The sequence below is a fragment of the Corvus hawaiiensis genome, chromosome 6 (genome assembly GCF_020740725.1).
Source record: "Corvus hawaiiensis isolate bCorHaw1 chromosome 6, bCorHaw1.pri.cur, whole genome shotgun sequence".
NCBI classification, from domain to species: domain Eukaryota; kingdom Metazoa; phylum Chordata; class Aves; order Passeriformes; family Corvidae; genus Corvus; species Corvus hawaiiensis.
In genome coordinates this window covers 48,514,023-48,571,090 of record NC_063218.1, presented here as the reverse complement: position 1 = coordinate 48,571,090, position 57,068 = coordinate 48,514,023, and the positions used below count along the sequence as shown (strand labels likewise).

The window sequence follows — 57,068 nt, the reverse complement described above, 5'->3', positions numbered from 1 at the left end:
AGAGGGTGGAAGAGTGGGTTGCAAAGGGCTGGAAGCATCAAGAGAGGAGAGAGGTAGCATGGGAGTGGCTCATGGCTGTCACTAACAAGTCCTTTGGGGATGTGCCCTGGTCAGGAAAGCTCTCCTGTGGCCAATCAAGGATAAGGTCCTCCTCAGGGCAGTGCTCAACCAGTGTCAAAACAGCAGCAACAGCAGCTTTACTCAGGGGTGAGGGGTGTCTGAGATGTGTCTGTGGGTGCCCACCTCCTAACAGCCTGAAATACTGACTGCCATGGCTCAATCCTTCAAAGCCACCTGCCCCAAGAGGGAGGAGGGAGCCAAGGAGACCCGTTCAGTGCAAAAAAAGTCCCATCTCCCATTTCAAGGCTAATGGAGGTGTCACCGAGCATCCAGGGGAGGGACTGCTGCAAATCATTGCCCAAATGTCTTCTTGAACATCCTGTCATCTGTGTGCTCCCAGGTCTCTGCTGGTCTCCATTGATCAGAAACAACCAGAGCCCAGCAATGGCATGGGGTGCTTGGGCAGGCTGGGCGGGTAGCAGAAAGGAAAGAACCAAATTTTGTATAAATTTTGGTTAAAATGAATTCAGATTAAAATTCCTCAGAGATTTTAGGGCAGATTGTCACAAAATTAAGATCACTTCAACCTCAGGAGTCAGCCATAGGATTATTAAAGCTTTGCATTGTATTTTAGAAGTCTGTCACTCCTCAAGTGAGCTCATTCCTTAGGTTATTTCCCCTGCAAAAATACTACTGCTAGTGCAAGCCGTGCTCTAGGGTATTTCATAGAATCATATACTAGTTTGGGTTGGAAGGGGTCTTCAACTAGTTCCAATCCCCCTGCCATGGGCAGGGACACCTCCCACTAGATCAGATTGCTTAAAGCCCCATCCAACTCGGCCTTGAACACTTCCAGGGATGGGGAGTCCACAATTTCTCTGGGCAACCTGTGCCAGTGCCTCAGCACCCTCACAGTAAACAGTATTTTCCTAATAACTAATCTGAACCTGCTGTCTTTCAGTCTAAAGCCATTTCCCTTCTTGACCTCTCACTACATGTCCTTGTAAAAAGTCTCTCTCCAGCCTTCTTTTGGGGCTACTTTTGGGGACTGGGGGGCTGCTCTAGAGGCCTGGGGCTTTCTCTTATCCAGGGGCGGGATGCCGGGGAGCAGGGAAGGGTGCCAGGGCGGGATGCCGCGGCTGCCGGCGGACCCGCAGCGCCGCCCGGTGCGCTGCCGCCGCACTGCGCTGCTGCTCCGGCACGGCCCGGCCCGGCCCGGCACGGCACGGCCCGGCCCGGCCCGGCACGGCACGGCACGGCCCGGCACGGCACGGCCCGGCCCGGCACGGCACGGCCCGGCACGGCCCGGCACGGCCCGGCACGGTACGGCCCGGCACGGCACGGCACGGCACGGCACGGCACGGCACGGCACGGCACGGTACGGTACGGCACGGCACGGTATATCACGGCACGGCACGGCCCGGCACGGCCCGGCACGGCCCGGCACGGCACGGCACGGCACGGCACGGCACGGCCCGGCACGGTATATCACGGCACGGTACGGCACGGCACGATATATCACGGCACGGCACGGCACGGGACTGCCCCGCTGAGCACCGACACCTCCTGGGATCGCACCTCCCGAAACTCCGTCCCCTCCTTCGCCTTCCCCGGCAGCAGAGCAGCAGGGCCCTCCTTGCCGTGGGGATACAGAGGCACAGCTCCTGCCGTGCCCTTCCATCGCTGGCGTGCCCCTGATTTTGTCCAGCATCACCCGGGCAAAGCGTGTGAGGAGCAGGTGGAGCCCTGGAGCAGATCACGGGCTACTTGCACAGGCTCCTTGTCCTCACAGCACTGGGCATACCCGCCCAGGGAAGCAGTGCACAGGAGCAAGACTGTTTTAGTGAAGATCTCCTCACTGCTGGGGTGGCACCTTCTGACCCCTGCTCCTCCTCCTGTGCCTTGCAGCCCTCAGAGTGGGCCCTGCGAGGAAGTCACTTGTTCATCACAGCCCACAGCATCCTGATAGCCTCAGATGTGCACAGATAGTCCCTGTCATGCATAGGTCACCTATTCTGTCTGTTTTCCACCTTAAAACACGACACAGAAAACTACAGATTTCTCAGCATTCACTGCACCACGAGGTCATTCCTATCTCTAAAGTTTATCAGCCACCACCACCACTTTCAGACCCGTGGTTAAGATACCAAACACCCTTGGCCAGAGAGGATGCCACCTCTCTTTTACCAAGTGTGCTTTCTTTAGGGCTAGTCTTCCATGGTTTTAAACTGCACAACTAACTCCTCTTTGCATCTTAACTGCTCATCTCCCTAAACAGAAAAGCTTTCAGTCTGTAATTTGGGGTGCTTTCAATTAAGACTGCATTATTTGAGAGGGATTTCCCATGGAACTGTCCCAGACCAGCTTGGATGCACTGCTACCCCCAACGTGATGGTACCACCAAGACCTGCCTTTGCACTGGGGCAAGAACCCTGTCTTTCTCCCCATAAAGGGATCACGTCCTGCTGTTTTCTTGTGCCTCCCAATTCCACCTGCCTCTCGTGTCACTACAAAGCACAACTAAAAATCAATACTTCTTCAATACCCTGTGCCTTGCTGAGGACAGTGCTAATAGGAGAGGCAGACCACTTGAGAGGCCGATCAATAGCCCTGCCTGGGTTTGATGGTAGGTGTCTTGCAGAGCCAAGCGCTGTCTAAACCCTCAATTACCCTTCCCTTGCCTCTCCTTGCCTCCTGACAACCGCAGTGGTTAAGCCCTCTTCAGCATCCACGAGTGGACTGCTGCCTAATAAAAGGCTGCAAAATGCCAGCACATCCCTGAGCCTCTTCAGCAGGTCACTATTTAATGCTGGAAAGAAATGCAGTGAAGCAAAACTGACCCATGCCTCTGGTTATAAGGAAAGTGGTAACAACAGAGAAAAAAAGGAAAAAGGAGATTTAAAAAATACATTACAAGGAACACGGGCTTCGAGACCTTTTAGAAACAGTTTCAGATGAAGCCTGTGGCCCTATTTTTCATGGCAGGCAGATAATTTTTCAGAAGTTACCTAACTGTCCAGATTTTCCAAAAATCAGGCCCAGAGCAGTCACCTCAATACAGGTGTCTGAACTGAAACCTGTTCAGGTGGCCTGGATTTTGAGTGTGAAGAAAGAGAGAGGGGCAGTGGCAAGCCCTGCCCTGCCATGGGACATGCTCATCTTTGGAGCTGTTCTCTGTCTGCTGCCAGGATATATCCCTGGGCTGCAGGTGGGGCTGATGGGGAGGGAGAGGGAGATGCCCATTCCCAGAGGTTATTGACAATCACCCTGAAGTGAAGCAGGATCCCATTGAAAAGGTGAAAACGAGGATGAAAGGGTAAGCAAACATGCTGTCATGAGCAGACGAGGGACGAGGAGGTTTCTGTGGGCTAGGGCTGTGTGTCCAGCTGGACTCAGCATGCTTGGCTTCCTGGAAATTCAACAGGGGAATGAGATTTCAGGCTCCCTCATGCCCATCTCCACCCATTAAACAAATGGATGTTTACTGAAAGGCAGAAAGCTGTTCCAAGTCCCTCTTGTTTCAGGAAACCACTTCTTTAGGGACATCTCCTTGTTTCTAAGAAGCATCTGTCCGTGGAAAGGAGGAGAGGAGCAGGCCTGAGTGCTGCCAAAGTTTTGTAATCTTCCTTTGATGTGTCCTCCCATCAAGGCACAGCTTGTCTGCCTTGTCTGGCATGAGGGTCCCTGGGAGCAGCCTCTGGCCTTCTGCCTCCCAGTACACCCCCTGGCTGACCACCAGCAACCTGGGGCAGAGGGAAGGCTTCATAGAAAGGGTGAGGAGAAACTTGCAACATCAGGAAGGTTTCTGACCAATTCCTTTTGTGGATGGTGAGTCAGGGGAGCTGAGAGGATGGTTTGGATTTCACTTCCCCCTGGATGCATCTCTGATTGCAGTTCTTTGAGACCTAACAGAGTTTTGATATCACTGACCAAAAGGCAGGGTGGAGATGGCTGTGCTACTTTATATCTGATTTGCATACAAAATAACCAGACTAGGTTTCTACACCAGCTTTACCTCCTATTTTAAGGCAAGCTGGCCCTCAGAAGGAGATTTCAGGTTCAGGACCATCTTGCAGACTTCTCCAGGCCACCAGTTCTCAAGAAACACAGGAGTGGCATTTCTTTCAGCCATGCACATGGCGTTGTGGGCAGAAATGTATGTCCTGCACAGCTGTGGACTCTGGGAGAAGCTGGTCTGCTTTTCAGGCCTTGCTAGCAAGAGTAGAAGCCCAGGGACTGACCTACCTATGGTCAATCCTACCACCTACAGTGTGACACAAGAATAACAGAGATCATGAGAGTGAGGCACCACTGGGAAACAGCCTGTCTCACTTACCCTGTGTTGGAGCCCTGATGGAACAACTATTATGGGAGACAGGGAGGGGAACAATGCGTGGTGTCACGATTACAGAAGAGCCTTAGAAAGGAGGTGAATATGACTTTTCACGCTACAATTGAAAAGAAATGCAGCACCTTCCTGTTCTAGGAACTCCAAAGCCCTTACGGCGATGGACAAGTAGCAGCCACCTTCTGAAGAATGACGTGAGCCACCATTTGTCCCGGTCCACCTGAGCTAACAACGGCTGGAGGACGTGGGGGAAGGCTCCCTGGCTGTGACTCAGTGTGGGGCCAGCCTGGAGCACTGAGTCACTCTGTGCCAGTGGAGGTGACAGGCCAGCAGGCACGTCACAAGCAGCAGCCAGTCACCTGTTCCCGTGCTTGCTTGGCCCTGCCGAGAGTCCATCTCCAGAGCTCACGGCTGCCCCACGGGCATCAGGGACCCAATGGGACTGAGTACAGAGCCCTGTGGCTGTTCTGGCAGTAACTGCAACGTGTCACGGCTATTGGAAGAAGGTGGTGAGGTGTCGTATTATTAACAAGGGCACTAAGTGGTCCTCATATAAAAATCTTCCCAGCAAACTGAAAAGTGCTGGAGGAAAGGAGACTCTTTTTTCATTCTTTTATTCTGTTTGCTGTTGGGTTTTAAAAATTTTTTGGGGGAGGGATTGTTTCAGGTGGGCTTTTGAAGAGCGCTGTTTTCAAGCGCTGCTACATTTCTTTTCTTTTGTATTCTCTCCACTGATGATCCCAGAATGGCAGAGTTGTTGAAGTTGGAAGGGATCTCAAGATGAAATGGTCCAGTTCCCTGCTTAGGCAGAGCTGCTCTGTGGGACTGGGTTCAGCTGGGCCCACCAATACCCCTAGGGCCTTTTGTGCAGAGCTGCTTTCCAGCCAGCTGGCTCCCAGTACGTGCTGGTCCGTGGGATTATTCTCCTGCAGGGACAGGACTTTGCACTGTCACTTGCTGGAGCTGACCACTCCTTCAGCCTGCGAAGGTCCTTTGGAAGGGCACCATGGCCATCTGGCCATCCAGTGTGTCACGTGTTACCTGGGGAATGGAGGATAATCTCGTTTTGATTCTAGTTTTTAAGCCCTTCCTGGGCATGAGGAATCCTCCAGGTCCTTTTTGGGTCTGTAGAAGTGACCAAAAAGAGACGAGTGGAAACCACCCCCAACGTGTTTTCCATGTCGGAGTATGGATTTCCCTGACAGGGAAGTTCTAAACACCTTCTCACCTGACTAGCCCCGAACATGCTCTAAGAGCTGCATGGACAGAAGGCCTTTCAAAAAGTCTGGACCAGATGGAGATGTTGATTTTTGAAAACAAGAAGCTAGGAAGGATAATCTAAGGATAACCAGTCTTAGCCTTGCACTCAGACCCCCCTTTTCTCTTTGTGCCTAAGATTCACTGCTTTGCCAGTGGTTTGGCAGCTGCCTCCTGCTCTCTTTGTGGGAGAATAGTGCCAGGAGAGGAGGTCTTGTGCACAGCCAGTGCACAGCAATACCCACTGCCGGCTCCCCAAGCTGTGCTGGAAGAGAAGAGCACTCCTTCTCTGGAGTTTTACCCTCAAGGAGTAAATCAGGGAGCAGCATTTCATTTCAGCCATGATCTCCACTGCCTGGCAGCTGCAAATTCCACACCCCCTGAGTGGAAGCAGGTGCTTAAGCTGGGGGGACTGCGAGAAGGAGACCAGGTGTTCTGCCCATCCGAGGTGTGGCATGATCGGTGTATTGCCCCTGCCCTGGATGATGTCCCTGAGTCCATGTGAGAAAGGTCTGGCACTGGGAGGGGGGGGGTGACGAGGGTGGCATGGTGACCCAAAATGGACAGTGGAGCCACACCATCTCTGCACCATTTCCTTATTTAAGATGCCCCAAAGTGTCGTCCTCCCCCAGCAGGGATGCATTCCAAACAGTGCTGGTCCTGATCAAACAGGGGCTTAACAGAGGCCTTCTCCAGGAACTGTCAGGGATGAAAAGCAGCCCTACATCATGAAACATGGGGAAAAACAGGCAGCTGTCCCTGCTCCCGGCCCACGCTGCTTATCTGCGGTGCAGTGGGAACAGCTCCATTTAGGGATGTTTGCTCTGCCTGGCTGCGGCAGTGCGATAGAGAACGTGGTGAGACATCAGGGCCTCTGCCACTTGCCACTGCCACTGTCAGTGCTATGGACAGCGTGTACAAAGGCAGACCCTCGCTCCCATCCTCAGCCTCACTGGTCCAGCCCATGGCCATGTGCCCAGCTTTTCCATGATTTCAAGCACATCTGCACTGCTTAAATTTGTCCAGTCCACCCCACCCTAACCTCCGCAACAGGATAGGGGAATGCCTCCTCCCCACCTTCCTAACTCCTTAATCTCCATGAAAAGCAGAAAGGACCTCTCATATTTTGCTCAGTTATTTGCAAAACTCCAGTACAAGGGAAGGAAGCTGGTCCTGCAGGTGGTGCTGGGATTGCATCCCAGTCTAGACCTCCTCTGTTCTCCCCTTTGTTCCTCTTCACCCCATCCTCACCAGTTTCTTGGCCACTTTCAGGAATAAACCTCTGGCTAGTGGCAGGCATCAGAAGAGCTGCTCTGTCTCAGTGCATGCCATAATAACAGGTTATCAGCTGCATTGAGCCTGCTCCCATTTCTGAGCACTGGAGAGGAGGCTGCAGCTCTCCTGCAACTCCAAGAGAACGTTCCCCATGACAGCCTTCTGGAGCCTATGTAGCCCAGAGCATCCTTTAGGACATGGAGAGCTTTCTTGGGATGATGGGGACCCTTGGAAGAGTTGGGGCTGGGTGTCTCTTTTGTGCTGTTGTGGAGGGGACCAAGTTTCTGTATTTTTGACACCTTTTTGAAGCATGGAAATGGGGGGCTGGATGTGGTATTACTTACTTGCTGTGCTGTCCATTGCCTGCCAGGTAATTCCCGAACAGATGGAGAGCTCTCATTGGTGTTTCCCTAGTGACACAGCACTTGTGTCTCTCGAGGGTCAAAAAGTGCCTTTAGAGTTCTTTGAGGTTCCTTTGTGGAGATGTTCCTCAGCATCCCTATGAAATTAAATCTATTCTAGTGGACAAAAAAACTGCTGTAAGATGGAATGCTTGGGGACCTGGAGAGATGTTAGGTGCAGTTGTGCTGAAGCCAATGGGATGAGTCCTTTTACAACTAAAGCAGTAAATTTTCAGGTATGCTAAAGCTCGTGATGGAGAAAAATCTGGAAAATATGACAATCCAGGGAAAGATCCTTGTTTTTCATGACAGGAGCCTTTGACTCTCCCAGTTACGTGTGAGAAATGAGTGACTTGGGAAGCAGAGGTTTGGTTACAGTCCTGAAGAGCATGGGATCTGTAACAGCCAAACCAACCACAGGAAAGTGTTAAACTAACCTTCTGCCATCCCATTATCGAAAAAGAAAAGAATAAAAAAGGAGATAATCCTTGTTTAAATATCACAAGCAGCAGCTGAGTCAGTGGGAGCTTTAGACTGGAAATGTCAGGGAGGAATTTAGATTTTCAGAGCAGTCGCTGCTCTGCAATTATCATAAGGCACTTACAAGGACCCCTTGTCTCTCGTTGCCCTCAACACGCATCTGCAGGGAGGGGGAGCAGAGAAAAAACACATGGCCCTGCTGGGGACAGATAAGGAAAACCAAACTCCATCCCACTAAAGGCACAAGGCAAATCCCTTCAGGCTATGGTCAGGCTTCTGCTGCTGTTCAGGTCAGACGTAGGTAGGGAGGAAGGGAGCGGGAGGTGGGGGAAGGCAAACCCACAGGAGAGGCAGGGAAGCAATATGAGAAAGAGGAGAAAATCACATCCTGCTTCCCTCTATAATGGTATTTATTTGCTTCAGGTGATGTTTCGGAAGTAGGAATGAGAAGGGAGACAGAACAATGAAGATCTGGGGAGTTTTTAGCCTCTTCTCTGTAGTGCTTTTCCTCCTGGACCATCCCCACTTGTTGCCATCCAGCACGTCCCTGATGTAAATTAGATAAGTGAAAGTACTATTAAACCTCCTGATGCAGGCACTGCCAGCACCAATAGGGAGAGGGGAAAGGATGAGCACTCAAACCATGTAATTTCTAACACATTAAGTGATGCAGAGAGGTGAATTTTCCTAGCTGGTGTGCAGGGAAAGGCCAAAGACTTCCTCTGCAGGGATGATGTATTCTTACCTGTCTTTTCTCATGAAAAATGCAAGGTTTCCGAGACCAATCTTGGCCAGGTGCAAGGTGGCAGGGCATCAGCTGTGCTGGTGGGTCTTGGGAGGAGTCCACCTTGCTTTCCTGGGGCTTCCTGGCTGGGCACAGTAGGTGCCTCTGTCCCAGCTTTGTGCTTTGTGCTGTGTGGGTCATCCCAGCCAGATCTCCTCCTGCACAGCACATGGGCCGTCCATCCCCATTAGTCTTACTTTGTCCTGTCTCAGACATAGCCTTCAAGTGAGGTACCTGTTCTGGCTGGGACACCTCAGGCAAAGGGGAATACAGCATTCCCAATGTCCCTTTGGCTGGCTTGCCATCACTATTAAAAATATATGTCCTACTGCTCACTTGAACTTTTCTTCTGTGCCTAAGTTTCAGCTATTGATCTTTTTTTTCTCTTCTCCACTAAGACCTGTATGAATCTAAAGATCCACAGGGATCCGTATGTGTAAGCGACAGTCCCACCATTTGGGAGGATAGGAAAAATAATCTCAGATATGCTTTTCCATGGCGTCATCCCAGCAGCTTAATGGCAGAAGTAATGAAGTCAGGCGTATTGTTCCAGTAGAGATCCCAGACTCTTTTCTTTCTTTACTTTCCATGACTGTGAATCAATAAAACATTGTTGATACACCTTGAAGATCCAGATGAGAAGCACAGGGCTTTGATGAGTCATCCTCTTAAGCCTGCTGGATGGAATGAACCTTGCCATGGGTGATACATTTACATTCATCCTCTGAAAAGGAGAGGAAAATATTTTCTCCTGTTCTGTTCCATGTATTTATTTACTTGATGAGTACCTGTTAGGAATAACAGATGAGATCCTGAGCAGATGTGAATCAGTAGGAAAGCACTAACTTCACTGTGAAATGGTGGTGATAATTTCTAGTAGAGAACCGGCTGCGTCTTCGTAATAAATCTCATCCATTCTGTGCTGAATGCAAAATGTCTTTCTGTGTACGAACAGAACAATGAATAAACATTTGTATGAAGTCAACATAGTGACATTTTCATAGGTCTGAGACCCTTTGTGTGACACATAATGCTAAAATCACATCAGACCTTTTGTTTGACAGGTGGATGGTTTTTGTCCTCCAGTGCCTCAGGAGAGAGGGAACCGACAGGGTAAGAAGTGGATGGTTTGCCGTTCATATGGAAGTTGCACTGAGCTGCATTTTGCTGGTCCACCTTGCTGACCTGGAGCTGTTGTTACAGAAGATGAGAAAAGGGGTAAGAGGAGGGAGAGGAAGATGTATCTGTGTCAAAGAAGTTACATGTTCATGCAAATGGAGTTTCTTGGGCAAACACTGACAAAGCAGTGATGGAAAACCCTTGTCCTCTTCCAGCATCATTTGCTTCTGCAGCTGGAGCAGCAGGAGTGGGTGGGCAGGAAACTTAGGAGAAAACAACACTCAGAGGAAGGGACCAAGAGCAGATATGGGGCCAAGAGCCATCCCAGCCACACTGTGCAGCCTTGCAGTGCAGGTTTCACGTCACAGGTGACCATAGGCCAAAATCCATTCTGGTCCCATGTCATCAACTTTGGCCACGCTCAGACCAGTCCAACACACAGTGAAGGGTTTCCTTCTGCAGGGACAGTGGGATCTTGCTTTGGGTACCTCACCAAGGCTTGTCTTTCTCCTTTCTGACGCTGCTTTGAGTCACATAAATTCTGTCTTACTCCATGGCGTGGGTGAATGAGCAAGAGGGTTAAACATGCCAGACACCATGGTCACCAGCCATGAAGAGACTAAGTTCCCCAAAGCCAGCTTTCAGGAATGAATACAGCAGGACTGGGATGTAACGAGCTTGGCAATAAAATGGGGACATGTCCTTAGCTTCCTTTTTTTATCTACAGGAAGATTTGGAAGCTCGAGGTCACTGCAAATCTCATGGTGCTGGGACTTCCAAGGGTCCGGAGCAAAAATAAGCGATAACATGAGTCCCTTTTCAGCATGTATTCAGCAGTGCAAAGACCTGATGGACAATCAGACATCAGGTGAGAGGAATGAAAGGAGGTGAGAGCCAAATATTTCTATCGATTTCTGCATCTCTTGCCCACCATTAACTGGTTCTTCATAGCTGAAGGTCACAGCAATTACCAGCCTGGTGGCAGAAGGCAGGAAACGAAGCAGTGAGTCAAATGACTTGCCCACGGCCATGAGCTGAGCTGTCAGAAAAGCAGTCCCTGTTTTCTGTGTTCGTTGTTGGCAATAGAATTAGCGGTGCACATTTGAGTCTTCTTGTCATAATGTTTTGGATGTTTTTTGGCTGCTCTTTACCTGCACAACACTTTTTATTTTTTCTTTTCAGAAAAAAGCAAATTCACTGTCAGCCTCAATGTTCAAAAATTCTGTGCCAGACCTCCATTTCAGATTTACTGTTTCTCGAAGATCTTTCCATCTCTCTGGTAGCTCTTAGAGTCCTCTTCAATCTTTCCTTACTTCTCAAAAGGGCAGCATTTAATTATTTTATTTTTTTTTTTAAGGAAAACCAGCTCCAGGAACTGGGAGTAAAATATTTGGTGTCACAGACTTACATAAAATCAGAAGTGCTGGTAGTGTAGAAAATCTGTTGCAATACATGTAAATTACCTTCCTGCACAAAGATGATATTCCTTGATGATCTTGTTAAAGAAACTGTCCACAAGCTGAAACACAGTGGGCCAGAGGTGTCATCAATTAGTTTTACAACACCACAAAATGGCATGTTCCAAGAGATGTGCGTTATATTCTGCCACCTGCTCCTGACTCTCTGCTTGCTGCCCACATTTCCAAAGAGAAAATTGCTCCTAAGTGCTTCCCCATTGATCTGAGACAAGATGGTTGTTTTGGATTCTGCAGCAGCAGGTGAATCATCAATACAATATTTCTGAATTTTCACTCGCCTTTTCCAGGTCCATTTGCTGAAAGAGAGAACTGGGTTTCCTTCTGAAAACTCAGGGCTAAATTCTCAGTTCCTGGGAAGATGCTGTTTTCCCCCTCCATCCAGGTAGCCTCCATTTCCTTTGAAAACCCTTTCCCAAACATTTCACTATTTTGCTGGAAATCAGGTTATTTTCCTTGGAAAAATTGATTGCTGCAAAAACTTCCCAGAATTCTATTTTCACTGTTGTCCAATGAGTGGAAATTCAGTGGGTTTTGAGACAAGAGCAACATGAGTACAGAATTTTGTATCTGAATGTGGAGATGAAAACAGAGTTACGAGACTAGCCAGCCCCATGCTTCAAAATAGAGGGCAGAAAGACGTTTTGTGTGGGTCACAGGAATATTCTCAGGTTTAGCTAAAGGCTAATCTGGCCTTCTGAAATGCGAATTCTCTGACACAGATGTTTGCATTCAGCTGCTGCGGCTATTGGCCTTGGTCCTTAAGCCATTGTTTCGCATCTGTGGAGCAGATCTTTCCTGTACACTATATTGTGAAAATGTACTGGCACACACTGAGGTAAAAAGCCATTGGAGGAGGTTGCATAGCCCTACTCCATCTTCTCTAGGAAAGTGTATGTTTTGCTTTATTTTTTTTTTTTGGCAATGTAGTTGGCGGTTTTGATTTTGCCTTGGAAGAACAAGCCCTGCATGGAGACCCATCATGTCCCAGAGGCTGCCTCTGCAGTGGAGGGAATGGCAGAGCTTTTCTCCCAGGGTGGCACAAAGCATCTCTGCCCTGACTGGAGAGTTAACACATCTCTGCTGCCTGCAGCCCCCCTTCCCCAGGGCTCATCTGTCATGAGAGAGCGTGAGCACAGAAGTCCGTGTTTTCTAGATAATAGGAGGCTGCGAAGTTAAGAGGGAGGTGAGGATTTTAATTATCTCTTTTTTGTTTTTTTTCCTCCTGATGATGGCCCAGTCTTAGGGAGGATGCAATGATGTGGAGGCTTGAGGTGTCATTATGGGTTATTAAACTCCTTTGTGGTGCTTGGGGATGTTGAATGGAGCTGTGAAGGAAGAAGAGGAAAAAACATCTCTTGAGGGAGCTGGCTCGCCCCCCTATAATTGCTTCAAAATTACGGCAGACTGTAATTACTCATGCTGTGGAGAGGAAGAGGGAGAGACAGTGGGTGGGTGGAAAAAAGAGCAGCAAGGGGGCCTGGGTACCCCTCATGGCTATCAGGGTTGCCTTGGTTGTGAGATGGCAGCTCGCCCTCACATCAGAGAACACCATGCCTTTCTTTGGGCCTTACTGGGGCACTGTCAGAGCACAAACCCTGCCCCTGCAGCTTCCTGGCCCACCAGAGACCCCCACCCTTGCCAAGTGCCTTCATCACTGGTTCGCCCTGGGACTTGCATCAAGAGCACAGGTTGGTTCATGGACATCTCTCCAGCTCCCCACAATTAGGGATGGATGTTTGGCAGATGGGGGTTCCCCTTGGTCCCCATACCTGAGGTGCCCAGAAATGGTGATTATTGTAAACAGAGCTTGAGGATGCACAAACCGACCACACGGATCCTGCCACAGATGTTAATATCTTGTTTTCATCTCTGCACCGCCAATCCCGCATCCAGTGGCAGGTGAAATGATCCTCCACAGGACCACTTTGCACCTTAATGCCATTCCTGGATTCTTTTTGGGTCTGCTTCACCCTTGAGGGAAGCACAGCCAGAGCATCCCAGTTTATGGACTTTTCTGTCTGGGGACTAGTGCAGTGAAACAGTGTCCAACTGTGTTTGCTGTGGCTGCTTTATGGCAGATTAATGCCTTAAAACACACAGCTGGATACACATGGCACCCACACACATTCAAGGATGGTCATGTGGTTGGAGCATGAGAAACAAAGCAGTGATGAAGAGCCATTCATCTGTCGTATTTCCTTTGTGAATCTTCGTAAATGCTCCTCTTCCCTATTAGCAAATCTGGTAATTAGTCAAACATGACAAAAGATGAGACAAGCCTGTCTTGGTTTAACCAGATAGACTCACACCCCTCCAAAAGTCATGTCTGATATCAGCAGAACTTAAACATGGACCCAGGAGGGTGGTTTATAGAAATGTAGACACACGAAGAGGTGAAAAATTCCAAGCTGTGGGTGGTTTCCAAAAAGTTGGGAATTTGCCTGCGAAGGACACAGGTGGAAAATAAGTGGAACAGCTTTGCACTGGACTTTCTGGGAAAAAGTAATGCCTGTCCTTTTGCAGCTATAATTGCTCTGAAGGACATCCACCCACCTTGCTGCCCAAAAGGAGCACCTGCTGCCACATGGTTTCTCCCACCTCCCCTCCTCTGACAGCTCCTCCAGGACAGGAGAACCAACCTGGTTTTCCACTCTTATCAGAGAGAGAAATTCTTACCATCCCTCATGGCAATCTGGACGTTTTGCCCTCAGTTGCACTGAAAGCAGAACTTTGGCTCCATTCTGGACAGCATTTCCATACAATGCAGGACTTCCATCACCAGACAGGGATGGGGATGGCAGATTAGCAGGGCTTAAAGAAGAAAAGAGTTGTATGCCTAATTTGCCAGCAGTAGGAAGACAAGGGATTAAAAATCAAGGGGTTTGGGATGAGATAACTAAGTAGAAGGACTGATGATCTTAAATAAAGTACTGGATTTCATGAGGGAAGTAACAACATGTAATGAGACAAAAGGAAAACATAAAATATATTCAAAGAAATTCCATCTATTCACACAATAATCTTGAAAACTTGTCTGATGTTATTGGCACATTTTAAAGCCTCTGCTTGTCAGAAGAGCTTTCATATGTGATCTCTGAATAGGTTACAGCCTGCAGGAAGGCTGAGTGGCTTTTTCTGTTCCCATATTTATTATTTTACAAATTTTCTCAATTCTTTACATGAACTGACATTTTAAGGCTATCCTCTTAGCAAATTTATTACAGATTCGGATAACTGGAACTTGCTGTGATGGCTGATTTTAGGTTTATCATCACTGGCAAATACTTCTCTAAAGAGACCTTTAAACAAAGTCAGTTTCCAAAAATAATAGGTCCAGCAAAATGATTTCTCTTTCTGACTTTAAGGTAAGAAAACAGAATGAAGGAAAAAGGATTAAATTAACCAATTAATTTGAATTTTGTCTTTGTTCTTAAATTGAACTGAAAACCTCAAACAAAAAATGTTGTAATTACATATTCTACACGCTCTTTTACAGGTAGTGCAAGCCACAATAATTCATCCACAGTTAAAACTTGATTTGGTAAATAAACTCAAATGCAATTCTTGTAACTCTTCTCCTACCCAAGTCCCTTTTTCCTTTCTGAATGAAATCCCAGTGAAACTGGCCCAGTCTTGGCAAGGCCCTTCATTGACAATCTTATTTTTAACGGTGTATTGCACTATCAAAGTCTCTAAATAGTTTTAACTAAGCATTTCTGGAGTTCTTAGCCTAACTATGCTTTTTCATCCTTAATATCTTTGCAGCTTCATCCTAGACTGTGAGCAAGAGCTGTGTCCTTTGCCCTCTTTGTATGTCAGCTTTACTGGCATTAAAGGAGTTACAGAATCCCCACTGACGTCTCTTCACTGGTGCCTACCATGAAAGATATGTGAGCTTTGTTTTTGTGGTCTCTTTTGGAGTGGATTCTTTTTTCCTTGCAGTCTTCAGAGCCATGTTCCTGCCATCCCAGCCTGTCCAGCAACCACGGTTCATCTCAGCCTGTGACAGAAAAATAAATGAAGCATAGCATTGTGCTAATTGTGTCCCCCAGTAAGAGGGTTCCCAAAGCCACCCCAGAAGACAGGAGGTGACTGAGCCTGCAATGCTGCTCCTTGACTGGCTTCTGGGCAGTGGAGTGCCTTGGAACCTGCCCCCAAAATGTTTTCTGAGAAAATCTTGCAATACCAGGCAGCATTACCCTCCACCATCTTGGTGGGGTTTTATCTTGTGTTTTGAGCATCCAGGATTTAACAGAGAGCAAATAGACAGTTTAGGAGACTCAGAGGGGATTAGGGATGAAATCAAAGCAAAAGCAAGGGCTGTTCTCAGTGTGTGAGGTGATACCACATGGGAGGACATGGAGGCTGGGGATAGATGAGCCCTGATGGCTGCTTAACTCCTTCCTCTGGTTTCTACCACACTGAGCAGCCAAGTGCCCTCAGCACTTGCAATAAGAGAAGATGCTCCACGTGACTTAAAATCAATTTTGTCTCACTACTGCACCAATCTTTAACTGCTGCCAACTGCTTACTTCAGCTTCAGCTCCTACCAATGAGCTTCCCAAGCTGCCTTGGTGGGGCTGGCAGTGTTGGTCCCGCTGCCTGCTCCCTGGTGTTTGGCAAACATCAACAGCTTTGCATCCTCGAGGAGGTCAGTGGGTTGTTGATCCTCCAGAGCTTCTGGCACTGCAAAAGTCATCAGCAGGCTGGGACGAACTCAGCTGTCCTGCTGTGTGAACGATGAGCCACCAACCCAAAGCAGATGTCAGTGCTGCGGTCAGCAAGGTTGCGGGTGAGCTCTCGGGCAGTCAGCTGGTGAAAGGCCACCAGCTTCCCTGCCACAGGGATTTGTGCCAGTCAGTGGCCTGTCACCAGGATGGTGGAGGCTCACATAAAGCATGGCCATGCACTCCTGCAGCATTTCTTTGGGTGGGACAGCTGCTGCAAACAGAATCAGAAGAAAATGCCAGTTTTATTCCCAGCAAAGCAGAGACCCTGGGATGGGTCTGACCTGTCACTCACTGTCACAGCCCCAGCTGTACTCAGGCATTTGGTCTCTTAGGAACTACTGCAAGGGGAGCAAAGCCCATGGGAAAGCAGGACTGAGAGGGTTTTTCCAGGTTATTTCCTCTAAAGCCTTTTTCATTTCTGAAGGCTCAGATTCTGCCCTCCTGCTGTCAGAGTGACATGGCCAAATCAAGCTCTGAGGTGGTGGGGGAGCCCTGAAAGGTGCAGTGTTGTCACTAGCCGGGTACCAGGAGGTGCATACATGAGAAACAGCATCCAGTCCCGCAGCTGCCTTGGGGGAATCAGTGTTATTTTCCTATTACTTTACTGCCTCCGTGACAAGGCAAACAAGGGGAAAAAAAGGCTGGAGAGGGCTAAATCTCTCCCTTCCTTTTATTTCATCCTTTCACAGATCAAAATCCTTTCATGCAACTCCCAAGCTGGAGAAGCATATGTGTCGGACTTAAACATGCAATGAGAATGAACTCCATCCAGAAGTGGCGGGGGGGAGGGAAGGAGAGGAGGGGTAAATTAGAGTAGAAATCTTTTGGATGCAGGCAAACAGGTGGGGGATTGTCTGGTCTGCGAAGGCAGGGTGTCTGCAATCTTTGTAGCGATTAGATTTAATGGGACAGACACGTTTCTCTCCTTCACATCCCCTCCTCCTCTCAGCCCGAGGGGGAGAAAGGAGGGAGGTGGTGATGGGGAGGTGGCAGGGGAAGAGAAGATTTGAAAGAGTCTTTGACGTCAGCCCTGCCCTATAAAAAGCTGGCAAGGAGCTGGAAAGCAGACAGCAGAGCTCGTGGAAGAGCAAAGATGCCAACCCCGAACATCTCCACCTCTGCAGCCAAAGGTTTCCGCAGGGCGGTGTCGGAGCTGGACTCCAAGCAAGCCGAGGCCATCATGGTAAGACAACCCTACCCCACTTCTTTCCCTCCCCCTCCAAAAAGCACAGCCTCTTCCATAGCTGTAGGCAGAGGCAGGCAGGGATAGATGGACCAACACTGCATTTGTGGGACTTCCCCGACATGGGCATGTCCAGGCTCTAGGCTGGCAAAGGGAAATTACTCCAGCAGTTCTCTCTACATACTGATACATGTGAAATGAAAACATTTAAGGGGGTGAAAACTTGAAATAATGAAACCACCTCAGTAACCAAAAGTAAGGTGAATAACCCACAGACCTAAGGCAAGAATAGCAAGAAATCCCCCCTGTGAAAGGCAATTTGAAGATCTTAATGATTTCCAGGTTTCAGTGCGTTAAACTGCAGAGATTTCACCTGTTCTAGCATAATAAAAAAAGTGGGGCTGTCATTTCAGACAGCACACAAGGCACAGGAAGTTTAACTACTTTGTTCATGGCTGCTGTATCCAGTTTATCTCCCAGAACATCCTTCCCCCATTTCTGTTCCCAGTCCTCCTTGATGTGTTCTCAGCCCTGTGTTTAGCCCAGGGGAAGCTTCTGCACAAACCTGATCTGAATGTGTCTGGAAAGGGAGAGGAAAACTTCTCCCTGAGCTGTCAAGTGTCTTTAGAAAGCCAAGCCTGGCCAACCCATTGGGCTGGCTGTCGGGACAGGGACATTTCACCTCCTAACCTCAAAGCCTTGGCAGGCAGGATGAGCTTGAAGACTTCCAGTATTGAACGGTCCTGTGAGGCAAAGATGTGGACAGGCTGAAGGTGACAATGCAGCCAGTGGCAGTGGGTGCACCAGGAGAGGACCCTCTTGGGATGCTGGGCAAGAGGAAACTTAGGAATAGGATGGGTTAGGTAGCAGATGTGTTTGGCAGATATCTTCAGCGTGACTCCAGCAGGTCACTTTTAGACCTCCCCATTTCCCTCCCTTGTACCTGCTGCCTTTTTCACCCACTCTCCTCTTAAGCCTCTGCCTCACTAAAATCAACCTGTACATCAGCAGGAAGGTGTTTTGGAGAGTGGAGTGTGCTGGAAAGGAAGGGAAATATTTAGGAAGCAAGGAGGTCAGCTTGTTTTCTCTAATCAATGGAAATCAGGGAAGGCTTCCCTCTCACACCGTCCTTTTCATTCTGGCAAAATAATGAACACTTGAGCGGCCCTTGAAAACCTGATATTTTCCAGGCAACTCGTAAAATCAGTATTTGAGATGCTCACTGTCTGGAGAAGTGAAGAGTGTTTGGCTATTACACCCTCTGGGGTGCTGCTCTGTGTTTTATGAAAAAATGGGCCACTGAACATAAGGGCCAGAGGAGTTCAGGTTCAACAGGTGGGCTGACAAGAGTAAGGCAACCTGCTTGGTGTCAGTGGCTCCTCCAGCCTGGAGGATACATAAAACCTTAGCCTGTGTTGGTCTTCCTTCTTTGAATGAAAATTTTCAGAAAAAGGAAAACCACAGTATTTAAAACTTTGCCCTGTGAGGTTCTCTCTGAGAGTTGGATGCATGAAAAGCTCTTTTCTTAGCTCTCACCTGGCACAGGAGATCTCCACAAACCTGTTGCTTATTTTGCTAGCTTCTACCAGGCAAGAGGCATGACTCTGCATTTGTTCCTGACATCACATGTCCCTGGCCCTCGTGTTGTCACTGTGACCGTGGCTTATCTGCCACACAGCCCTCACCCACCATCGCACCACCTCCGGCAGGTCTGAGGTGTTCCCTTGCCAGGGGAAACTGCAATCTGGGGGGGAAAGCCAGACCTTTGCAATCCCAGAACTCATCTACACCAGTGGGTATTTTACGTGTCAGCTGGGCCAGACAAATATCAAACTCAGTGGAAAAATCTTTGGTTACGTATTAAGTTTTTCTGCTGCTAATGGTTTTTGCAAGAGACCCTGGGACTGTAGCTGGGGCAGGGTTTGGTTACAGAGCCAGGCAGGAGACAGCCATTGGAGCCAAACCAGCAGGAAAGAGCACCCAAGGAAACAGGGGTGGGACATTACTGTCCCCAATCTTAACAATCCCTCCTGATTGCTGCAAGTAATGAGCCAGGGAAAAAAAACAACAAAATAGCTCAGAACACAGTATTTTTAATGACAATACTCAGACTGGGCACTCTGACTTGCAGCAAATTCAAAGAAGGAAAAATGAACAAACCCTTCATAAGAGGTGCAAACTAACCTTCAGAAGAGGTGAATGAGTCAGGCCCTGGTTAGGCAAATAAATGCTTTGTAAAATCAAATTACAGTTCTCACTGTAGCCAGATATGCACTCAGGGAGCGAGTCTGCAAAGCAATTCAGAAATACCATATAATGGTGCCTTTGGAGGAAAGGAAGGCATTTATCATGAGATCAGTTTGGCTGTTATATATGCCACATTCCTAGTTTCCAGAAAAAGGAGATAATACCCCAATGAGCGTAAATGTGAGGGGTAGAGTTGAGGACAATGAGATGGGGAACGGGCAGCCAGGCAGCCTCCACCTGGCACAGGAGGCAGCAGGCAGGCAGACCCCTCCCAGCCCTCTTCTCCCAAGAAAAATTTGGCCTTTTTCTGCTTTGTTTTGGTTTTTTTAAAATTTACCCACCTGAACTATGCCATCATGGAGCTAAGGAACTTACAGAACCCCTCAACAGGGACCAAAGCCCCCAGTCCTGCCTGCCGGGGGCCACCCAGTCCCAGCACACGTTTGACTGCTTGAGTCAGCCTCTCCTGGTGCAGCTTTCCAGTCACCCAACTGTGGCCTTTTAAACCCCACACAGGTGGATTTTAACCTGATTTACAGCCTAAATATGGGGGTCTAATTTCCCTCCTCTCCCCTTCTCCAACCCAGAAGTAAAATCCTGCTGCACCTCTGCACCTCGGGGCACAGTGTGACAAAGCACCCTTAGGTAAAGCACTGCATGGCTTGGGATGGCTGTGGAACTTTTCTGTGGCTGGCACAGGGCTGTTTGCCCTGCTTATTGCAGGCACTTTAAAGCAAACACCAGCTTAGCTTAAAACACTGTAGTGATGGAAAACACAAACCTAAAGCTGAGCACATGCTCACAAGATTTTTAAAGTTGTGGCTGAGGTCCCTTGTTAGAGATCTGCTCTCTTTGGGCACCAATACCACCACTTTAGACAAGCAGCAGCATTCACTTATTTCTTAGAAGGTGTTCTTCTGTGCCCTGAGGAATAAAGGGTGGGTCAGCATATGTAATTTCAGAGGGGTGTCTTTACTGAAACGGGACCGGATAGAGGTGCGTGGGCTGGTGCCTCGATGTGCTGAGTTTTTGAGGTTGCGTTTAAAATGTCAGCTTTGCACCGCTAAAACATCCAAGAGGATTCTCCCAGGAAACATAAGTTATTTATAGCAGGCTTTGAAAATCAGAGAGAAAATAAACTTAGTAGTCAATCAGGCTGTCTTTTAGAAGGAGAACACTCTGAGTTTTCGCAAGGAAGGGAAAGCACAGCTAAGTTAGCATGTATCTCTTTTCTAAATATTTTCAATGTAATCACAGGGAAAACTGAAGCCAGTCCCACTCTGAGTCCTTCTTCAGTGCTGCACCAGGTTTCTTGTAGCAAGTTCTGGGGGTTTGTCGTCTGGTTTGGGTCTTGAACACAGAAAACTGGAACCAGATGCGTAGCCTCTAAATAGAAAACTGGTTGTAAAAAGACCAAGAACAAATAAGTTGGTGTATGAGCTATTTGTATAACAAAAGAAACAACAGTGATTGAAATAGATTGTAGTTCACCATAAATATAAACAGGTGTCCTAACATGACCTCAGGCACAGAGTTGCATTTTAGGTTCAATTCCAAGTAACAGAAATCTGCAGGAGTTTGTTGAGACAAAACAAATCTACAGATGAGTGGGAGGAATTTATTTCCTGAGGTATATGGTTGTGGTTCCAATTACACTTCAATGGATAAGCATCCACTTAATGTCAAAAGTAAATGTCATATTGGATCTTGGGAGCAGTTTTGCTAAGCTGCCCCACTAATACACCTGCAAACAGTTCATGTTTTCTGGCCAGGCCACAGCTGTGGGCTTCAGCTGTCCCTCACAAAATATTTTTTCTCAGATGACTTCAGGTTTATCTGATGTCTCTTCACTTGAATTCATCAGACACCCGAAAACCACATAAGATCGTTTCTGATTTTTGGTTTTTTGGAGGCTATTGAAAACTGTTGCTAGAGTAGGAGAGGGGAGAAGTCCACTCTCCAGTTATGCTAAAAAGATATTTTACACAGTTTTCTTCCTAAAGCCCCACATTTCTAGAAGTTCAGTTCTAAAACTTCAGTTCTCATGAGCAGATCTTCCTCTACAAAGCCCGGCAAGTCAGTCCAGCTTTTCCCTGCTTCCTCTGCTGAGGCATATCAATCACATCTCATCCTGCTACTGGAATGCCTCTGATCTCCTACATCTCCGTGAGCAGTGTTATTTATTTCTGTTCTGCCTGCAGTCTCCACGGTTCATTGGAAGACGTCAAAGCCTCATTGAAGATGCCAGGAAGGAAAGAGAGGCTGCAGCTGCAGCTGCAGCCACTGATGCTGCAGAGTCTACAGAGACCATTGTATTCGAGGAGAAGGATGGGAGAGCCATGCTGAACCTCTTCTTCATGCTCAAGGGAGCCAAGACTTCACCGCTGTCCCGTGTCCTTAAGGTATTTGAGGTGAGTACCCAGCCTGTTGTGTTGTACTCAAGGAACACACTTCAGGTTTCATGACTGTGCTGTGAGAAGCATCACTTGAGCGTAATAAAGAAGACTCAGACTAGGTCTGCTTACTTCAAATTACCAGTTGATTGTCTGATATCCCTGAAGTTGTGCTTTGCTCATGCCCCAGAGTGCCCTCACTTGCCATCACTAAGAAGCAGGCATACCTCTGTCTTGCAGTACTGTTAAGTTCTGGGATTAATTCTGCTTAATTATTTTCAGTTTCACACTCCAGTCCACACCCTTATGACTTGTAGTGTACTCTGACAGCCCTCCCCACTGCTCAGCACTTCAACTTCAGTTGCAGGGCTCTGATTCCACATTCAAGGCAAGCTGTGTGCCCTGCCTGTCTACAGACCAAACTCACCTCACTTGTGGGTCATTACCACACTGGTCCTTGGTCAAACAGCTACGGAAACAACTTCGCCCTGGGTGTAAAACTGGTATACTGATTTCAAAATTACCTCTCTGCTTCAAGGATTATTCTGACTGACATGTTAAAGGTTCTGTTGGTTCCCCTCAGTGATGTATCCTGTATATGCCTTTAATACCAAGGAAAACTGATAATTGAGCTTTTTCCTCCTAGCCAGCAACGTAATGTTGCATTATATAGGATCTCGGTGCCATGAATGGAAAGACTGAGATAAGTGCTGCCTATTTAAACGGCAATCCAAGCACGACAGCTTGCATTCATGTAGTGTGCTTTCATCCAGAATGATCCAAAAGTGTTTTGCAAACTGAGGTCCTAAGATGCGTTTTATCTATGGTAGCTTAATTTCATTGACTTCAGCAGTGAGAGGAGAGGACAATTTGTTCCTATTAATCAGTCACGTGGCTTGTAAGGGGCCTCTGGAGGTCTCTAGTCCAACCTCCTGCTCAGAGCAGGTCCAGTCACAGGAGGTTATTTGAGGCTATGTACACTATCTGGTAAACCCGCTACTTAAAAACTGTAAACTTACAGAAAGTGTGCTTGGGGGATAAGTATTTCCCTGAAATCACAGGGCATTCTAGTTATTCATTGCCCATTTAGTATTACCTCTGATAATCTTATGAAAAACATTTAGATCTTCAGCAATTACAAAACATCTTGCTTCTCCTCTAAGAGGACTGTTGCTAGAAAAGTTGGTTTCTGGGCAACGTATGGCTCCTGTCTCAAGACTAAAAGAACCTCTATGACAAACTTTTCAGACAAAACGCATGTGTTGCCATGATTGGGGTCTCCTTCCCAGAAGTGCACAGATGCCAGATAAAGTGTGACAAATCCATGAGTGTAACATTCAACAGACTGCTCAGTGGGTATGGAACAGATGTGTAAGCTCTTGTACTTGGTAGATTTTATGTTACACTGCATTTAAACTCTGTAATTTAAACAATTCTCAAAACATCAAGCGAGAAGCTGCCAGCAGCTTATGTTCAAATAATGTTTGTTTCTTCCTGGAGCAAAAAAGCTCTTTGAGCTTGTCACAGAGAGAACTTTAAATATAATAAAAAGACAAGCATGTCAAGTCCTGACAGAGGAAGATTCATTTCCCAGATCCCTCTGGCAATGCAGGTACAAGATATGAAAGCAGACGGGCATAATGACATTTGCCTCATCATGAACCAGGCTGCAGGGAAGCTGTTTTCACTCTTCTGTATGTGTTACATGAAGCTGAAGCATAGGTAATGCAATCATGGCTGTCAGATTAATGCAAAGGTATCGATTGTTGAGGGGACAATGTAATAGTGAAGTTGGTAGGTACATTAAAAAACACCATCCTAAATTTAATTTACCTGTGGCATTGCATCTGTTCGTTCTCATCTTTTTGCCTCTGATTAACAAAAGAAATCATGTCCCTTCCTCTATCAAAGGTCTTGCAGGGACTTTGGGAAGGTTGGGTCATTGCCTAGGGCCTTGGACTTGTACTGCCAATTTTCACTGAGCTAAAGAAAATACCCACAAATTTACCAGGGCCCTTTGGAAGACTATAGACATCATTTTGTCTCTTTATTCCATGGGGGAGCTCAGTTCCCATAGCGAGCCCAAATGACATCCGCGCCGGTAGTGAACCCAGAGCAGCGCTGGTGCGGGAGGGCCGTGGCAGCCCCGGCGTTCAGCACCACGGCCAGCGCCGCGCCGCCCGGCCCGCCCGGCCCGCGCCCGCCCCTCGGGACCGCGCCCGCCCCTCGGGACCGCGCCCGCCCCTCGGGACCGCGCCCGCCCCTCGGGACCGCGCCCGCCCCTCGGGACCCCGCCCGCCCCGCAGCCCACCCACCACAGCCCCCGCCAACACACGCCTCGGCAGCCGCTGGGTCGGGAAAGGGGGCCATGAGATGTGGTGCTCTGCCCCATCAACTGCCTCTCTTGATACGGTCTTCTTTGCCATGGTGGAAGTCTTCTGTTGGTAGTTATTGAACAGCCCCGGTGTTTGGGCAGAAGGGAAAAAAGTGGAATTAATAGGTGTGTTTATACGGGAGGCAGGTGGGGGCATGAAGAAAACGACAAGAGGGAATCCATCCCAGACTGGGATTGTTCAGCGTGGACAAGAGAAGGCTTCAGGCTGACCTAACTGCGGCCTTCCAGGACCTGAAGGGGGTCTAGGGGAAAGATGGGAGAGGGGCTTCTTACAAGAGCATGTAGTGACAGGACAAGGGAGGATGGATTCAAACTTGAGAGTAGGTTTAGGTCAGATATTAGGAAGAAATTCTTTACTGTGAGGGTGGTGAGGCACCGGCACAGGTTCCCCAGAGAAGTTGTGAATGCCCCATCCCTGGAAGTGCTAAAAAGATCAGGCTGGATGGAGCTCTGAGCAACCTGGGCTAGTGAAAGTTGTCCCTGTCCATCGCAGGGAGGTTGGAACAAGACGATGTTTAAGATCCCTTCCAACCCAAACCATTCTGTGATTTCATGTGTCCATATGGGCATCTTTGAGTGGTACCAGAAGGTTTTTCAAACATTGCTTAATGTAGTTTTTTTTTTCTTTCCATGTCTCAAAAGACATTTGAAGCTAAAATTCACCACCTGGAGACCAGGCTTAGCCGAAAGCCCCGTGAAGGGACCGCTGAGCTGGAATACTTTGTGCGCTGTGAAGTCCACAGCTCTGACCTCAACACTTTCATTAGCTCCATCAAGAGGGTAGCAGAAGATGTGAGGACCACTAAGGAAGACAAATGTAAGGAGCTTACAAATATTTTCACTTGTGCAGAAAGGCTGAGCTCTCCCTGTAGAAACAGGATGGAGACTTTGTTATTCCCAGGGAAGGGAAGGGAAAGGGCTGCTCTATGCTAAATTTGAGCAAATCAGAAAGAACTGCCTCTGGGACACCTGAATCCTGAAAGTAATTTCCCTCCTTGTCCTTTTCTCAGCAGACTCCATTGTTCATAGCCCGTTCTTCTGGTAACAGATTGAAAAAATAGAAATAAGAGATTGAATTTCATGCTTTGCTGACACCCCTCCTAATGAGCTCTCCATTCCTACTCCAGTATTTTATATTATAAATGCAAAGTAGTTTCCTACCTACATGTCGGGGCCTCTGTACAGATTCCAGTGATAACCTACAAGACACTTCCCGTGCCATCCTGTTCTGAAGATAGGATGATTATTGTAAAATATCCCTAGAGATCCCTAGAGATCTATGACCAGCAGGACCTCTGGGTGTTTTTTTAATGTGTCTCTTTCAGTAAAATCTAATTTTCATCTTCTTTAATTTTGTCACAAAATACTTTGCTGAGAGATAGCCAAGGAAGTAGTGAAATGCAGATCATGGCATTAGACATGACTCTAGGACAAGAGCATTGAGATAGCAAAACTACTGCCTGGAAGTAGCTGTGCCATGAGCTGCTTGTTGTACGTGTGCATTTCATACACCAGAGCAGGTGTGTCTTATTCAGCCTCACAGCCCCTTCTCATTAGGGGATCTTCACTTCCACAGACAGACTGTCACTTTCTCTCTCCCCACAGTTCACTGGTTTCCCAGAAAAATCTGTGAATTGGACAAGTGCCACCATTTGGTCACCAAGTTTGACCCTGACTTGGATCTGGATCACCCGGTGAGTCAGTCTGTGTGTGCACCCCCTCACGCTGAACTCCTGAGCCGTCCCACAGAAGCAGGGAGCTAAGAACACCTATTAGTGCAGCTGATCAGGGAACTGCAGTGTGATTGCCACCTTGAGAGACATCTCTCCAGCCAGTGATGAGCTTTCCTGGGTGAGAAATTTTAGTAACTGATTAAAAGTCCTGTCTCTGTTCCTATTTGTCACCACAGGGCTACTCTGACCAAGTATACCGCCAGAGAAGGAAATCAATAGCAGAGATTGCTTTTCACTATAAGCAGTAAGTCTCCTTCCTAACATCCATGCAGGGATAATGACATGTCAATGAACCTATTGGGAAGTCATTGTGCTACCTGTATGGCACTTCTCTTCCTTTACATTTTGTCTCCCCATTCAGCTTTTCCAGCTCCTTTTGTGTCTCTCTTCTCTCTTTGCATTCCAGTCTCTAATTAAAAACGTCTCTTGTCATTAATTCATACATTGTCAAGGGTATAGTAAGAATAAACCTCCTGCATAACAAAAGCCAGAGAGAAGTCCACCAGGCCACAAACTTTGGTTGGAAATGTAGCATCTCTTTTAGAATGGCATCTAGTTTTGACTTCAGTGTTTCAAGCTACCCCATGCCCAGAAAATTTGTTCCAAGGCTTCATTATCCTAGTTGTGAAAAAATGTGGGTTTTATTTCTAAGCTGGAGTTCAATAGCTTTAGCTTTTACCCAGTGGATCATACATGCCTTTCATCTGCTAGATGAAATACTGCTATCAGGATTTTTTTTGCTATGAGGGTATTTATAGGCTAAATGATCTGCCTCCTAACTCTGTCTGTTAATTAAATAGATTCCAGGAGTGTTCTCATCATTGTCTTATATAGCTTTAAGACTGTCTTGTACTCCTACTCAGTACTTCTATTCTGATATATGCAGTGATAGCACTCAGCCTGTTCACTACAACATCAAACAGAGCTCTAATATTCAGTTAGGTTTGTAAAATATTCCCAAGATCCTATGCAGTGACACTGCCTTTCACCATAGCATTCTCTCCCTCTGAGGGGGACTTTAAGTGCTGAAACCAGACTACAAAAATTATATGGGTCACCTTCTTGAGCTTCCCCTGCAACTGGTGTGATCCCAGCAAGGGTTTCTGCTGTTGGTTTTCATGTACTTTGCCAATTTGAAGGCCAGAATATGGACACCGATGGTTTTATCCTGTACAAATAGTAAATGCACAGAAAGTCACGGTGCCAGAGGAAGAGTCCCAAGCGACACAGGGATAAATACTGTCCTAAGATGAGGCACCAATTTAAGATGTCTTCTCTAACATCTCACCTGCAGGTTAGCATTTATGAGCCACTGTGTAGCATCCCTTCAGGCATCCCTTCAGGAACTGTACTTCAGAATACATGATATCTCATCTGTCCAAATACAGAAAAGAAGGATTTAGGATATAGAGTCGCTAACTATTATGAGAAAAAGCAAAATTGTCAGTCTTCTTTCAGCAATGCCCATTTATATCAAAGTTGAGATTTGCTTTTCCTGCCATCCTTAATCTTATTGACAATACATTTTTTCTGCAGTTCAAATGCATTTAGTTTTCCTTATTAGCTGCTTTTATTTCCCAGCCACTTGTTCATTCTTGGAGCCATCAGCTCCTTGAAGTTCAGACTCATGAAATGAATTTATTTTCACAGTTTCAATTTTCTCCAGTGAAAACCTTTTTTTTTTTTCCCCTGGTAAATATTACACCTGCCAAATTCTTGCTCATCCCTTGTTCATTTATAATCTCTGACAAGACTCATGCTTTTCTTTGTGTCTATGTATTTGTTGCACCTGTACAAATGACCCAGTACTAAGGCTTTGTCTTTCCTGTCACCCCCTTGTTTGGATTTTAAAGAAGATTGATGAACATCATGCAGAGCTTCTCCAAAGTGCTTCCTTCTCAGAGGGAAGAGGAGCCTGGCTGGGGCTCTGCTCAGTAATGGTGCCTTTGCCTTGCAGTGGGGACCCGATCCCTCATGTGGAGTACACAGCGGAGGAGACAGCTACCTGGTGAGTGCTGATTTCATAACTGGTGCTGATTTCATTATTAGTGCTTCAGCACTAGAAACTGGGAATCAAAACCCAAACATCCAGGGCATGACCTCTTGAAAAATGTATCAGGAGTGCAAGCATCCTACTTAATGGCTTGTTATGAAAAACACTTCACACTGCAGCCCCAGGAATTCCCTCCGAAGGAGCCTCTCCAGAGAGCAAGGTAGATAATTTGGAGTCCCACTTCTCTAAGGGTCCTGACTTAGTAGCAGCCTCCAAACAAAGAGCAGTTGTCATAGCTGCAAGAAAGTAGGAGGCCCATGGTGAATATCTGTGTGGTACCTCACAGGCCTCACTTAGGAAAACACTCCCTTTGAACGTGATTTTTTCCAGGAGTGTTGCTGCAGGAGTGTTTCTGAAAACAAGGCCAGCTCACATGAGCTGAGTACACAGGCTTCTCAACAAGGTCATCTTCTGGTTCTATTGACTGTCTTCACAGTGCAGCTTCAGGACTTAACCTACTGGGAATATTTTAATTCCAGTTAATACCTTTTATACAGTCTTCTGACCTTCAAGTCAGCAGTAGGTCTGCTCAGACGCAGCTGCTGCCTTTGCAGGTTCATTTGAATGTGTGTCTGTATGTTTACATACCTCTATCAATGTGCAGAGACATAGACTTAGGTGGAGAAAGGCAAAGGACATGGAGCCTAAAGATATGAGTCCCTGACAGTGCACAGCCAAAGTGCAGGAGAGGACTAGACACATTAACCACTGAATGTCTGCCACCTCTCTTCCTGAAGGAAGGAGGTATACAGCACCCTGAAGAGCTTGTACCCCACCCATGCCTGCAAGGAGTACCTTGAAGCTTTCAGTCTACTGGAGAAATTCTGTGGCTACAATGAGAACAACATCCCTCAGCTGGAAGAGGTTTCCCGTTTCCTGAAAGGTGGGTATGAGCCTGGGGGACCCAGGTTCAGGGTCTGCTGGTGGGGCAACTACAGATGGGAAGCCTGAACCCAAAGGAGTAGTTTGTGAGCTGAAATTTGGGAGGAGAGCTGGTGGCTTGTGCACTGCCCACAGACGACAGAGTTAGAGCCCAAGCGGTGGGGAGTGCAGCTAAACGCAGCAGGCTGTGACTGGAGAGCAAGCCCACAGTCAAATGATCCCACTGAGCATCTAAAGAGCAGGCGTTGATCCCTAGCAGGAGCAGATAGATTAGGCCTGGCATAGCAGAAGCCCTTCCCTGAGTTTCCAGTGTTGGGAGCAGTGGCAAAGCCCGTGGGCCATGCACCTGGCACAGATGGTGTGTGCTGTTTCAGAGAGGACCGGCTTCCAGCTCCGGCCGGTGGCCGGCCTGCTGTCGGCACGGGATTTCCTGGCCAGCCTGGCCTTCCGCGTCTTCCAGTGCACGCAGTACATCCGCCACGCGTCCTCACCCATGCACTCCCCCGAGCCGTGAGTATTGCCCGGCCCCATGGCCTCCCTGCCCAGAGTGTCCCACCTGGTCAGCAATTACCCTTTCTCCCCGACAGACACACTCTGTCTGCTGCTGACTGTGTTTTCCTCCTTGCCCCGCTCTCCTTGGCAGGGATTGCTGTCATGAGCTGCTGGGGCACGTCCCGATGCTGGCTGATAAGACATTTGCCCAGTTCTCTCAGGTAAGGTGCTTATCTGCTTTCTCCTCCTTGAGAGGTCAGAATCCAAACCCCAGTGTTGCCACCTAAACCTTTCTTGCTCCTATTAACCATGATGTTCCAAAGTTCCAGTCATGGACCAAGACCCTAACTAATACTGATTCTGCAACAAAGTGGATTTAGTCTGAGCACGAAGTCCCAGCAGATTCCTGGCATGGCAGGGCAGCAGTATCTGTGGTCTCGAGGCAATAAAACAGAGCAATGAATGTATAAGGTCCACAGACCAAACCTGTCCTGATGTTAGCCCCTTCCCTTCTCTTCCTAGGACATTGGGCTGGCATCTCTGGGAGCAACTGATGAAGAAATTGAGAAACTAGCAACGGTAAATTTTCCTCCTTGCTGGATGGGGGGCACAAACACTCCAGCAGTGCTTTTGTGGTATCAAGGGGACTGGTCCAGCCTGGTATTCCAAGACTGGCAGGTTCAGAGCTCCCACCCAAGCTGCCCTGCTCTTTTAGTGATGACTGTGCAGAGCAGAGATCAGTTAAAGAGCAGAGCTTGCTTGCACATTAACCCAATTTTCTTGGGCACCAGTAGTATCATCAAGCATCATATTTCCAACAGCAGCCCTGCTGGGACTCTTTGGGGTGGGATTAAATGACATCCACTTCCTTTGGCTCTCCCTCAGCAAGGTGACCCGTCCTGCTCCAAGGACACCAAACAGCAGCATCTCACAGCAGCTGGGTGCAGAGGGAACAAGCCCAGGGACACAGACTCTCTGTCTTGGTGTAGCAGCAACTTAGTTTAGTACTTTTCTCTGAAAGCAAAGTGTGGAGAGGGGACAAAGAGGCAGGTGCCTGTTCCTTTAAATAACCCCAAACCCTGGCCACGATGCAAGGGCTCAGAAGTGACAGGGAGATGAAGATGAGGAGCTGTGTCCCCCAGGAATTTTTCTTTTTCTTTTCACAGCTTTACTGGTTTACAGTGGAGTTTGGGCTCTGCAGACAGAATGGAATAGTCAAAGCCTATGGAGCCGGGCTCCTCTCTTCCTATGGGGAGCTCATAGTAAGTCCCAGCATAACTTGCCTCTGCTCTAGGCCCTGTAGAGGAAAACACCTTCTGCCTCTGTGCAAAGACTTTCCTCAATCTGTTCTCCACCTTTTCCTACCCCACGTCTCTCCAATCCCCTCAGTTTCATGCTGGAATTTTTCTGCTGTGTTTGTAGCACTCCTTGTCAGACGAACCAGAGGTGCGGGACTTTGACCCTGATGCTGCAGCTGTTCAGCCCTACCAGGACCAGAACTACCAGCCTGTTTATTTTGTGTCTGAGAGCTTCAGTGATGCCAAAAATAAATTGAGGTAGGACTGGGCAGTGAGAAAGACCCAAACAGAAGGACATTAAGGTGTTATATATTAAAACAGGGCTTGACATTATGGCTGCTTTCAGTTCAAGTTCTCAGAAGTGCTCTGAAAATTTTGATCAGGTCTTTTGAAATAAAGCAGTTCTCCAGTTCCTACAGGGAACATTCTTGACATGAATGGATTTGTCCAGGGGAAAAAATGAACTTTTGCCTCCTAGGCTGGTTAACATGGGTTAGTGGACCCCAGACACCATCCCACCAGGGTAACTGGGTTTCCCCATCCCATGGGACTACAAACAGGATGATATGGGGCAGGTCTACCCACAGACATCTGTTCAGAAGAGCATTTTCTTGGTCATAACCAGAGCTGCCCACAGGAGGAAAGCTCAGTCCTTGGATTGCTTTGATTGACAGAGGAAAACTTTGCCTATACCATTTTTATCTTTGCTTAGGAAAGAGACAAAATGGGGTGAACATGATTTACATGACTTTACAGTTCCTGTAAGAGGGGTATTTAATACAAATAACGTGGTGAGGACTGCTATATTTCAGCTTCTGCTTTTATTACCCTCACTTGCACTGTTCATACAACCTGGAGTCCAGCTGCAAGCACCCGGGGAGCCTGTCCTCACACACACACACGAGGCAGCTTTAAAAAAACCCCAACTGCTGCCTAATGAGTCATTTCCTTGCATTTAAAAAGGGAAAATGCACCACATACACAGCCAAGATTAGGCTAGAGGGTCTTGACTGTGACAAGCACTGTAAATGATCCTCTTTAAAGAGCTCAGAGACCACACAGATGCTACTCTATGAGGTGAAAGCACTGTGTCTTTTGCATTACTGACAGCTGCCACCACAGTTCTGACTATCAGTGTTATGCCTCGAGAAAAGCCTCTTTCCTCAGAAAGGACACACTCCCCCCATGCCCTTCCAAGCAGCCATGCCGTATCTATATGATTCAAAAGGTGTCAAGTGAGCACACCCCTTTTGGAGGGCAGGTTTCTAGCCATTAGCAGCTGTGCTATGAGCCATCGCTGTGGCTGATGGCATTAACGAGAGGTGAGCTGGACCTTGCCTGGTAGAACTGAGAGGAACCACATCTTTTAGGAGGAGGGCAATGTGAGTATGCAGAAACCCCCTTTGTTTGCACTTCTTTTTGTTGTTTTCCTGCCATGGCATGGCAGCTCCCTGCCAGGGCCAGCCTGCGCCTTGGACCGTGTTTTCCCTTGGCCCTCTGAGCTGTGTTTTCCCCCAGATCCCTCCAATTCTGGCCTCGGCATGAAGTACCAGCTAGAGGAACATCTGTCTCCATCTGGGAAAGGGCTGCGCTTCCCCGAGCCAGAGCAGACCCGCGGTAGCCACCAGAGGGTAGCCTAAGCTAAGCAATTCAGGAGCGAAAGGGTGAAGCCTCAGCAGAGGCGAGGAGCATGCCTGTTGTTAGCGCTGTTTGTCCCCTCGTGTTCCCAAGCCTTTCCAGCATGAGACTGCAGCCATAAGTACCTAAATATAGATTTTCAGCTCCATATTCACACAGCCCCCAAACGAAAAAGCCCTACGTTGTCAAGTATACAAATCTTAGTGCTGGAAGTGAATGTGGGCAGCTTTGGGGAAACCCTACCCTTGATTTGATTTGCTTTCACTTGACCACGTACTTCTCCATTAGAAAAGCAGCAACAAGCTCTTGCTCTTGAGAGATACCAGGTAAAGTCAAGCTCATCACTGAGATCCAGGCTGCATTTGGCTTTGGGTGCAGCAGAGCAGCTTTGCTCAAGCACAAGGCTCTGGTGACATTATTCTCATCCTCTAGCTCAGGTCTGAGCCACTGCCTGTCAAGTCTATCCTTAACATGCCACACAGCCAGTTTCACCCTCCTCAAGCAGAGATTAGTCAATAAATGCATGTCAGAGAGGATTTAGTAATATAATACGATAATACCACAGTCTTTCCCTGCAATTAGCTTCTAAATCTCCTTGGCAGTTTTTGAAAAAGGAATTGCAGCAGAGGATGCCTGGCAGTGGCCATGGAGGTGACCAGTTTGATGTACCCTCCACTTTGGTACAGCCCACAGAAAGCCACAGTCAAACTCACGGTTTTCTGTAACAAACAGAAGGGATCTCAACCACAGCTATGACCCTGTGGTGCTGGAAAGGTGGAAACTCTGCCTAAAGGAGGCATTAACCTCTTGGAATCCTCCTGGGTAAATGGAAACGGGCAGGAGGGAGCCTCAGGACTCATCTCTCATACCCAGCCTTCTGCACGCTTCCCTTGCAGGAGCTACGCAGCGCACATCAAGCGGCCCTTCTCGGTGAAATACGAGCCCTACACCCACAGCATCGAGCTCCTGGACAGCCCTCAGATGATCTGTCACTCCCTGGAGAGCGTAAGGGATGAGCTTCACTCGCTGATTAACGCGCTCAATGTTATCAGTTAATACAAGAACTGAGCCATTTCCGTCCCCTCTTCCCTCCCAGCCCCCGACGTGCCCGCTCTGCCCTCACCTCGCTCCCAGGTAATTCCTACCTGTCTTCTCCAAACATTGGCACTGCTGCCTGTCACCACGCGACCCCAACAGCTTTCCACTTTTGTACGTAGGGCCAGCTCGGAGGAGGGCAGCGGGATGCACCCAAGGCCTGGTGGTTCTTTTGGTAGCTTTTCTACTGGCTGCTGGAAGAGGCTTAGCAGAGACAAAAAGCATGGCCAAGCTAAAAAGTTAAGTCAAGAGCTGTGTGCTAGGTTCCTGGGTGCAAGGAAGAGGAGAAAATCTACTTTATTTAAAAAGAAAAAAAAAGACAAGATAATTTTTTTAAATTGCAATTTGAGAGAAAAATTTAATCTGTTTGGTTTTTTTAATCCCCAAAGCAACTCTTATAGCAACTTCATGAGTCTTGTTCTTAGTTATTCTAACATCAGTATCACCTGATATAGCTCAGGTGTGTGAATAATGCTATTGCTGGCCACTTCTGAGGAAGGTAAACATCTAGTTTGGATGCTCAAACCCAGTTTCATGCAGTTTTCAGTGCAGATATTAATGTTTTGATCTGACCCAAAGCTCTCAGTTTTCCTCCCCCTGCTTTTGCCCTTCTTATCTTCTTGCAGGCTGTCTCATAACTTAGCGGTTTGCTCAGAAGTTTGGCCCAAGGTTATGCAGCTGTGCAGTATCAGAGCTGGGCTTGGGATGTGTGGAGGCTGCTAAACAGCTGTGGGGGACAGCGAAGGGGAGAATTACACAGAGTTGTTTGCATGATCACTTATAAGATTCCTGTGTCGACTTTTGCCATCCTTATCCACAGTGTATGATTTTCATAATTTCCTCTTTAAAGAACTGCAAGACTTGGCAGTGAAGCTTTGGCTATTAACACGGCTAACATTGTTCTCCAGTGTTACTTCTACTGTGGCTCAGTCATAATAGTTTACGATCCATTACTCTTTATCCCATTTCAGACCTCCACATATATATGCTTAACCCCCAGTTCTCTCAAATTTTAACTCCTTAGCTACTGACAGCACTTAGTCTCCAGCCTGCTTCAATCTCTCCTTTCTGTTTCTTTTCTTATTTGACCCTTCCTCCTAAATTCCTCCTAAATTGCTTAAAAGGCCATTACTGAAATCAGCAGTTTGACACCAGGGCTAGCTGCTTTTCCTCAAGTTGTTCCTTCTCGTCGGATTTTCCTGTAAACTGATAAAACTACTGAGTTCATTCAGTTATTGTCATTTTAGAGAACTTTTTCCAAAGCTGCAGCTATGATTTCCCAATCTGGGTGGATCCAGATCATGAGCTGTAATTCTCAAGGCTCCCTTAAGAGCTGTAACAATTTTTCATTTGGGTTCTTCAGATATTACTACTAGATTAAATAGCTGGAGCAAACTATGCAAGACTAAGGCAGGCTAGGCCATAGTTTAGCTATCTAGCCATGAAAATCTTACTGGTGACTTCAGTAAAATAGACTAAAACAAACAAACAAAAAAAGAAAACAAGCAGACAAGATGTAACAATAAGTCTGTATAGTTAATGCATGGGTTATGACCTTGTTAACAAGAGCAGTGCCAGTTTACTGGTCTGCAGGTTGCTGTGTCTCCTCTCCTTTGGTAGTGTGCAGCTCCTGGGTTGCTGCCCATGAGAGTAGCAAGGATGCTCCAAACCCTGCAGCAACGCCAGGCTCCTGATCAGGACCAGGCAGGAAATCTCTGTGGAGGCATTCGCTTTCTGGTCTGACCTCCAGAACTGCTCCAGAACTGTAAAGGTCTGAAGGTGGTCATCTCTAGGTCTCCAAAGCACTTCACAGTCATTATCTGCCTTCTTAAATATCTACAATTAATGCAATTCGTAAAAAGACCAAATTCATTAATATGGAATGAAAAGCCAACTTAGAAATCCTTGCAACTGCAGGAGACCTCAAATCCTCTGCCTTGCCTTGGAGTTTGCATTGCTTCTCCCTGACTCTGTCATCCACTGCATTTTGGAGGAGCTGTAGTAAAATCTGCTGTCCTGCAAAAATAGAAAATAAGCAAAACTTGCAGCATAACCCAGCACCATTAGTATGCAAGCACACAAACAGCTGTGCTGCAGCCAGGGGGAAGGTGAGCACCAGGAGGGCTGCACCTCCTTGCTTTTGGGACATGAGGCTGAGCTGGGGGGTCTGAGTGCGGGGGCTCGGGCTGCACAGGCGCCAGAGGTCCCTCTTTGGGCCATTTTCAGTGTCTGTGTTCTTGACAAATCCGTGACAGATTCCAGAATTTTTTGGCCCCTTAGGGGGGCATCTGAGACACATGAACCCATTTGTATTTACTATTGCCCTCACCTATTTAATATCTTAGAGGATTTATCCTATTAGTAACTTATTAGACCCCCTTTCATTTTGTCTCTAAGGCTTGTTCCTTTGTATCTGTTTTCAAATACATTACCTGGCTCCTTATTTCATAAGCCATATATGAATTGGATCCTTGCTTTCTCCTTTTACCCATTTTTCTCATGTTGCACCTTCTACCAGAGCATTGTTGCCTTCTTTATCTTGCCATAATATTTTAGGGCCTTAGACATAGGGCTACAAAGGGACAGGCTATCCAAACAAAATACGGTAGAGTTGTAAACCAATCCCTAATCTATCAGTGCTTTTAAAGCTGCTGATAGCAAGGTTTCAGACCATTATTTTGGATATTGTCCTAGAATTTTCTATTATTAATAATCCAATTCCTTTCCTTCTACCAGTCTGGGTGATTGCAGGTGGTAGGGTATATACAGTCCTTGCTCAATCCCCTATTATGCTAGCTATTAAGACTTGAATTCTTCACTTACAACCACCCCCTTCCCACCCCTCCCCCCTGTTCATCTTACCCTGTTTCAGGTGCTGTTCCACACCTATGAACAACTGTCTCTAACAGCACTGTTACAGTTCCAGCAGTTGTATTCCTTTCATGTGGAAGAACCTCAGCCTGTCCAGGAAAGGCATTCATTGTGGCAAAGAGATACTGATACCTCTCTTTAGTTTGTGACAGTTTATCGGGGTGATCCCTTTGCAGTGTTTGTCACAGTCCTTGGTTTAGCCAATGCAGTAGAGTTGGCAGCTTTCTTTTACTAATCCACATTTGCACACCTTAGGCAGTTTTTATTTATGTCCTCTGTTTCTTGCTTCATTTGAGGCCAAATATTAACTCTTTGCACTCTCTTCAGAGTACCCTACACTTCTTTATGTAGTTCATTATGACAGTGTAAGATAACTTGCTCTTATTCCACTGGCCACAGTATCCATCCCATTTTCTATTTTTAGCTGACACCTGGTTGGGGCTGCAGTAAACAAAGTCTGAGTTAATTTATCTACTTGCTCAATAAATTATTTCTCAGTATTGCTTGCAGTCTTCACATTACTTCAGCATCCTTTACATATATTTTATTCCCACTCTCCCTCTAAGCTTGTAAAATAGAACTCCTGATTTCTTCATAGGTGTCCCATTTTGTGCTTGCCATTGCCTTTCTCCCCATCATGCATCCTATATTTTGTTCTATTACCAGACAGTAGCTATCTGTAGAGATGTTGTGTAGAGGGGTTTGTCTTCTACTGACAGCCTGTAAGCCCCTTGCCATGATCCTTTCTCTAGTTTGCCCGTTATTTGTTCCCTCATTCCACTGATAGGAGTGTGTTGGGTTGTTCTTCCTCTTTGTTCAAATGTAGCACTTCCAGGAGTGTGCAGTGCCTTTGGTTCATTCCTGGTTTCCAATAAAAGGATATCCCCATTAATCTCCATTTCTTCTCTTTGTGAGTAAGAGCAGAGGGGTACAACTGGGGTACAACTGCACTATTGAGGGGAAAAGCCTTGAACTCCATCACAGCCCAGACTGTCTCTAACCAGGTTTTCTCATGGCCGGGGAAATTCTGTCCAGCCACTGGAGAGGACTCACATGCTACTGGTATCCATTTTCCTCCCCTATTTCTCTGTAGCAGCGCTGCTCCCACAGTATCAGCTCACTTGAAATTCTTGTTATGAATAATTTTCCTTTAACTGGAAGTTTTAGTGCAGAAGCTTTTCAAGCAGCTTCTTTCATGTCAGATAAAGCACTGCCTCGATCTTTGCTCCAGCTCCCTCCCTGATTCTTTTCCTGTCATTTCCATGACGCTCTGCTGCTATTAGCAAAGATGGATACACTGCCATAAGATACTAACACAGCTATAGATATGCTGCCATAAGAAATTAAATTCTCTCAGCACTCTTCAGAGTTGGGATTGATTAGTGGGAGTCTTTATTTCACAGAAAGCTTAACTTTTCTAGCATTTATCCATCGTCTTGTTTCACCAGTTTCAGAGTCTGGGCATTTAACTTGAGGTTGTTTTAACTGTGCCATATTCAAGTTGACATTAAATCCCATTTGGTCTATTAATTTTAAAACTCAGATACATCTCTCTTGTACCTCTTCTTCTGTAGCTGCTGTTCCCCAAATATCATCACATAAGGCAATCTCTTTTCTTTGTCCCTCACACACATCACTCAAACACTTTGCTCACACAAGCATGTGCAGCAGGGCAGGTGCTCGGCCCTGTGGGATACAGCTAAAGGTATATTGTTTTTCTCCTAATGTGAAAGCAGCTCTGTCAATTGCTTCTTCCCCTGCATTCTGCCATATGGAAGCTTAGTGTGAATCGTGGGGGTGCATTTGTGCCACCATCTCTCCTATTTCATCCGCTGTCCAAGGAGCCTGACTCAGACTCAGGGCTGCCAGGGACCACAGAGATACCTGTGCTCCACTGGGAGTGGGTGGCTGGTACATGGTATCATGTCCTGCTGCTCATGTCCATGACATTCAAGCAGCTGCCTATCAGTTTATTAAAGACTCTCCATCTCCCTCGAGCCTATGGACTGGTAGTGACTGTGCCAATTGGATCCTTGTTTTACCACCCTGCTGGGCAATTTGATTAAATGCCTATGGTGGCAAGATTAAAGGTTTATCAAGGAGGTGCCCAACGTACAATGGATAAGAGCTGGTGGAGCACACACTCTAATCAATTTACCGCTTAATCCCCATTTAATTCTAAATATAAGCAGTTTCTCTACTGTTGTGCTGCCTTTCAGTGGCTTCTTATCTGCAGCTACCTGCCTTGGGGTCATTTTTTTTCATTTTAACAGCTACAGCAGTTTGATCTGCCATACCCATCTACTCCGGGACAGCATTTGGAGTCTTTGTGGGATAGGCTGTTATTCTCAACTTCTCTTTCTTTTCCCATTTGCCCATATCATCCTTGAAATCTTCCTGTGATGGCTCCTGATCCAGTTCTCTACACCACTTTCTGGAACTCCAGCAGTTATTTTTAATTTTTGCATCCCAGTCTGCTTTTGCAAGTGTCTAATTTTAGCTTTGCATTTACTATGATCAGGTCCCTTTTGAGCTCTCCCTTGCTCCAGGGCGAATCACTGCACTATATATGTTAATCACTCTCCTTACTTCTGTAGTTTTTCCTTCTCTTTTTCTAAATTCATCTGATTCTCTAATTACCATTGCACATCCTTATTGCCTTTTTGGGCCACTAGATGGTATTCCTTTTGTAAAGACAAATTAATTCAAGTCACTGGATAGACCTTTTTAAAATACAATTTTCCCGTTGACGCAGCTGATGTTATGATGTTGCCTTGGTATAGATTATTGCTGCTTCCCGTAACAGTCCCACTAATAGAGGCAGTGAATCCTTGAGTCTCTTTTCATCCACTCTCCCATATCGGGAAACATTTGGTCTCTATCACCCATCAGCTTCCTGTGGGCTGGAGAGGCGCCCACAGCCCCTGCTGTAATCTCTGATATTGTTGGGATTTCCTGCAGCCCTCCAGTATTCCTGGTTTTAGTCTTTTTCCTGAGTTGTCTTGGATTTTTCCCATGCTTTCAATTTTGTCTTAAGGTATCCCTCAAGTATTGTGCACAAGGCTGGTTAGGTTTGTAGAGTTGCCTTGAATGAGATCATAGAATCATAGAATGGTTTGGGTTCCAACCCCCTGCCACGGGCAGGGAACCTTCCACTAGATCAGGTTACTCAGAGCTCCACACAGCTTGGCCTCAAGATCACTCAGAGAAAAAGCCTTTCAGGATCTACCCAGTCACACCCTTCACCAAAAGATGTTATCAATTCCCTTTTCCTAACCGTGGAGCAGATTTGTAGGATTATGTGGCTGCTTAGAGCTAAGCACGAGCTCATGTCCTTTGGGTGGGTCATGGGGTCCTTCATACCATTCCCCCAGACCTCACCAAACGTGACTGCAAGTCCTATAAAAAGTGACTGGGGAAAGCCAAAGTGATGGGTCAGCCCAGGTTAAACTCTCCCCTGGATGGAACACGGGCAGGCCAGGGAGGAAGAAAGGGGAAAAGCCTTCCTCAGAGCCAGGCCCCACCACCCCCTCTGGTGTGTGCCTGTCTCAGTGCCTCGCTGAGCAGTCTCGCTGTTGTCGCTGCTGCTGCTGCTGTGGGTGGATCTGTCTGTCTGTCTCTCTGTCTCTCTGTGTAAAGAAATATCAAACAGAAATATTTTTCATTTTGGAATCGTGCTGCTGCTCACATGATATTAAGAATAAAAAAATATATTTCTGGTCTAGCATCCTGAGTTTGACTCTTGCATCCTTCCGCTATCCATATTCAGGTCGGCTGCCTTGCCTGCAGGCAGTATGCAAAATCCACCCTGGAGCACATTATGGTGGAAGACCTGCAACTTGAACTTGTGCAAAATGTTTATTTGGGGGTGGAAAATGCTTTGCAGACGAGATGATCTAAGCCTTTCTTTGGCAGGATATTACCAATTGCACAATTATGCACAGAACAGTAGTTGGGAGGTCTCTTTTAAACAGTAAAACACCAGGGGACTTGCCTTCACGAAATACATTTTCTCTCAGCGTTTCTCACTATTTCTGTGTTTGCTGCATCCAGGGGTACAGGATGCCCAGGAATTGGGATGCACATCCAGAGACCAGAAGATATGCCCAATCACATAAGTGTTTCCTACTCCGGAGTTATCCTCATGTTAAAGGAAACTAATTCCAGTCACTACTGCAAGCTTGGCTTTTACATGAAAGCCAGACCCTTTCTCTTGTTAAAATCCCTTCCAGAATCATGGACAGAGGTGGATTAACGTATTGCCGGCACAGATCTGGGCCATGCATCCAGGCACCCCAGCACACTCTGAGAGGGAGTTTCCTAATTTAGGACTCGTAAGGATACCCTGTATCTTCACAGTGCTCGTTAAAGTGTTACAGCCGTAATGAATTCATCTTCATTACATGCTTGGGAGGTAGAGGAGTACTCTTGTCCCTGTAAAAAGCTGACAGATAAAAGGAGGCAGAGAATCAGAGACTCAGACCAGGCACAGAGCCGGAAAAGTAATTACATGCCTAAACAGCTTTGGGAAGAAGCCTCTAAGTGGCAGATCTGGGGCTTGAACCTCTGTCAGCCCCCTCAGGACCAAATCTTTCTTCTTGTGCTGTGGTGGTAGGGATCAGAAGAACTCAATTATTTACAAATCCTGTAGCCGCAGGTATGCGCACACACACGCACTGCCTCCCCGGAGAGGGGAATTGATTCGGATAAGGCTGCGGCTGACCTGAGCTGTCATTCGTACTGCTAATCCAGCTCAAGTCAGACTTGGTTTTTTCCCCAGGGACCAGAGTGGGTACTGCACTTTCCACTGCAAGGAATTTGTTTTCAGTTTTCCGACACTTGTTCATTACAGTGTTTGGAAGAACTCTAGGTTTTCTAGGTGGGAAGATGATCTTTTGGCGTTTTTCTGGCACAGCTGAAAGCAGAAAGCATCTGAAATGTCTTGAAAACTGATCATGGGAGGGTTTTTTGGTGGTGATTTTTTCTTTTTTTTTTTTGCTTGTTTTGTTCAGGTTTTGTTGTTATGTTTAACTGAACAGAGAGGTTTGCAAAAATTAGGTAAGGGATTGAAAAACCCCACATGTCTGCACCCCAGATGTGCTACTGCAGCCTTGCACTCACATTGTGCAGCTGGTGGGGTTGGCGGTGACAGGTCAATAAAACAAGCGTTTGGAGATCAGATGTTTTTCAGTCTAGCAAGTGCTGTGCTCCAAATGGATGAGGATTTCTTCCTGTCTCTGTTAACCAACTCACTTTGAATATCTTGTATAAGGTGTGAACCACTCAGGGGCAGCTGTAGCACATGTACATGTTGACTTCTGCACACAGTAAACCTCCCAAAACCCACGCACATCCCAGCAGGGTTGGATGGGACCCACACAGCCTCCTTGTGCATCCCCTGAACTCCCTACTCCAGAGCTGTAGAAGGTTTGGGTCTCAATCTAAATTTCCCCAGACCCAAAACATTCTCTCCAGCTCCAACCAGCCACTGCGTATGTGTTTCTGTATATCATGTTTAGAGGTTTATCTTTAGTTGCTTGGGATGAAGCAACTGCTTTTCAAACTCATGACACAAAGATTTGGGTTAAATCTGGACTACAGCAGTGCAAGACTGAACAGGCTAAGTGGTGAACTCCAGTCTCTGATGGATTCAAGGCCCATCCTCATTGATTTTTCTGGAGGGATAATGATGGAAAATACTTTTTTTTTTTTTTTTTTTTACTCCTGACATTAGTTCTACTTGGTCTCTTTGTGATTATTTTCTCTGGGCACAGCAGGGTGAATTGATCTACAAAATATTTTCAGGGATGGTGGAGGATTAAGTGTCTTGCACAGATACTTCAATGCAACAGTTGTTACCCAGGACTGTGAGAGAAAAACAGGGTGGGGTAAGGGAGTTGTTCATTTTCCTTCCACTAAGGTCAGCCTTAAATAACTGTCCCACCTCCCTCGGAGGCTGAGACAAGATAATAAGACAAAAATGTCAGAGCAAAGCACGGGGCCCCTCTATTTACAGCAAAGGCCAAATCGCTAACCAACAGATCGGAGCTTGCTTTCTAAACACCGATAAGCGGCAACTTTGAATTAACAGCCCCGGTTCCTCTGCTGCTGTAAATCAGCCTGACCCCGACTGCCCGCAGCACCCCAGTGCCTCCCCCCAGCCAGGGGCTCTCCGGCAGGAGGAGGGGGCTGCAGCAGTGGGCTTAACCCTCCGGGCCCCGGAGATCCCTGTGCCTGGCTCCAAACACCCCCCCTTCTTCCCCTCCCCAGCCCCCTATCACTAACAAGCCTTATCAGCAGGATTTACACCTCCTTGTCTAGGAACCCATAGGAAAGCCTATGGACTAGTTGCCGATGTGCATCCAAATCCTTAAAGTAGCTTTAAGTGCTCAAAACAATCCACTTACCCAGTGATAATTAATGGTATCAGACCCGGGAGTTCCCATTCCCTGGCAGGGGAGATCAGAACACTCTGCAGTGGGGTCCTGCCGACCACAAGCAGGAAAAGGAGCGGCCCTTCTGCTAGTCCTCGGCACCTCCTGGCCCCAGTGGAGCATCCTGAGAGTGAGGAATGACAATGCCAGGAAGATGGATGCCTGGGAGCAACCACAGCTCATAAGATCTGTGGTGGGCTGGGTTTTTTTCACTGCCAGATGCAGCGTTAGGAAAGGTGCTTTGGCACAGAGTTGTGCCAGCCAGCAAAACACCAAACACCATGTGGATGATGCTGTAGGAGTGAGGGGGACAGAGGAAAAAAAATCACAGCTCCTGTCTCAGGTCCCAACCCAGCTGGAGGAACCTGAAGTGCTGAAGCTCAAAGCATACCCTGCGAAGGTGAAGGAGCAAGCAGCACCTCCAGAAGTCCTGGAGAAAAGTGGGGTTTTAGGTCAGTGTGCAGATGTCCAGCTGCAGAGATGGGCAGTGGTGAAAAACACAGTAGTATGTGACACAGTAATTGATTTTCAATCCATGAGACCACTTTACAGCTGGGATAAATCCAGTCTGAGCCAGCAAAAAAACATTCCTTTGTTTTTTGGCATTTTCCTCCTCACCTGCTTGCTGCCTCGGTGGCTTACAGCACCCAGTTACAGCACCCAGCACTTTTGGCTGTGTCTGCTGGTGTCTGGTGGCCTGCCTGTCCTTTCCAGCATCGAGACCAAGGACCAGGTCATCCTCTCCTCTGTTTTACCAAAGGCTTCTCCAGGTCCAAGGGGTACCTGTGATGCCACCTGCTGTGGAAGCCATGGTGGTGGCACTATGAGACTTCAGTGCCTACAATTTTGGACACTGGAGAAAGCTCCCTGACAGGCTCAATGGCCCCTCTCATGGCTGTTTCCTGAGGACTGGGTCAACATCCTCTCTGTTTGTTGTCGTGGACTCGACCACACGGAGGACAGACATGGTATCAGTGCTGAAAATGGGTATTTTTAGATTGGTGCTGATCAGGCTACTCTTCCAGTGCTTCTCCACTCAGTGGAAGTTATTTGTTACTTTTGTTTCTCAGTACTTGTCCTCTGGCAGGGTGTCATCACCTCTTCTAATGTTTCCCCATCTCCACCAAAGGATTACTTTTGGGCCATTAATAGCCACAGATTTAATCTTCTCCTCATTGATAAACAAACTAATTTGTTCTGCTGCGTCTGCTAATAGCTGTGTCTAGGAACTAATAACAGCTCTTAGGTGCTATTTTCTTCCTTACCTTCTCAAAAAATATGTGGCTGGCAATATTTTCATAGGGTTAAAAGGAGCGTAGCTGTTTTTTCCATCTCTATTTATAACCTTGCATATGCTCTTCCCAAAGTGGATGGGAAAGGTTTTGGGAGCTTTACTCTAGAGATCATTAAATTTGGTCTAGCTCACTTGGGTAGCTGTACCTGTGGAGAGGTTTGAGCCTGCAGAGGCCAGGGGGGCTTGAGCAAGGTGCAGCCAAACTAATTTGCAGATTCTGTGGTCCCTGGCGAGCTGGGCTTGTCAAAGGTCACCATTTCCCTGTGAGAGGCGTTATGTACTCAGGAAGGGTGGCCGGAGGGTTTGAGCTGCACGAGGCTGTTCTCAGAGCTGCAGCACACGTGGGAATCTCCCTTGTTCTCTAAGGAAAGCTACTGGCTCTTTGGAATTGCTTCCTGGAGCATCTTCTGCCAGTGAGCTGCATCTCCAGGGATGCGCCTGTACTCACAGCCCTCTCTGCTCCTCACAGCTAACCCAGAGCTGATGGGAGCGGATGGGTCAGACCTGGATGGTTACACTGGGCTTTGGGATAGCCCTGCTGTTTTATAAACCCATCCTTTGTGCTCTAAGCAGCAGGATAATGTCCCTGGCATGGGAGAGCCTGGTAAATTGTGAAGTCCACAGTAGGCAGGAGCATCTCTCTTGAGCCTGGTGGCTGATGGGGCAATGGGGGCGGCTCACATGCCCAGCAGCCAGGTGGCCACCCGGATTAGTTTATGGAAGCAGCCGAGATTACTTATATCCCAGCGAGCATCCCCCTGCTCTGCTTGCACAATGCCCCCTTTGAAGCAAGGGCATCTCTCATTGTGTGGCTCCAGATAAGCCAAAGCCTCACCCTTTGCTTTAGCAGCCCCTCCTCTCCCCAAGGCCATGTACTTTTGCAGGCATCTTTGCAGGTATTCCCATGATTAATGCCCCTCCTCAGTGCCAGGTTCACCTCCCTGCCCTTCATCTCCCACCAGTACAACTGCACATGTACTTGGGCACATTCATGGGAGCAGAGCCACTGGAAACCACATGGAAACAGGGAGCACCAAGGATGCTGGTCACCCCCAAAACCTGCTCTTGGGAATGCAGACCCCTCAGGGTGATTGGGGCTGTATTTCAGCAGGCTGCTGGCACAGCACAGATGAGCACTGGGGCTCTTTGCTTCACAAGCCACTGAATTCACCCCACAGGGAAGAGGAGCCATGTGGTCACTGCTGTGTGGATCCCTGCTACTCCTCTGGAACAATGCACACGCAAGCATGGGAAGGACAGTGGCAGCCGCCACAGGGCATCAGAGCAGCAAGGGGGATGTGGGTGGCATTTTGGGGTCCCTGGGTGCTGAGAACTCGTTTGCCTACAGCCCTGACCTTTGCTGTCACTAAAACTTGCACAAGCTTGTAATTTTTAACTAGTTCCCCTGTAGCAGGCTTGTTATTTTTTCAGGACGGGGTTTGAAAATGCGAGACATCTACAGTAGTAAAGATTTTATTGTGCTGGCAGCGGACTGTAAAACTCGATTACATGACACCAGGGATTGCCTAAACCTTGTTCCCACTGATGCAACTGCTCAGGCTTGGGGGGGATGTGAGGAAGGGAGGTGGTTTTGAGTCACGTCTGGAGGTGCTTTAGCACGAAGGGCAGGAGCAGCCCACTCCCACCCAGCCACTCCCACCCTTCAGCCAAGTGAGCCCAATGTGGACCTGAGGATCTGGGGGGATCACAGGAGGCATGCATAACTGAAACAATGGATGAGTGCTTGGCTCCTCACTGCCTAATGACATGAAAATCATAGGGAAGCCCAGCCTGGAAGGAGTAAGCGGAGATTTTTCTGTAGAAAAAGCTTTTCCATCTACAAATGGGCTCCCCTGTTGGCCCCCTCTCTCAGTTTGCTGCTGACATGGGAGTTTTCCCTCTAAGACAAAACTTTCCGCAGTTTGTATCCGTTTTATATCCATTTATATGACTGCTAGCGTTTTTCATATTCCAAAGGACCATTTATGGTAAGAAAATACGTTTTCCAATAAATAATCAAAGTGATCATATTTTGGAAGGGGAAAAAAATCATAGTAGGAAACTTTTGCAAAAAAAAAATTGGCCTGTGCTGAACACTGAGCCAGCATGATATCTTTTTTCCTTCCAATAAATCTTCTGGCTTATTTCTGTACCCAAACTACAGCGAGCCAAGAGGAATTCCTGAACGCTTGGGTACAGTCAGCCCTTCCCCTGCTGCGGCATGCTGTAGGAATGCCACGAGCTTTTTGAAGCTACCTCCAGGATTTGGTTAGCCAAGAGTAAGAGAAGCAACAGGCTAGGAACATGGCACTTTGCAAGCAAAATAAAGCAGCTTTTTTTGCTACACCAGTGGTGTAAGCCTCAGGGAAGGGGAAAGTCTGGCAGGGAAGCTGACTAGAAGGGAGACAATGGTGGATGGAGGAGCCTCCTTACAAAGTCCCTCTGTCAGTAAAACATGGGTTCAGGTGAGCTCAGGTAACATTAAGCAGTGCAAGCAGGAAAGCCCTAAACGGCAAATCTCAGCTTGTGATTAACCTGGGGAACACCCTGCTCAGGAGCCTTTCCAAGGCAATCACTTGACTGAGGTCCATTGAACCTCGAGCAGTGTGATGACTGCAGGCAAATGATTGCCAAGGAGACCTGGAGGGCAATTCTGCGGGTTGTCCTCTTTGTGTGAGATTCCAGGTGCGAGGTCCCTGCTGTGGAGGAAGCATGAGTCACACAAGACTTCTCCTCCTGGCTTTGGCAACCTACTTCAGCCGGGGTAAAATGGCAGGTCTTATCCTATGTAGCTGCTAACTCCCCATCTTTAACCAGCAGTAAGTGTCTGTAAGTCTCAGTAAGTGAATTCCCTGAACTCCTATCTTGCTGAAACCTGAGTCCCTCTTCATGGGTATACCACTAGGTCATTCAAGTACATCCAGTATCTTTTTTGAGGGGAAGAGAGGCAGAGATAATGTTACACATTGTGCAGAAATGCTATTAACTGTGGTTGAGCATCACAACTTGGATTTATTAGCAGGGGGCTGAAAGACCTACATGGCAGGGGATGTAACTGATAACCTTGTCTTGCATCCGTTTGAGCAAATGGGTTCCGTCCCTGTGCGCTCATCGGAGATTTAGCGCTTCTCACAAGCGTTTTTGCAATCACAGTCATTTAGCAAACATATGATACTTCACACTCAAAGCCGTGACAGGGGCATATGGCACTTCCTACCTCCTAAGTGTTGATGGACAGAATTGCTCTGACTATTCAAGGAATCAAAGGCCTGGTTCGAATCTCAAGGCATTGCGTTGATTTCGGTGAACTTCCTTCTGATTTATCCTGTGTATGGAGAACGAGGCTTATTCTAAGTTAAACAAGCAAGAGAGTTCGAACAGATGAAAATGTCTCCTACTCAGTGGTGCTCAGCACTTGCAGTCTCAAAAGTTGGAGCAATGGGAAGTTTGAAGATTATCTCATCCCCAGCATTTAAAATAGGCCTTTTCAGGCAGAAAAAATAAATAAAAGGAGAAAAGAAAAAGAAAGTACACTTTTAGCAGGAAAAAGTACAAGCTCGCTATTGGTGGCAGAAAAGTTGAGCACAAAGGTACTCAAAAGTTGGATAATGTTGTGAAAAAGAGCAAGAGCTAGATCTGTTGCCAAAATCAGACCCAGAAAAGCCAGTGGACCACTCCTGACCCACCATCTCCTTTTAAAAGCAAACTTACCAGCCAGAATGGAGATAATCAGATATCTTCTTGTTTTTGCTGGGATTTACCAGAAACGTTTCTTGGTGGTGAAGACACCACTTTGGACAGAGCCCCAGAGGAAAGACCTGAGTTACTCAGAGCTCTCAGCTGCAAATGGCAGTGACTGAGCCTTTACTCTGCTTAATCCCAAACAGGAATTTGAAGGGGAAGGTGAAGGAGAAGGGGGAGAAGGGGAAAAGGCTTATTTTTTTTTCACGTACACAATTCCAAATGCTCAAACTCTGGACCTGTGCTGAGCCAAAATGACCACCCAAGGTCTCCTGCAAAATGCAGATGTTATTCCTCCCCCTGCCCAAGCAGTGGACGCGTGTCTCTCGCTGTGCACCGCGTGGCCAGTGAGCCTCCGCACAATAATGTGTTTTCTTTCTCCTAACACCTGACAGTAGCATGATTTCACCAACCACTTGGTCCCATTGCTGCATACTTTCCAAGGTGATATAAATCAAACAGATTAACATGTTTGCTTTTAATTTTACATTTTAGAAACAGCTGTTGAACCACCTCAATGCCAACAGTGTCTATTGCCAGCATTAGTCTCATTAGTAATCATTGCAGCTGTAATAGCACCATTATCTCCTGCTAAAAGGGTCACTGATGGCTCAGGACAGAGCTTCAGGGAAGCGAGAAGAGCGGACTAAATGAGATGGAAACTGCAAACAGTTGCTTCTGTCTTAACTTGCATAAAGACCTGTGGATGCTGCGCAGAGGGAAATTAATTTGCACAAGTAGCAAAAATTTTGGCTAGAGTGTCATCAAGTAGGTGGGGCTTATGGTAGCTCTTGTGTCACTTGGGCTAACATAAAGCATATAAATATGGGAAGGAGAGAATGGGGACATTACTACCAACCATCTTCATCCCTCAGACCGAACTTCTCTCCACCTCTTGCTGCCACCTCTTGGGTAAGTCAGACTGCCTCCCTTTCACCTTCTACCTCTTTTCAGACCTGTCTTAAGTTGACGTAGCAGGTGGTGACAAGTGTGGCTCATTGACCCAGGAAAATGAGGTCTTTGAGCACATTGTGCTGGTTTTGGGCCATCATCACACATTACAGCCCATTCTGACTGGGCAGAGAGGGTTTTTCCCCTGAAGGGGTCTGCTGATCTTGGCTGTCAAGGGCGTGTATGCTATAAGGATTGGTGGGATGGTTCTTCCAGCCTTTGGAGGCAAGACAGCAGGGAGTCTGAGACTGATGGAGCATGGAGATGGACTTACGGTTATAGTCAGTAGCCATTTACTGTCACTTGTAAAGCCTGATGCAGGAAGCTCTCCTTCCTTCTCAAACTAGAAGGTCCATCACCTACCTTGGTCTCATTTCCTTGTCTGAGGAGCTGAAAGTCATAAAATGCTTGATTTCAACCTATTTTTACCTCCTAGACTCTCCTGTGTCTCCTCTGCCTCTTACCCCTAGGCCTCACCCTGCCCACCATGGCTCTCTGGATCCGATCGCTGCCTCTCCTGGCCCTGCTTGCCCTTTCTGGCCCCGGGAGCAGCCACGCAGCTGTCAGCCAGCACCTCTGTGGCTCCCACTTGGTGGAGGCTCTATACCTGGTGTGTGGGGAGCGGGGCTTCTTCTACCAACCCAAAGCCCGGCGGGATGTTGAGCAGCCTCTAGGTAAGTCGGGCTGATCGTGAGAGCAGCCGCGTGCTATGTGATGCAAGATGCAAGAACCGCCTGTGTTTGACAGTGACACCAGGAATGTCCTTACCACGGGGAATGCCAGGAATACCTTTGGCATACCAACAGCGTCACATTGCCAGTGAAAAGCTCTTCAGGTTAAAAAGGCAGATGAGAGGGCAGGCAGGGGGAGAGGATTTATGAGGCAAAAGGAATTGTGCCTGAAAGCTCAAACTCATCTATTTCTTTGTGCAGCCGTTACACCAGCCTGGGAGTACTCAAAGAAAATAAAAGTGGGAGGAACTCAAGAAGATTCCTTCTGCCCCAAGACAGGATCAGTTGTCCCCATTCTATTTCTTAGCCATGTTTTTCTAGTACATTCATAAAAACCTCCAGAGAGAAAGCTTCTTCTGCCTTCTAGAGCTGCCCATTCCCAAGTTTAACTGACCTTCTTCCTGAGTGTTTCTTCCCAATATCCAACCTGAACATCCCTTGCTGTAAATGATTTCTTGTTTTCTCAATAGTGGATATGGGGAAGAGCCTAGTCCTTTCATCTTTATGATTGCTTTTCAAAATGTTTGAATACTGTTCCCATGTCTAGTTTTAAGCTCTCCTCAGCTACACAACCCTATTACCTTCTTAGGTCATATTTTCTAGATGTCTAAACATGCAAGTTGTTCTGCATTTGTCTACATGTTGCTGACTGATAAGGCCTGGAGAAGCACATTGAACATTCTGCCTTCCAAGCTTCTAATCAAGACTGTGAATAGATGCAGAAGAGACCCCTGCCCAAATCACATCCATCTCAATCCTCTTGTTTCAAGATCAACCTTTAACCTCCTCTGACTACTATACATCTCTCCCACCATTTCTCTTCCCATCAAGTGCTGTCTTCATTCATGTCCAATTCCTTCTCCTGTGTATGCAACCATCCTGCGAAATAGCCTTAGGGGTCATTGTAAGGTGAAACAAGATAATGCCGTAGCAGAGGGCTTGCCATGATTTGTTCAGGATGTCATTTACTCCATTCTCTGATTATTAATTTCTGGAGACCACCACAAATGGGTTGGAGGTTGCATCAGCCAAATTACCTAGATACTGTACAGAGAATTTCATCGTGCCAAACAGAGTGGAAGTATTTGAGGATTTTCCACCTCTTCTTTCAGGACTTTTGCCTGAGCCACCACCTCTTTGTCACACAATCTGGTTATGTTTACAGTCTGCTCACAGCTGGCTCAAAGGATGAAGACAAGTAAATCACAAAACATTGACTAGCTATTTCCTCTTCTACTTAACATTGGACTAAATTTTTCCCAAATTTCCCTTCTAGCACACTAGCATAATCATTTTGTGTTACTCTTGTGCCTTGTTCATTGCCTCACGCTTTGGGGGCTTGGGGATTTTGCATCTTGTACTGTACTTGTATTGCCCTAGAAACCACATCTCATTCTCACTTTCCAGGCATTTTCTCTTTGTTGTCAGGGATTTTTTCCTGCAGGAAAAAATCAGTGATTTATTTGCCATTTTCCATATTTTCATTGGGCAACTAAAACCTGAACAGATCTATGCACAAGTTTTCAAGTTCTCACCAGCAAATAAGACATTCTGTTGAGTTTTATCTGTGTCCAAATACCCTAATTTATCCTTGCTTCTAAAAACTTGCCCCCAGCTGGGAACACAGACCCACACAAATGCTTTTGCTGTCAGCTTGAGGCTATATCCAGGCAGCCAACTGCATCAGGCTGTTCAGGAACAGCTGGGAAATGCACCCGGCCTCAGAACTGGACTGTCCCTTCAACCCCATGAACATCCCAGTTGTCTGCCCTGGCTCCCAGAAGAGTGGGTAACTGCCTAAAGGACACTGCAATCCCAAACTCTTCTCTCTAGAGCAGACAATCCCATTTTATTATCTTACTTACTAGCTGCTCACCCCATGGAGGGTGCAGAGTTTCTCTTCTTCTCCGCACGTCTTCCCCAATAAAGCCCCTGTATCTCTTTGCCCCTCACACTGCCAATAGCCACTCGGCATCTTCTGAACACCACAGGATTATTTTGGGAGAGGAAACAGGGAGCCTGCAGGTGCTACAAGCAGCATCAACCTGGGGAAACCTGTGCAACTTCCTTCCCATTTTCCAACCAACTCTGGATTAAAAATCTGGTGCCTGCTAAGGGGATGTCTGCAGGGCTCAAGAGCCTGGGCTGATGCTGTGCGATGTCCCACAACTTCACTTCTTCTTCCCTGGCAGTGAGCGGTCCCTTGCACGGTGAGCTGGGAGAGCTGCCCTTCCAGCAGGAGGAGTTTGAGAAAGTGAAGCGAGGGATCGTTGAGCAATGCTGCCACAACACCTGCTCCCTCTACCAGCTGGAAAACTACTGCGATTAGCAGCAGGGCCGGCGCTGGGGAGCTCGCGGGCCGCGGGCAGAAGCACGCGCGTACGCTACTGCATCGTTGAAGCAATTGAATAAATGTTGTGGATCTATTGGAAGGACTGGCTGGTTCCTGCGTCCACATCTTTTTGTCTGCTTTAGAGTGTCAGTGTCCATAGTGAAACAGGTAAGGCAGTTTTCAGCCGTCACTTCACATTATCCTTCTGCCACACAAATGAACTCCATGGGAGCAAGGGAGGGAGCAGCTTTGGAGCAGGTATATAGAGCATCTGGCACCCCCAGTGCTTGGAGAATGAGCAGGAGAAGGCAGAGAGGTTTGAACAAGACTTTTCTCGCTAGGGAAACATTACAGGGGAATATCTGTAACAATGTCATGCTGATCAACTTCCTGCAGTTCACAGCCCAAATATAGCCAGGCAGCTGGAGACCGAACTTCCTCAGCTACATAATGGAAACAGTAAAGATTAAGCAAAGAATTATGTCACCTATTCATTGTACTCAGAAAAATCATGGATGACCACCATGGCCAATTTAGAAAGTGAGTCTAGTTCCCACTTCTGCTTGTGGGAGGCCCAGGGAGAGTCCCTGCTGTGGGATGTGCTTGTTGTTCACAAGGATATGACAAGCCATGTACTGAAAGTGGATTTAGTCCAGAAGGAGTTTTGAATCTATTGCCCATGTGCTGGGCAGTATCCCTGCTCCTGCTGCTGCAAACCTCTTTCAAATATCTGGCCCCAAAATTGCCACTTTCTGTAAGGAAAAGCTGCCACAGCAGTTCGAGCTGGCCAGAGTGTCCCAGTGTGTAGGGAAGGGCTGTGTTCCCTCTGCCGAGGGACTCCCGTGGCAGTCTATGGCAAAAAACCATGCAGAGGGGCTCTGCGGGACGGGCTCAGCCTGGCAGAGGTGACAGCAGCAGCCAGGGCTGCATTTTGCTGGTGGCAGATTTTGAAAGCTGGTCTGAGAGGAGCCTGTGGTTTTAACAGCCTCATTTCTCAAACCAGTTCCGACTGCCTCCAGTGGAGCTGCACAGATGGAAGCTGCCATCTCATCCCTGCCTGGATGCATTACTCCCAATCCTATCATGAGCACAAAACTGGCCAAACCACTGCAAACTGAAAGGCTGGAAGAGCAGCTGGAGCAGCTGCTGAAAAGGAGATACAGACATGAAATCAGAAAGCACTCATGATTCCCTGTGGTGACCTTGCATACAAATTCCCTCAGTGCATTCAAAAGCCCAAGACAGGGGCCTCCTCCTGCAGGTGCCACACCAGTGCTACTCAGCCAGTCCTGCTCCCCCCGACCACCCTTCCATCCCTCTCCATCACCCTTTCTGCCAGGCCCCACTGAACATTCCTAGCAGCAAAGCTTTCAACTGTGACAAGCAGCTTCAGACCAAAATCTTGCAGTTGTGAAAGCATGGCAAGACATATTCTGTTTCTGAGCTGCTTGGCTCCCACCAAACCTCATAGTGGTTTCTAGAGGGGACTCCCTAGAAGCAATTCTCCTACCTGTCCTGGTGAACCATGAGATCAGGACAAGTGTTACTGCAAAAAAGAAGAAAAAACCCAACAAAATTGCAGAGCTATTGCTCATGGTAAGGCCACCAACATATTCAGGCATGCAGCCAAGCACAAGCAATCCCATCCATCCAGGAGACACCACCCTGATCCAAAAGGCAGATGCTCAGGTCTGCTTGTATGTTCTGGAGGGAAAGGACATCCAGCCATGGTGGTTCCTCCATCTGGCAGAGCCCTGTTTATCTGCTGGCACTCCTGCCCTGGCAGCGATGCTCTGCTCGGGTGAGGACAGCTCTTCAGAGGTGCACAGCTCATTTCCTGCCCTCTGCCATTGTTTGGTCTGATCCTTTGTTTGTTTGCTTTTTCTGAGAGCTCTCAATTAGGACTTGTTGGGAAATTGCAAATGCCCCTTTTTCTGCTGGAAAATGTTGATTCATCAAAGTCAGCACTCCCCACAGGACCGGACTGGTTTTAGCAAGGCAGGATTTGAAAGGATGAAGGGACATTGAAGGTTCAGGTGCCTGCTCTTCATCCTCTGCATCCAATTGCCCAAGACCCCAAGCCAACCACCAGGCTCTGGGCTACTCTAGGATGGACACTTTTGCTTCTGCTGAAAGATTTCAGAAGGTGACCACCAAGGTCAGGGAGGGACGGATGGCCCCATGTCAGCTTTAGGGACCCAAGCTGTCTGAGCTCTCTGCAGAGCACATGCAGGTGCTGTTGCTCCCTTCCTCCCCACAGCAAGAGCTGTCCTGGAGATGAGTGGCCTACGGTGAGCTACGCTGCTCTCCAGGAGGCACAGGAGAAAATACTGCATCCGTTTTCAAACTGTAGGAAGCCTAAAAAAAAAAAAAAAAAAAAATTCTACCTTTGCTTTCCAGAACTGAAAATAACATAAAGGGCCAGCTCTTCACTTTTTAAAAGCTGCGGTAAGGTGAAGGCCAAAGGAGAACAAAGGTACTTTCTCCCCTTTTTCTGGAACTCCAGGGAAGGAAGCCTGAAGGCAACCCTCTGCATTTTCCACACTGGAGCACATGGCTCCCTGGCTTGCAAATGTGATGCTGCTGGCTTGCTGACCCTGTGCTGTGGCAGGGCAGGCAGCTTTAGCCCCCTACCCCACCCAAACCCAAGAATGGGTGTCCTTAAGGTCCGTACCGACATCTTTAATGGTGGTCCAGGAGGAAATTTCTTTATAAACCCTCCCTCAAATCCTCGTGCCCTTGCCCAGGCCATTCCCTCTTCTCAGACATGCTTGGGAGATGCCAGATCTTATGAATTCCTGCAGGAGAAATGACTCAAGGACAGGGAATGCTGCATCCATTGACCTCCCTCCCTGTTCCTTCTCTTGCCAGGCTTTGCATTGTGATCTTTGGGAAGCAAATGCATCCAGCCCCCTTTACTCTGACTCAGCAGTTGCTCTGAAGTGATTTTTGCGGTAGTGGTGGGGCATCATGCCTGACTAAAATATCTTGGCTCTGCTACTCTTGCAACAAACTTCCAAAGGTCTCATGCTCGTGGTGGAGGGCAATTTGAAGAGAATGCAAATAAAGGCTTCGGTTCATTCATGCTGCTTGAATAGAGAATAGAAAGCTGAGCCGCAGAGGGGATTGCAAGGCAAATTCTTTGGGCTGCTGAGTTGTTAACACTGCCTAGAAAAGAAAGGACCAGAGTTGCCCCTGTCTGCCACGTGCGTGAACCCTCATCCAAAAGGGCAGCACTACGGTTTCGAGGAAAGGGCAGTGATGTGCACAGAAATGGGGATGGAGAGGAGCCTCTGCAGGGCGCTGACCATCGGGCCCCTGGTGACAGGGTGGCAGATCGTGTCCTCCAGGTTGCTGGATGGGCTGTGCTGCTCCAGCTTATCTGGAGAGGAAGGGAAAGCTGCCACTTTCCCGGAGCTAATCCGGCTGTATTATTTCCTTTCCGGGAAACCACAGCTAGAGAGCTCTCTATTACTCTGGGAGCTTAAGAGATTCACTTTAAGAAACAGTCAGACTATACCCTGGGATTTATTTCTTTTTAACCATCTTATTAGCATTTTAGGAAATTTTAAACCTGCTTACAGCCTCTCTTCTTATCTGCGGAGTGATTCCCTAATAACAGACTTGCAGCAGTGACTTGAGTTGGAAAGCATGCACTAAGCAGATTCAGTGTTAAGACCTCAAATTCACTCTGATTTAGACCAACTTCACTAAAGACACCTATCTTGAACAAAAAATAGTCTTTCTTCCTTCTCCTTTCACTCTGGGCAGGAAGAAAACTTTAGGTCAGGCTCTAAATTGATCTGGAAAGTCAATGCCAGCACATTGTCTCTGGCTGAATTATTCCTGCATGCTGTGGGGAGGAAGGAGGCTGGTTTTTTCCAAACCCAATGCCAGGCTGGCTCTCACATGTCCCCCAGTCCTGTTGGGCAGACCAGGCAGGAGCAGATGCAGGACAATAACGGGAAGCGAAGCAAGCCCATAGGAGCACACAAGGAAATGGTCTGAGCCTCAATCATTTCCCCCCATCCCTCAATCCTTTCCCTCCATTCCCAGTCATCTTCAGGACTGTCAAGAAAAAGTGGACAAACGGCCTGAGCTCTTCCAACCTCCTTTCTGTTGCTGAAAAAGACAGCCAGAACACCACTCTTTTTTTTTTTTAATTTTTTTCATGCCTGGTATATGCCAGGCTTGCCAGGATCTCCAGAATGCATGTGGTTGCTTACACTAAAATTTCCCACAAATGTTTTCAGACTTTGGAAGAAAATGGATAACAGAAATAAATTTGGCTTCTGATTTCCAGGTTGTTGTTACTTGGGCTTTGTAATGCTGGATTTTGGCAGTGGGGATGTTTTACATAACTGCCAACTTCTGAAATGTAACTTTTTGTCAGAAAATAATGCAGCTTCCTCTTTTCTAATCAGAAAACGGAAAATCAAATATAAATGACACCACCCACCCTACACTGACGAGAAACCATTCTGTGGAAGTTTCAATGGAAAAAATTCTACCCTTTTTTCCCCTTATCAGAAACCTCCTCCACTTTGGAGACTGAGACGCAGCAGTGTCCTGGCTCTGCAGACTTGCCTGCCAGCAGGTCTTGCACACCCAAGTTTCAAGCTTTTCCTATGTATTTGGGTGGATTTTAAAAACTTACCAGAAATAAATGCTCTCTGGGCCCCTGGGCTTCTACTGATTTTAGTGGCAAGAAAAAGAAATCACAGTGAAAAAGACCAAGAGCTAGTCAAAGCACGCCCAGGTTGCACACCACAGCCTGCTCCTCTCCTGCTTCTGAAATTGTTTTTTCAGTATGTCTGCAGCCTAAACTTGGCCACAATTTCTCCAAAAGCTGGCACCTTTTCCTGAAATAATGTATTTCAACCCCAAATAAGGAAAAAAACAGATCCCATGAAATTCTGATGAAACATGGACAGGTTATTTTTCAGTCCTAGTCCTGGTGCAGGTGTTCTGAGGCAGATATCCGATGTGCAAACCTGCGCTCCCACTACATTTTGGCTCACCAAACCATGAGTGCTTCTGTCAGCTGTGGAAGCAGTGACAGGGAGGGGACGAGGTCACCCTTCAGCTCATGCATTCAGGGTGCACAGGGGTCATCGGGCTCAGCCTGGCTTATGCCTTAAGCCTGTGGGAGGACCACCAAAGGCTGAAGTCCCTCTTGTTAAGCACTGCTCCAGCAGCAGCTCTTTTGCCCTGCCAGATCCCTGACCTCACCCCAGGAACAGTGAGCAGCACAGAGCACTGACATCATGCCCGTTTTTGCTTTATGGTTTTGACTACAGAGCCCAGATATCATTCTCAAGATGCTTGCCCTTCCTCACCCTGTGGAGCTGTTGCTTTGACTGCCCCGTTTCT

The 57,068-nt window shown here is 47.3% G+C and overlaps 2 protein-coding genes across 2 annotated transcripts; both read left to right on the top strand.

Annotated features, from left to right (window-relative positions):
• The first annotated feature begins 16,996 nt into the window (after positions 1–16,996).
• Positions 16,997–39,856, top strand: TH (tyrosine hydroxylase). The gene is made up of 13 exons (XM_048308247.1): positions 16,997–17,115; positions 21,564–21,773; positions 24,793–24,967; positions 25,756–25,844; positions 26,060–26,127; positions 27,841–27,891; positions 28,674–28,819; positions 29,193–29,328; positions 29,462–29,531; positions 29,833–29,889; positions 30,477–30,572; positions 30,733–30,866; positions 33,143–39,856. Exons 1-13 carry the CDS (start codon positions 17,026–17,028, stop codon positions 33,300–33,302), a joined length of 1,482 nt encoding a protein of 493 aa, XP_048164204.1. The 5' UTR covers positions 16,997–17,025; the 3' UTR covers positions 33,303–39,856.
• An 8,664-nt stretch (positions 39,857–48,520) lies between these two features.
• On the top strand, positions 48,521–51,692 carry INS (insulin). The gene is made up of 3 exons (XM_048305535.1): positions 48,521–48,593; positions 49,103–49,306; positions 51,556–51,692. Exons 1-3 carry the CDS (start codon positions 48,521–48,523, stop codon positions 51,690–51,692), a joined length of 414 nt encoding a protein of 137 aa, XP_048161492.1.
• The last annotated feature ends 5,376 nt before the right edge of the window (positions 51,693–57,068 follow it).

Bases quoted from the DNA above. Each gene is read 5' to 3' on its own strand.
- TH (XM_048308247.1), top strand. From the start codon at position 17,026: ATGCCAACCCCGAACATCTCCACCTCTGCAGCCAAAGGTTTCCGCAGG. The intron at 27,892-28,673 runs GTGAGTGCTGAT...CTCTTCCTGAAG, and splicing joins GCGGAGGAGACAGCTACCTG to GAAGGAGGTATACAGCACCC. The intron at 29,532-29,832 runs GTAAGGTGCTTA...TTCTCTTCCTAG, and splicing joins CATTTGCCCAGTTCTCTCAG to GACATTGGGCTGGCATCTCT.
- INS (XM_048305535.1), top strand. From the start codon at position 48,521: ATGGGGACATTACTACCAACCATCTTCATCCCTCAGACCGAACTTCTC. The intron at 48,594-49,102 runs GTAAGTCAGACT...TCTTACCCCTAG, and splicing joins CTCTTGCTGCCACCTCTTGG to GCCTCACCCTGCCCACCATG. The intron at 49,307-51,555 runs GTAAGTCGGGCT...CTTCCCTGGCAG, and splicing joins GGATGTTGAGCAGCCTCTAG to TGAGCGGTCCCTTGCACGGT.